The following is a 72,089-nucleotide window of genomic DNA, read 5'->3' on the forward strand; positions in this document are numbered from 1 at the left end:
TCTCTAATGTGAACACACTGGCACAGTACTCTCCCTGCTCAGGAATACAGCAATAATCGCCCAGTTGGCTTTAATTATAATACTAATATACATAGATATTTAAAATTATAAAAGCAAGCAAAGGCGTATGCATATAATTAGAAACTCACAGCAAAAGGGATCAAATCCTGCTCTGAGCAGCCGCACTGGAAATGGTGCGGTGTAGTCCCAGCTTTGCACCAGTGTGCCTGAAATCACAGCTTGTTCCTGCAGAATCCCCTAATCATCGTTCCATTAACTCATATAACTGTGTGGGACTAGAGCAGATTTCTCAATAAAAATGATGGATAAGTAAATTGGGAGAAGCACTCTACCACTTAGCAGGTGTGAAAAGATTGACAGTCCCAGCGCTGCTGCGGGAGGATTGCATGTGCTGACTTGAGGGTGTCGCTGTGTGGAAACGCTTGTGCGTGGCTGGGGAAAAATTGTCTTTTTTTTTTTTTTTTTTTTTTTTCTTTTTCTGAGGGTGCATGAGTGGGAAATGATGATGCTGGAACAGGATGTGGGAGAGCTGCAAACACCCTGAGAGCAAACAGTGTGCAGCACAGCACGGGCAGCAGCCGTGCAAGGAAGGAGCAGGAGCCTCCCGGCTGCTGGCTCTCCTCATCGCGACAGTAAGCGTGGAAGCGGGAAGTCAGGGAGCTCTCAGCGTTGCAGAGATGTGTCTGGGTGTGAAATCCCACCTGGCTGTCCCTGTGCCAGACTTTAGGGCAGACCCACATGCCCGGGATGTGCCCCTCTTTTGGTCTCTTAGGCTATTAGATGGAAACACCTTCCACAATGCTGCAAAAGCCACTCTGTGCATGAACTAGGGCCTTGTCAACAAAGCATTTCTCATAAAAGTGATAGTGCCTTTGATAATCCTGGGTCCCACAGTGGTTCATGCAGCCCTCTCTCTCGGTGGAGATGCTTCTGTCTGAGACTGTGTGCAGACAGAAGTGTTCCCTGCCTTTGCTTTTGGGGCTGGAGTGTGCCCGAGTGGGGTGTGCCAGGCACATCCCACAGGCAGATGTGTCCCGGAGGGTGAGCAGGAAGGCTGGGGTGAAGACAATGCAGCAGAGGGGAAAATGGCACTGGGGAGGATACTCTGGTTTGTGGCTGAGACACACGCTGGCCCTTCGGGGAACCGGCAGGAATTATGCAGCAGCAGGCTTGATTTCATGGATAATGTAGTAATTTAATGGGCAAAACCTGTAGGCCTTGGTTAAAACCCAGCCTGAGGTTCTGCTTTCTCCTCAGAGGGGAAATTAGGGAGAGGGCGCAGCTTCTCTGCTTCCCTCCAGGGACTGATGTCCTGAAGGAACGGAGGAGGCTCCCGAGATCCCACAGCACAATGGTGTTTGACTCTCTGCTCCCACGCAGCTCCTAGCTCCTGCTATAAGCATGGTTTGAAAGAAACATCCCTTTGACCTGCTGGACCCCTGCACATTTTTATAGCATCCTGCAGCTCCGCTTCAAGCTGCTCCGATCCCAGAGGCTTGTTAAAAACAAGGAGCCTTGTGCTGAAATTCCCGCCACGACCCTCCCATTCACCATTTCTAAGCCTTTATAACATGCTCAGCAGCTAATTAGCAAAGACCTGCCAGTGATGCCACTCAGACATGAAAACGGCCTTTCCATTTTCCTGCTACATCCAGAGAGCCAGAGGCAACATGAGGTCCTGGGTCTCTTCTAGGACCGTGCTTCTTACCCATGGCCAGGATGCAAGAGCATGAGTGCTACCAGTGCTGCTACGCTTCTCACTGGGCATGCTGGAGGGGCACCATCACTGTCCCCCTCCTTGTCCCCACCAGCCCAGCTCACTGGGCAAGCACCTTCCCTGTGCCACCACGGTGCATCGCTGCCATTGCAGCCTTGAGCCGCGGGGAGCAGCAGCAGGGAAACATCCTTGTCATGAGGAAAAAGAAGCAGGGGATCAGGATTAATTTTTGTACATGGTGCCTGGAGAACTAGGCGTTTGTTGTAAAGATTTATTGAGTGAGAAACAATGCTTCGCCTAATCCCTTGGCAGGGGGAGCTGTTCCAGCTAACAACTGCTCGATAATTAGCACTGGGAAATCCCCTGCTCCCTCCTCTGCTCTGCCTCGAGGTATCTCAGGCGCTATCAAATCTAACACTAAATTGTACCCCAGCATGGTGAGAAGGTCTCTCCATCCTGCAGGCCTGTTAGGGTGCTCTGCTGGCTCCAAAGACAGGGGTTTCAGGCAGGGTGGTTGGCTACCGTCCCTCCCCTTGGCCACCCTCCAGTTGCATTTTCCAACAGTGGCAGAGGAGCGCTGACATCCCCAGGACACCCCATCAGGCCTCTTGGGGTGCCACGGGACAAAGAGGCTCCCCTGAGCATGTCTCTCCTGGCTGGGTTGTTTTTGCTGGGCTTTGCTGCCTGGCAGTGCTTGTTATACTGTTTTAAGCCCAAAGGTCAGAGTGTTTGTCACAGGCACCCCCATCAGCGGAGGCACCTCCGCCGGGGGAAGGTAGAAGAGGAAAAAAATTACAAATGAGCCTCTTACATGGCTCTGAGCCACTCTTATCCTGTGAGTGATAAAGGTGTAAAACAGGGAGTCTCTCCCAGGGCGGATGGCCACGGCGTTGCTGGAGCCACATCTTCTGGGAGGGAGGTGATGCTCTCATCCCAAGCCAGCACCAAGCACTGTGATGTGCAGGGAAAGGCAGCGGTCAGACCAAAACGAGACTGGCAGAACTGTAAGTGCCAGGCAGAGCAGGCTGCTGGAAACCACAGCGATCGCACCATATCGTCTGCTGGGTCTTCATAGGTGTTGCTCACTCATTGCAGCGAGCAGTTCCCTTACAGATCCTGAGGCAGGCGGCAGCAGAGAAACCCAAGATGTGCTCTGGGGTTGCAAAAGAAGCAGTCAGAGTCCTGCTGAAAAATATCCTGAGGCTGGCTTCGTTGCATGGCTGATGTGCAACAGCAAGGAACAGCGATGGCCATATGGTGTGCCACCGCCACGCATTTCCCCACTGCAGGTGTCCACGAACTGGCAGTTGGGAAGGTGGTTAAAGGAAAATGACATTTGCAGAGTAATTCTCCAGGGCTGGTCCTGAGTAAAAACCACTAATCACTTACAGAAGTGGAGGGTATATCTGACTCTGGGAATTTATCCTCCACCTTTTGCTTTTTGAACCCTAGCAATTGCTTGATGCAGAGCAGCATGAATTATCCCAGAGATGCAGTCCCCCATCACTGCACTGCAGGTAGTACCTTGTCAGTCTTACTTAGGACTAAGGTGGGTGTCTACAAGCTATTCCTGAAATGCATTTTTACAGCTCTCTTGCTTCTCTGTTTTGTTTTTTTTTTGTTTGTTTGTTTGTTTGTTTGGGGTTTTTTTGTTTGGTTTGGTTTTTTTGTTTCTTTTTTTTTTTTTTTTTTAAAAAAAAAGGCGAAGCTCTGACAAAACCATCCCCATGAGCCAAGATTTTAAAAAGTGACTAATGGTTTTGGATGGCACTGTTTGGATACTCTTGGGAGAGTAAGCTGTTGAGAGAATTACCATTCAGGTCTTGTGAGACATCTCACACTTTTGAAAGGCCCTGACCATAATCTCAAGATGATGTTGTTCTAAAAGTCACACAGCCATGATGAGCGCAAGACACTACACTCCATGATAAAGAATAAGGATCAGCCTGGAAGGATCCAAGAGAGGAGATGTGTCTTGGGACAAATTCCACAAGCATCTAGATGTGGAACCTACCATCCAAACTTCACTTCCTTTCAATGACCCCATGCTTTTCAAACGATGCAAAGCAGGTCCCCTGGACCATGCTGTGCAGCTCACCTGTTACATGACAGGGATTTATCAGACAGACATGGACAACACAAGAGCTTTTCAGTAAGAGTGCCTGCTCATAACATTTTCCATGCATTTCCTAGCCTTACTGGCCAGATTTTCAGCTCACTTGATATATTGTTAACAGTAGCTATGAAACTAATTAACTGAGGAGAATGATATTTAACTGTCAATAAACCTTTGGATCTCTGCCCTCTTTCCTGCAAATTTAGACTTCATTCTGCAAAACCTTTTCCTTCCCCCACCCCTCAGCTTCTCTCCCTCCCCTTTTCACAGCTCCTTAGTGGCATCTTTTTGCTTCATCTGGCCCAAGCTGTTTGCCTTTTGTATCGCACCAAACCCTGGTGTCTCTCTGCTCTCTCAGTTCGGCAGGATAGCATATCTCACTGCTGCTGTGCCTCCTCTACTCTCTCATCACCAAAAGCCTGTATGGTGCTTTCTCCCCAGGCTGGGGGTCGCCTCTGCTGCCTCCTTTGGGGTTTGTTCCTAACAGGGTTCTGCTGGGCATTGCAGTGGTGGTATAACAAGAAGGTTAACAGATGCAAAAGGAAAAATCTTCTAAATAGAGACATGAATATTGACCCTCCAAGCACCAGCTAGCTCGCAACAGCTGTCCTTGCTGGACTGTTTAAGTCTAAGCCTCTTTAAAATCCGGTTACCTTTACTTTCCTCACTCAGAGGGCAACCGTCCCTTTCATTCACTCATATTTCTCCTTAAAACATGCCTTTCAGCAAAGCTCATCATTGCTAATGCTTATTCCCCCTGCCCCTAGAAAAGCACCTCCTGGATCAGCTGCTGTGGTGGTGTCAGCTCTGCGTGCTTGCCACTGCTGAAGGAGCCCTGAGGACCGCGCGCTTCCCTTGCATTGTGCAGCGTATGCTCCTGACACTTAAATAATACCCCTTTTCTCTGCACAATGGCCCCATGCATATAGTGGCTTTGCAGGGAACAACAGACGACTGTAGCTTCAGAGCAGATGTGTACGTTGCTCATGCCATGGGTTTTGTGAAGGAAGTCTGGAAAGGGAGGGGGAGAGGCAGATCTTTTGCAAGAAAATATGATGAGTGAGATAAAAAAAACACAGTACAGAGAAAAAACAACTCTGGTATCTTCATGTGGCAGGCTTTGAGGACCTTGCTGATTCAGAGCTGCCTGAAATGTGTTTTCCCTAGAACATAACCCTTTCTGCATTTGAAAAGCAGACCAGAGCCTGACTTTAAGGCACAAAATTGCTCCTGGATTCGCAAAGCTGTCCCTTCACAAGATCAACATAAAGAATGATCTCTACAGCCTCTGAGAGAAAGCAGCAAGGGCTTTGCTCCCCCTGCAAGGTTCCTCAAGGCCTGGACACTGTCCTGAAAATCTTTGGTTTAGTTGTGAATGAACTACGTTAAATTAGGGGGCTGTGGATCTGGACTATCCTGAATGACAGCAACTAAAGTAGGTATCTGGGCACAGAGCTCTTTCCCACTTGAATGTTGTGCTGGCCTCTCCCTGCTAGGTCTTTGCTTGGGTTTGGTACATCTGAGTTCAGGACCAATAGCCCAGCTTTCTTGGACACACTGCAAAAGACAATATGGAAGAAGCAACAGCCAAAATAGCAACAACAGAAGTTTCAGCAGGCAGATTAGTGGCAGCAGCAGGCTCTGATCAAGCTGTTCTCCTTCTGTCACCATTTTGAGTGTTTATTGTGTAGCGCTCCAAACTGCTGCCGGTTACAGGGCTTTACCAGTGAGAAGGGATAAAGGGCAGTACAAAGCCTCTGTAGGAATGTGTGAGCCCACCCGGCTGCTCAGTGCCGGAGCTGGATGCCTTCCCTCTCCTTCATTTGTGGCATGATCAGGCCCACCTGCCTCCGGTCCAAGTCACACATCCTGGGGAAATGGTTGACTTTTCTCTTTGATTATTTGGTTATAAGCCTGAGGCCTGAAGAGAACGAAGCTTCTGCCATTGTACAGTCTGTCTGCCTGTGCCCCCTGCCCTTCCCCATGGCTCCTCAATCTGTTGGCCAGTGTCAACAAATTTTGTCAGGGAGCTAACGGTCTTCAAGCTTCGAAATTCCTGCAAGTTTCATAAAAAAAGGAGACTGAACTGAGGATGGAGAGCTGATTCAATGCCCATGCAGGCCCTCACAACGATCCTGGATGCTACACGTCCTGTGTTTTGCCCAAAAGGCAGAGGTACAGCACATGGCATAAGACAGGAGCTTCCCCATGGCATGCCCAAGGGGAAAAAGTTCAGAGGACACAGAGGTGGTCAGGAGAGACCCTCAGGAAGGAGGTTCTCTTCTGAAGGTGCTGTAGGAGGAGATCTGCTGGCTTTCTGTGAGAGATGTGCACACGACTTCAGAGGCAAATCTGTAGGAATCCAGGTTTAATTGGTTTTGCTGCTGACAGAGCAACTTAATTATGCACCGAGGGTCTCATTTGATTTGGACTCCCTGTGCAAGCCAGATAACGAGGAACACAGCTGAATGCCCTTTAGCTCCCTGGTTATCTCCAGACAGATTTCACTCTGATGTGTTGATATGAGATTTGGGGGAGGAGCTGCAATTCCTGTTCAGGGACGATCCTAACCTCCAGCCTTAAGCAAGCTGGAGATGCACATGACGTCCAGGTTATGTCAACTGTGCTGGAGTGTTGTGAGGCCCTTGTGTCCCCCACCAATAGAAGAAGAGGAAGGTGATACTCCACCTCCCACTTGCTGTTGGAGCTGCTATGCTCTAGACTGCTGCCTTCCTATTTTAAATAAAAATCTGCATTGTGAGAGCTTGTAAGTCTTTCAGGGTCTGCAGCTGGACTGTGAATAGACTGTGAAGCCATAATTTCAGTATGGATGAGAGCCACACCGGGCTTTTCCAATCAGCCCACTCTGGTCCCTCAGGGATATCCCCGCAGGCTTTGTAGCAGCTTGGGTGAGCTGGGAATGGAGCATAAGTCTCAAAAGGAAGATCTTTTGTTTTTTCTTTCTTTCTCTCAACTTTGGAAAACAAAATAGAAGAATAAAATGCTGTAAAACATCCAGTCTGCTACCAAATTGCTTTTTAAAATGTCTCCAACTTTACAAAAGTTGCACGTATTGCCATTAGACATCCCTTTTTCTGTTACCTACTTACACCTCCTCAAAGCTGAATGGAAAAATTAATGCTGAACCTCCCTCCCCTCATAATCAAACATTGTAACGCTGAGAAATTCAGAGCGAAGATTACAAGGAACAGTCATTCCATAACAATACAATTATGATGAAATCATTTTAGCATCTGTGGTCTGAGATGAGATTAAATCTATTTTAACGAGACATTAGATGGGCTTTTTTCTCCCATATTTTTTCCTCATGACGCCATTACAATGCAGAGTAAGTTCTTTTTTTTAGTGGTCTCACTTTCTGATTTTTCCTTTACAATAAATCCAGATTCCATGCGGGGGAACTAAACTGAGAGTTTTGCACCACTTGTTTTTGTACTTAAATTACCGATACACTCCTTCCATCTCAGCTTTACTCTGATAGCTTCTTTTTTCCTGAGAACTTTTGCTTTAAATTTTTTTTTTTTTTTTTTTTTTTTTTCCGAAAAGAATATTCCATATTTGCTGCATCCGCAGGGCTGTTGAAGGCAGATTCACTGGGACCCGGAAGCTGACAGGGAGCTCCATCTTGCCAGGTTGTATTTATAGCAGCTCTGCATCTTGGAGCCGCCAAGAGACCTGGCAGTACCGGCTCCTACCGTGCGGTGAAGCCAATGGTTTGGAGGGCTGTGTCCCTGCGGTGTGTCTGGGGCTGCCACCGCCAGCGACTCCTGCAGCTCAGTGCCCGGGGCTGCCCTGCCAGAACTGGGTCTGTGACCTGGGGGAGCAGCACCATGATTTTCAGGGTCACTCCCCAGCGTGAGGCCATCCATCCGTAGGGTATCTCTTCAGTAGGTCTTGGACCATATAAAATTCACAAATTATTTGTTCTCAAGTGAGCTAGAAGCTTTGGTTGTTTTTTCTTTGTATTTTTGTTTGAAACGAGCCTTATTTTGATGGCAAAATCTGGACTGGTCTCAGATTTCAAAGTGAACCTAAGGCTCTTTGGGGACTGATCTAGTTTTAAAAGGCGTGGGCTGTCTCCATCTCAGCTGGGGAGGTTTTTTCGTCTTTGCTTCAGTTACCACAGCTTCTTCCCAAAGGCAACCTGCTTCCTTTGATCCAAAATAAACTCTGGGAAACTGTTCACTCATGGATCACCTTCTGCGGCATCCTTGGTGAGTTATCTGGCCAGCATCACATGGGGGCTGGCCAGCTGCTTGCTTTTCCTTCTCTTGTTTTGAAGAATCGGGTGGACAGATGGAAATGATCTTCCTGGGGAGAAAATCAGTTCCTTTGCTAATCTGTTAAACTGTGAGGGCAGCTGGAGGCTTTAATTCTGGTACCTCTGCAAAAGATGGTTTCAGACACCCTTTATCATCTGTTAAACCTAACAGGCTAAAGGCGCTCCTAAGGCACCAAATCTGTTGATAACTTGCTCCACATCATAGAAAACAACAACAACAACAACAACAACAAAAATGGAGAAAAGGGAGCTTCATTCATTGATCAAAGTGGAAAAGGGATGGAGCTGATGTTACAGATCACCAGCAAACTGCCTGCAATGGAAAAAGGGATATCGTATTTTTTGCCTTTAGAGCAAGAAGGTGTAGTCAAGTGTGTGCCAAAGAAAGGGAAAACCCCAGTCTCCATCTGAAGGCAGAAAGAAGTTAAGCTGAATTGCTCCAAGCCCTTGAGTTAAATACATGTTGAGAGGAAACTGATAAAGATAAAACACAATAATGGAAACTTGTCTCAGAAAGAGCAGGTAGGTCCCAACTGTCAACAGTAATCTGAACCTATAACAAGTACTCTTGTTTGAAAATGAATCCAACTGAAAATGAAAGATTAAACAAGTACAACAACGTAAGAATAAATTACACATAAATCTCTCTGGTATTCAGGATCAAAGGAAGATTAAAGAACAAGTTATGGAAATGTGGTAGAGGCAAAGAGAACCTATTAAGTGATATCATTTAGCGAGTATACAAGTAATAGAGAGTTCACATCTAAGTTTAGAGGAAAAGGAATGAACCTGTAGCTGTAGAAGGAACTTCAAATGCTATGTGGCATGAATGAATATATGACAAAGAAGATTTCTCTAGCCCAAACCCAACAAAAATATGACCCAGAAACTGAGCTCCACGGTTGCTGGTATGAGAAAACCCACTTTCAGCTGTGTTTCAAGGGTGATGAAGAAGTATTGAGTTCTTCCAGTCCACCCTGCAATTTTGAGACTGTGAGGGTGCACATGAGGTACATGAATTTCTGTTCAGGACACCCAAGTAAGGGTGCAAGTGGCTCCCCAGGGCAAAGGGTACTCCTGAGAGCACCAGGGTCCATCATTGCTCCCCCAGAATCTGTTCTTTCCCTTTCTGTCTCTGTGTTGGGCTCCAGTTCTCCAGTGAGGATGCTTAGTAGGGACTGCTTTTCCCCTGGGAAACCACACTAAAATACTTGTCTGTGTGTGTAAGACTGTGTATGTGTTTATGCAAAAGAGTTCTTTTACAGTGACGTTATTAACACCAAAAGGCTGTATGTCTGACCCTTTGCTCTTGTATTTCATAACCTTCAGAATCCTATGATCTAAATAAACCAAAATTCAAAAAAGGGACCCTCTTCTCCCTGCTAATACAAGTGAGAGTGTTTAGAAGAAACAAGTGTCTTGTCCCAGCTCATCCAGAGAATCTACAACAAAATCAAATCTTGAACCCATGAATCCAGAGCCTGTATCCCAACAGTTCCCTGATCTGTCCTCTGAAAGAGTGATTATAAAGTATTAATAGTAGCTACTTCTCAGCCTCCCAGGGTAATAAACCACTTTTTTCCTCCACAGCTGAGCCCTGGCCCAGGACAAGCTTTCACAAGGGTCTGCGTAAGGGAGGGGAATGCAACAGGATAAAAACCAGAGTGGTGCTGCTTTGACAAAGAGCTCACCACCATATGAGCCCCCTTTCCCCTTCTGGGTAGGATGGCATGGAGATTTTTGGCACCTGGTCATAGTGTTTTCCCCCTGGGGGAAACAGTCTGTCTCTGTCTTTGGGGAAATAGGAAGCCACACTCAGGATAGGGGGCAAGAGGTGCCTGGATCTGCTGGGAGGGTTAGGGGACTTCACCTCACCCCCATGTGCGTACTCCACCCTTATCATCACTACATCAGTGTTAGGAGATCCAGAGTCCATTTGACAGTCTCCAAGAGACAAGCAATGGATGTGTTGACACCCTGAATGTTTGTGCTGATTTCAACCATTCAATTCAATCTGATTTTTTTTTTTTTTTCAAGGTTCATCTTTTTCAGTGTAGCCTGTAGTTTTCTTTGTGAAAACTAATCAGGTGAGTTTAGGGAAGGAAGAAAATTTAACAAACCTTTTCCAATATTTTCCTATAGTGAAACCAGCTGAAAATTGAAGGAGATCAAGGTGGGGAAGGTATTTGCATGTGCATAAGATGATATAAGAACAGCTGAGATTATATCAAAGTAAAGACAGTACAAGGTAGTTAGAGGGAAGATTTGGCCTTCTTTTGGCCTCCCAACCCAAGCAAATAGCAGTCTCTGATAGCTTTTAAAGTTACTTCTTGCTCACACCTCCAATGGGTGTGCATTTGTTAAGTGCATCGCCTGTGGGCAATTTGATTTATGTTCAAATGTTTATGGTACATGAGGTGCATGTAAATCTATTTATATATGTGTATTTCTTACTAAGAGAGATTTTCAGCCTACACAACACAAAACAGCTCAAAGCTGTGCCTGGAAGCAAAAAGCCTTGTGGAGGTCCTGACCCAAGCCATTGTATAAGTTTCCTTCAGAGCGGCAAATGCCTGTACATAGGTGCTCACACCAGTGCTGCCACCCACGTTATCGCCGAGCCAGAGGAGGGATCAGGAATTGGGTGAGGTCCAAGTCTGGGGGCATGGGCTACGTGTAAGCATCTCACATCTCCCATGGGGGAAGGAGACAGCATGTCCCAGCGCAGAGCTTAGAGCTATCACGGCTCTGGCGCTGCCGCTGGGACCTGACCCCATCGCCAGCAACACCCTGCACCGACCCCCTCGTGCTTAACCCTCTCTGATGTGCAGAAGATGGCTCTCAGGGAGGAAAGCTGTTATTTTAGTGGGCCCAGCATATGTCTCATGAGACAAACTCTCCATCTCAGGGACTGTCTCTTCGTTCTTGTTTGAAATCGCATTGTTCTGGCTGTTACACAGTCAAACTGCATAAATAAAATATCTCCTGCATCTTTCATCATTAACAGAGTTCTCATAGTGCTTTTCATTTTTAGACACTTCACCTTTTCAAATCACTCATTAAATATTAATAAATTAATCCCTTTCACACTCCTGTGACGCATTCAAGACATTTTCATGATGATCGTCTTATGTTCTGTTTTTTATTTGAATATCAAATACATCAAGTAGATGTATCATTCAATACAATTAGCTGGCAGTTATAAATGGTACCAGAAGCCAAGCCTGGCAGGCTGATTTTTGCTACATGTGTTCAGCTGATGCTTATATATACAGGGAGTAAAAAATGAAGAGCTAGTGGCATGAATCATCTTTTAAAAGTTTGTGTTCTTCAATAGATTGATTATTTGTTTCTCTTCAGTTTGCACGAGTCCTTTTTAGTGGAAGTTATTAAATCCATCAGTAAGGTCAGCAAGCTGTGCTGGGCTAAATGCTTGCATTTGGTTTGTGTAGCAAGATTTTGGTAGTGGTGGTGGTGGGCTACAGGGGTGGCTTCTGTGAGAAGCTGCCAGAAGCTTCCCCGATGTCCAACAGAACCAATGCCATCCAGCTCCAAGACGGACCTACCAGTGGCCCAACAGTGACGGTGGTAGTGCCTCTAGGATAGTGTATTTGACAGGAGAAAATCTGCTGGGCAACAGCAGCCAGATTGAGGAGTGAGAATACGTGAGGGAAACACCTCTGCTGACACCAAGGTCAGTGAAGGAGGAGGGGAAGGAAGTGCTCCAGTCACTGAAACAGAGATTCCCCTGCAGCCTCTGGTAAAGATCATGGTGAGGCAGGATGTGCCCCTGCAGCCCATGGAAGACCACAGTGGAACAGATCTCCACCTGCAGCCCATGAAGGACCCCATGCCAAAGCAGGTAGATGTGCCCGGAGGATGCTGTGACCCTGTGGGAAGCCCACACTGGAGCAGGCTCCTGACAGGACCTGTGGCCCCATGGGGAGAGGAGCCCACACCGGAGCAGGTCTGCTGGCAGGACTGGTGACCCTGTGGGGAACCCACGCTGGAGCAGATCATGAAGAGCTGCAGAAGAATTTTGTGGAGGACAATCTCTTGTGGGAGAGACCCTATGCTGAGGAAGGGGAAGAGTGTGAGGAGTCCTCCTCCTGAGGAGGAAGGAGTGGCAGGAACAACGGGTGATGAACTGACTGCAACCCCCATTCCCCATCCCCCCATACAGAGAAAACTGGGAGTAAAGTTGAGCCTGGGAAGAAGGTAGGGGTGGGGAGAAGGTGTTTTTAAGATTTGGTTTTATTTCTCATTATCCTGCTTTGAGTTGATTAGTAATAAATTAAATTCATTTTTCCCCAAGTCAAATCTGTTTTGCCAATGATGGTAATTAGTGAGTGATCTCTCCCTATCCTACTCTCAACCCATGAGCCTTTCATATTTTCTTTCCTCCATCCAGCTGAGGAGGGGGAGTGATAGAGCAGCTTTGTGGGCACCTAATGTCCAACCAGGGTTAGCCCACCACAGTGCTCATTTACGTCTGGGCAAGATCCTGCAGACATGGCATCATCTCTGGAGTAAGTGAGTGTCTGTGTGACATGTCACTGGAGTAAGGGACTCTGCCACCACCCCCAGCACGGCAGGGAATTTGGGAACAGAGCCTCCAAGCAGAGAGCTCATCCAGACCTCATCATCATGGATATTTGTAATGGTCAGTGTGGAAAACCATGCTACCCAGAACCATTTCCAGGAGCTACAGATAACATGCACTTCCAGGCCATCAGATCTACTCCAGGGGCTGGTGGCCAAGGTCTGAATGCTGAGAAGGTGGGGAGACCACTGGTCCCGGAGCCAAGCACACCTTGCCAGCAGACAGTGCTCTCTCTGCACTCAGGTGACCATTTTCTGCTGCACAGTAGCAGTGACTGGCTTGACAAGCCTGGTCTCTTTAGCTTTAGTGTAAATCTTGAGGACTTACAAATGGTGCAGTGTTAATTGGGAAAAGTTGCCTCATTTTGAGAGCCGGGGTGTTTACCTGGGGTTCACATCAGTTCACATAAAGCACAGCCTTCCCTGGTGGTCTCGCTCTCAAATAATGACAAAATCTGCTTCTGTGGCCCGGTGAATCCCTGTCTTGTTGTGAGAAAATGCTGAATATGTGGAGGGAGAGGCTGGCGGTGGCTTCCCAGCGAAGTGTCACTACTGCTGCCCGTTTGACCCTGCAGATCTGCACAGCAGCCTTAGCCTCATGATTCAACTTCAAGCAAAGTGAGGTCTGTTTCTTCAGTGCTTTCTGAAAAAAACCCTGGCCTGTTGGTTTTTGCCATGTTGTTTAGCCTTTCCCTGTGAAGCTGATGTCTCTCTGATGGTGCTTGTTAGCAGGCAGCTGGCCCAGCATGATTTCAGCAGTGATAAAATTCCCAGACAGTTTCACAGCGAGGTGACTTCATCAGCATCACACTGTCAGCCACTGCCCTGTCACCAGGTACCTCACCAATCCTCCAACGGGGAGCGGAGGGTGTCATTGCTACAGGCACCACAGGCCCCTCAGGGGCACTTTGCAGGGCTGGAGGGTCACTGTGCATTGCTCAAGCTGGGTCTCACCGTTTTCCTGGTCACCCCCTGCCCTGATGGAGGTCTTGGATTCTCCGGGAAGATTTTTCCATGATGCTCGAGGGGAGGGTCCTGCCGGGAACAGGGGCAGGCACATGCTGATGGGAACCGATGCGATGAGAATTGTTTTTTCCATAGGCAGAGATCATGGAGCCGGGCTGCCTGCGGGGCCCACGGGAGCACCTGGGTCAGGCTGAGCTGCCTGGACCCAAGCGCCTCGCTGGGGCAAGCTGTCACATTCCCTTCACACTGATTGAAAAACAGGCACATCCGAGGTGTGATACAGCCGATCTTCTGACATCTGCTCTGGAGCGAGACGAATCAGGCTCTGCCAGTCTCTCTTGGCTAACTACGCGGGGAGACGAGGGTGACTTGCTCCATGTGAGGCGAGGTGAATCCCAAACTAGGTGGGGAGCACCTGCGTCTTGCTGCTGGTCATCCCACTTCATCCGAGCCCTCCTGCCCCTCGCAGCGTGCAGTGGTGTTGCAGAAGGGGGGTGCTTCTGGATACCATGGCTAAAAACGAGATGCTGTAGAGGATGAATATGGGTGGGGGAGGTAGGGGTAGGGGGGAACAGTTCTGGCAGAGCTGCACCCAGGCTCCATCTCAGACCCTTTTGAAGGCCCAGAACTTTCAGAATTTTATTCTGGTAAGGCAAAATATAGGATAGACTCGCTAAGATTGCTGTCTCAGCAATGTGCTGTTCAGGAATCACAGCCAAAAAAAAAAAAACTTGTTGAGGATGGATTAATTTATTGTCTGGGATTTTATCTGGTCGGCCATGTCAGCATAATGTAGCAACTTTATGCAGCCAGACTTTGCAGGAGCCACTCTGTGTGCAGCTCCTCTCATCCCCATTGCCAGCCATGCACACCACGACTCACAAGCACTTTGCACTAGCAGAATATAAATTCTTGTGTATTTTACAACTTACTGGGCATCCCCTCTCATGAATGTCAGACAGTCCCGTGGGTCTCTTTGGGGCATTACCACCTCTCACTATCATCCATTTGCTTTCCCCATTTAGTTTCTAGTACCATCATGGCTGTTGCACCCACGGCCACCTGTAATTATCTTCTGGCTGATAATTGCTCTGCTGCAGCATTACCCCTTCCATCCCCATTCAAAGCAACACTGGCACCAGGGAAGATTTTACCCTGTCTCTCCGGAGTTGGGAGGTGCAGAGCAAAGCCAAAAGGGAACGCAGTGAAATAGGAGGGGGTTTGCCAAGCTGCGATGTTACAGGCTGTTGCTCCATTGACAGCTCTGTCACAAGGAAACGCTACTTGCCCCCAGCTTCCCCCATGCTCAGTGCTTCTAGAAATGGTGCTGTTAAAGCAGACAGTGTCTTTCTGCTTTTGAAAAGCTGGTGGGTGCTATACTCTAGGAGAACATGAACTGGAAACCCAAACAATACTGTAAGTGAAAGGAGGTCTGTGCTTGTTCTGTGCTTCTTGCCCCTTTTTCCCTCCTTCAGAGCTCTCATGCTGACACTTTGTAACGATTAGAGTAAATTGCTGTTTCCTCACATAGGGACTGACTCTGTTTAGCAAATACTAATGTAATCCTAAACCAGAGAAGCAACACGAAACAATATCCACCCGGTTGTGGAAGCACTGGTGAGCAGCATTACTGAGGCAGAGAGGAGACTGGAGGCTTAACAAAGTTTGCAACACTGCTAAAAAAGCATCATTAATGATGCAATTCAGCTGAGTGGAGCAGATGTTTGACCTGCCCACTCCTTGAAACGGAGGCACAGCTTGGATAGAGCACAATCTTGGTCATAGATGATAAACATGGAGAGCAACAGCCCAGAGTAACTAAGCTTCTGAGACAAAGGCAAAAGGGGCTCTGTCCTGCAGCCTGCATTGTCCCAGAGCGCCTGCCCTGGCTCAGCATCAGGCACATACAGGTGGGATGTACCCGACTTTGGCAACAGCCTGGAAGGAGAGGGAATCCAAAATGACTTGGTGAATTCAGGTCACCAAATTTCATGGGTATTTCACTGCCCCAAGCCACCTACTTGCCAGGCTCTGTCCATAAACCTTTGCACCCACCCCCGGAGCAGTTGAGAGGAGGAGCTTTTCTCCGTTTGCTGTTTGATCCTCATTGCCCTGACACCACCGGCAGCCTTTCATTGCTCCTCTTGCTGCAACTGCTGGAAGTAACCCAGCAGTGGTGTTGGGCAAGAAACCAGCTGAGCTGCCCTGGAGAGGCTGAGGGCTTGTGGACTGCTGATGTTTATAGCCTGACTGAGCAAAGGAGTCAGGTCTGCTCTTGTGCGAGGTGGAGTTAAGGGAAAGGATGTCGGCACAAACCTAATTACAGGTGTTGGGAAGTTTTAGACCTTTCTGTATTGGAAATACTAACACACATCTCAGCTCTTTTGTAGTTGCAGGCTGGGGCTTCTGGATCATTTAATCAGTGTGTCCTTTTACTCATAATTTCAGTACAGGGCAATGGCCTCAGCTGTTGCTTCAGATGTTCAGAATGGACAGACAGAGAAATGCTTCACCAGAAGGGTGCTGCAGTGCTGGATTTGCCTGCTCCAGCCTCCATCCTTGGAGCTTTTCACCGCTCAGCTAGACAAAGCCATAGCTGGCTTGACCCAGTGGTGGCTACAGTCCTGCTCCAGGTGGGAGGCTGGACCAGAGATCTCCAGAGATCCCTTCTAGCCAGCACCACTGTGAATACATGCAGAGTGCCACCACAGACACATCACACTGGCTGTGCTTTCCCTGGCTTGCCACCAGCAGCTGGGAGGAAATATTTTCCTTTATTTTCCCTTGTCCAGTTAATAACTTGCCCATGTGGGAGAGGACAACGCAGGGACATGGGTCATCTTTAGATCTGTTTCTACCATGAGCCATAGCACAGTGGGGACCCACATGCAACTGAAAACAGATAAATCCTGCAAAAGAGCATGTCTACAGTTACTTTCCAGTAAGTGAGGAACTCGGCAGAAAGCAGAAGTGGAACTTTACCTCCAGCAAGATCTGCTATAACCACTCATCAGCTGTGTTTTCAGGTGTGGTTTCCCTGCGGCAGGGCACCTGCAGCCATTTCCCCATCAGTGAAAGTCTCTTCCAGCCAATCAATCTTCTATTTATCCAACAAATAATGAATCCATGTTGACTCTTTAGCAGAGCCTGAGTCTTAAATATGCTTGAAATTAGAGGCTAACTAATGTGGGCAGGTGTGTACGTGTGTGCATCTTTGTCTGGATGTGTGCATGGTGGAAGGGAAAGGTCTGATCAGAATCAAACAGAAATAGAATCCTAATCTCTTTTCTTTGTAGAGCAAATTGGAGCAGATAGTTTCCAAATGAAATCTGAGACGATGCCAGTTGCCTGCAAACTGTACCTATTTTAAAAATAAAATCTCACTGCCTGCAAGTCATCCTCAGCTATGTTGTCTCAAGTACAATCTTCTTTCACCCAGACAGAAAACAGAAATAAACAAGCATCCCTTCACTGTCCCCTAAGATATGGGTATTAAAAATCACCATTTTGAACTAAACATAGTTAATGCTAACCACTGACTGGTGTAGAGCTGTGGCCCCTTTGGGTCCTGCTTCCTTCAAGAAAAATTTCCCCTCTCTTCCCTGGGAAGACTGCTCTCTTGTGAAGAGAAATTAAACAAATATCAAATAAGGACCTACTTATGTGCCACCGAAAGATCCCAAGCAGCAGAACAACTTGGATGTATAATGAACAGTAGAAACGTTAAAACAACTTTACAGGAACAGTGGAAGAAATGAACAACCCATGAAGCACAATCATATTGAATACTTTGCACAGTGTTGTAATGAGATTTAGCTGACAGAGACATTTATATAGGGAAAGAATCGTGGCCTCATTGCAATCAATAGACACGTTGCCACCGACTCTGATGGAGCTCTGGTTTCGTGATGTTTATGTTGCAACATAAGCCAAGATGCCTGTGAGCTGTCAAAATCCTTTAGAGCCATTTGTCCCAACAACCCCACAGTATCATCCCCTAATACTCTATTATGCAAAGAGACCCCTTTTATTTTTATTAGAGCTAATTCACCAGATGGTTTCGCCCCTCCCCCCCCCCCTCTTCCCTGCTTTGATGTAGAAAACTTGCAAGTGATTTTGCTGACTACAGATCAAGGCACAGATCAGTGCTATTTGCCATGCACAAAACATGAAAAGTGGAGCAGGGACTGTCGGGCAAATGCGACATGTTTGTAAACAGCGATGAAACCTTTACAGACACGTGGGAGGCGGAGCAGCCCACTCCCCTGGTGTGCAGGTGGGCTGCAGGTACCGCTCCCACCAGCCCTGCAGGGAGCCGAGTGGGCAAGAAGGTGAATTTCTACGTACTGATGAGAGATTAGACCTGCTGGTGACACTGAGAGTAAATTAATGAGAGAGCAAAGCACCTTCCAAAAGAAAGGAGTAGAAATAATGTGAATGGGTGACTGTCCTAGAAAAATGCTGATGGGTATGGATGGACAGATGTCCTCCACAGTGACCCAGGCCTCAGGCTATGGTGCCAGTTACACGGCTTTCTTTTCATGTAGCGAGGCTGTTAATTGCAAATTTCAACAGAAGCAACAACAAAAAACCAAGTAATGGAACCAGAAAGTTTCACAGCCAGGAAGAATGCCATTAAGAAATAAAAATTCAAACTCCCTGCTGCCTGTAAACACAGCCTTACTGCTTGTGAACAGCAATTCTCACAGAAACCGTGTCCTTTGCTGCAAAACTGTGTTCAAGTCAGAAAAGCAAAAACAGGAGTCCCCCAACCTTGTGCAGGTTGTAAACAAACAGAAAAAACACCACAAAAGCAAGCAAATTAAATGCAAACATAAAACACAATTTTCTCCAGGCTTGTAATTCAGTGCACAAAGGTGAGAAGCAGCCCTGGGAAGGGGGTGTGCTCCATTATTTATCGTGCAGCTCTGTAAGAAACTTCTCAGCCCCTTATGAAGGGCTGCATTGGCTGGAGGTGAAACCCAGATGCCTATGAAAAGTGTAGGACCAGCCATCAGGGACCGGTGCCTCCCCAAAGTCATTTTCCCTGCCTGTAGCAAAGGGTGGCTGAAGGACTTCTGGAGTCAGGTGTGGCACCCGCATGTTAACACTCTAGTGTCTACTGTAATGAAATGTGCACGATGCCACTGGCATCACAGCACCTGTACCCAAGGTATATATCACCTTGTGCCACACAGATGGCATAATAAATGCCCTCACTAATGGATGGGCACTTTTTTTTACAGCATGTTACAATGACTGACATGATTTTTTAAAAACTATGTATTTTTAATACAAGAGCTTAATTTTATGCAATGCTGAAAGCAGCTGGGCTGGAGTGTACAACAAGCAGTTGCATGAGCAGAACGCAACCGCATCCTGCTTACTTATGCACGTCTACCTCCTGCGTGGACTCTCTGTTGTCTAATAAACTATAAGCCATGAGTGAAGGTTTTCCAGCTGTTGGAACATGTTCGTTGCTACAGATTCCCCCGTGTCTAATTAAGCTCATGGCTCAACCTCCCCTTTGGTGATGGTGCTAACAGGTTCTCCTCTCCTGCAGTGGCTGCTTATTTTAGTGAGAAACAGAGTGTAAAATCACTGAGACTTCTGCTGCTCTGGGAGATCTGATTAAAAGGAGTCAATGGGTTTCAGGATTTATTGGGAAGAGGGAGCTGTCTGGCAGACATACAAGACACAGACTGTCCTCACAGTCATGTTGCTCTTGTTGGAAACCAGGCTGAGGGGACCCTGGAGCAGCCCAGGCTCAGGAGAGGAGCCAGAGCCAACAAGCACAGGCACAGCTCAACCACCTTCTCAAAAAAATCAACTGCATTCACTCCATTAAGGTATATACAATAACCTCAATGAACAGAAAGAAGTCCTTGACTATAAAAGGGGTGAGATAATCCCCAAACATATATACCTTATTTACTGCCTTACTCTGGGACTGTCTGCAACACAGTGAACTCTCTATTTCAGTAAATCCCCCACAGTTTGGATTCTTATATAATATTTCTAGTGCACCATGTAAACTGAGGCAGGTGGGTAACATTTTCCAGATTTGTCAAGAGGTGGGGTCCTTCCTGGCAAGGGGGATGTGGAAGACCTCAGGATGAAAAGACCTGGTACGTGGAGTGTGGAGATCAGATGCTGCTCAGAGCACTTGACTTGATTTTTTGGGTCAGCCTTTGCATTGGCAAAGAGGGTAAGGGGAATTTTGTGTCTGGGAACCTGTTTGAAGTCTGTGGGAGACACAAACCTTGCTCTTCATTTGAACTGGTCTATAAAGCAGCACATGAGTAGGGAGATCAGAGCCCCCCCTCTGGGGGCAGTAGGGCCTCCCCACCACTGCCTACATCTGGGGAGCTCATGGAGGATCCCACTGAAGTTCATAAGCACTCCTCTGGAGAAAGAGAGACCTCCACACTGAAGAGGCCAGGAAACCTAATTTCATCAGTAAAAATTTCCTTTCACCCCCAATAGAGGATACCATGTAAAACCCTTCTACATTGCTCTGGGACTTGCCCCATCAAAATGCCTCCAGTGTTTTCTCCCAGTAACGCCAACATATTTGAGAGGGAGTTGCTGGTACTTCTCTCACAGACAGATTTTTTTCTGGCAACATCTCTCCAGCGCAGCACGTTTGCACAAACAAAGTTAAACGGCTTGGTTTCCATTAGTAACAAGCAGTAAAAATAGAGGACAGGTGTTTCTTAGGAGGTGTGAAAGATTAACAGGATTTTCTTGGGTTGTCGATGACGCTGTCACTGTAGGGTATCTACTTTTTTTCTTTTTTTTCTCCACAAAGAATATAGGAAAATTTTCAATAACATTCACTGGTGCTTAGCGAAATTCAGGCAGGTTTGTGCCTGCAGTCCCTGCAGGCAAAGAAGAATTGCAGCAAATAACTCCTTCCTTTGCCCATGTGGATCCAGGTTCTCCTTTCAGAGACATCCCTGCAAACTCTCAGGAGCAACTGACCCAGGACCTCTGTGGAGGGAATTGTGTGGGGGATGGAGGACCCCAACAGGAGCATCCAAGAACTGGTGGAACAAATAATCAAAAAAAGACTCAAACTGCTGTGTGAGGTCAGTTTAGACCTTCAGCTTGGATCTGCAAAAGATTTTTCAGTCATTCTTAAGAAAAGGTGATGTTCTGTGTGACAAAACATGCCAGTAAGAGAAAACAAGGATCCATTCCCCCACCTCTCATCCTCCAGCCTCCCTGCATTAGAAGTCTGGAAGGCTCTTCCATGTGCCTTTCTCTGAGCATCTTCTCACAATATCTTGCACTAAGGGTTTGCCACAGTGGCTAACAGGTGGAAAGGGCAGGAAGACAGGGTAAATTCAGCCCTTGTGAGGTTACCTCTTTTTCTCATTTGACAATCATCCCCGTGCCAGGAGGGCTGTGCCTGTGCACACAATGGGCTCTGCAGAAGTGCATTTTCCAGAATGTGAACTAACATCAGTAAATGCCATTAAATACACCCCTAGCATCAAATGTACAAACAGTCTGAATGAAGCTAATGGGCCCCATAATTGTGTCAAAACCTTAAATATCTTGCTGAACCAGCTGAAAATATCACTGCGTGCAAAAGTCGGCTAGGCATTTTGCCCCCCTCCCTTGTTTTGTCTACCTCCTGCTTATGTCAAATAGTGTATTAGGGCTGTAGTGTAATATACGGCATTTGAACTTTTCTTTTGTAGTGAACAGTGTAAACAGACTGCTTTTCCTGATGAAAAGATCCTGAGCCCATAAATATCGCCCTGGCGTGCTGTACGTTGCGCCCATTGTATAAATCTCCCTACAGTGCTCACCTCTGCTCCTGTATCATAGTGAGATAAATGTGGTGCTTAAGGCCTGATTTATTTCAGTCAAAGGACAAATACTTTGATATCAAAAGGAGCTTCGTAACAATTAACATGACAGGCAAGGAGGATTAGCTGTTGTGATTTTCGGTGTGGCATAAGCAGGCAGGTGCTGTTATTTGGACTACATCCCTCCCCCGCACCCCTTCCCATTAAAGAGATAGTTATTGTACCGCTGTGAAAAGAGCAGCTGCTGTGCCTGAATTTCCCTATCAGACACTGTTTCTAGTGTTGGTATGAATTGGAGACACATTGTTGGTCTTTAATTAGCTCTGAGTCCCACTACCATAGGACTGCCCTGCTCTGACATGCACCCCAGGACGCTTGCGTTGAATGTGCATTAATTTCCCTATGCTTGATATCTGGGAGACAACCTCTTTCTCAAAAAAAAAAAAAAAAAAAAAAAAAAAAAAAAAAAAAATATACCTTTATAGTATTTGCAAAATGCCTGGCTTTATGCTAAGCAGCCAAATTAAATATAACCTTCGCTCTTGACTCTACTGGCCAAGCTATTCTCCGAGTCCCATTACAATTTTTTAGATCTTTGCTATTGTTGCTGACTCTAAGGTTTGAACAGATGAAAACCTACTTTCAAACAGATGAAAACTAGTTTCCAAGCCTGAGTCTAAACTTTGAGGGGAGCAACATTTCACAGGTATTATTTGGCACATAGGACTGACTTCTCCTTCCAGGGATTTGTGTGAAGTTGGCTTGTGAGGCAGTGGGCACAAAAGGCAAGGCAAGTTGCCAGCAAAACTAAGCATGACTGATCCCACATAATTATTGTGGTCTCACTGCTATCACCAAAGGTAGTTTAAAACAAAGAAAATCTCATAAACTGTGGACTAGCCAGAGGATCAAAACAGTAGGCACATTTTTTGGCAAGGTGGGAGGGTTTCTCAGCACCTTCCCTGATCTCACTCCTCTTTCCCTCTTTGCACTGTCCAAGGAGAAGAGCAGACCCTGTTTCCCCACCTGGGATGTAGCCAGCCAACTTTTGCTGTGGTCCTGGTACCTCTCCTAAACTGTGCAAATTTGGGCCAGGTCAGGATAGGAACAGGGCTTTTCTGTAATGCAGCAGAGTGCTTGTGTGAAGCCTTCCTGGTGGTCTGCTTCTTACCACGGCCAAAAATGGGATCCTTCATAAAACTGTAAGGGTTGAAACCAGTTGCTCCTGTAAAGCCATACTGGAATGAGTTAGCAAAGTAATTATGCTGGCTGCCTACAGCCAGATGAAGATTTTACGGTGTTTTCTGTAGCTTAACATTCTTCAACCTCTTAAATACATTGTGCCTACTTAAAACACTCAACCAATGTTATTTTTTTCAGCCTTTACCTCAGGCTGCCCCTGAAAGCATGGGACACCTGAGGAAAACCAAAATCATTGGTGAGCCCTGAAGAGTTAATCTCTCCGCAACTTGTCTGCCAGCTGGTAGGAAGATCTTTGTAGCACATTGATGTTTTCACCTGCTGTTTGTGTAGCCTGTAGCAGAGATGTGAACTGGAGTATTTTTGTGGGGAAGTTTTGCCAGCCCGGACTCTCCCATCGGGAGTGCTCTCCAGGCGAGAGAGGGTGTGCATGTACATGTGGAGAGACCACAAGAAAACAGCTTTGCTAGAAACATTGCAGGATTTTTCAGTTTGAGGAGTCCAGAGACGTTCCAAGTAGCCTTGAACTTCAACTGAAATCCTGACATTTGCTGCTGTTCCTTTTGATCACTTTTGTCTTCATTCCACATGGATGCTAATGGGGAAATTCAAATTTATTATCCCCATAGCTAGATGCGTTCAGATCTAAAGTGGTGCTAGTATAGATTCAATCACACCTGATACATGGGAGACAAATCTGGCCCAGAGTAGGTAAAATGTCAGTTACTGATATGCTGTTAGGCTTCAGCTTGAAGATGCACAGGTGCCATTTTATTATTTCTTTCAAGGAGATCAATTCGAATCTGGGTTTTAATTTCTACCCCTACCATACCTGCAAAAATAATAACAACAGAACCAGTGTCTTCCCAGTGACTGGTGAACTCTGTAACACAGCCTCTACAGCCCCGTAACAGCAGCTGGCACCAGATCACAGCACTTGATTTAAACTCCACTCCTTGCTCAATAGACCAAAAATAAAAATAATGCTGAGAGACGAATCAAACCTGGGTTTGTTGTTTTTCTTTTTTTTTTCTTTTTTTCCTTTCCCTGAACATAAAGAGGAAAATGTGTTTTTTAGTCTAGATGACTTATCTTCCAAAGAGATGAAAACAATAAGAAACTGGTACCAGGTCCCCCAGTAACAGATGAGAACAGTGGCTTACTTTGTAACTTTTGTCATGTGCACTGAAACATCCACTGAGGGGTCTTGCTGAGCAGGAGATAATTTCTCCATGCTGCAAATATTTTTTTTTTTAGATTAAAAAAAAATAGACCTAAAGAGGGTAACAACATCAAAAACAAAAGACATTTGAGAAATGAAAATCTGAAAAAGTCAGTACAAGTCTCAGAAATATTTCCCTTTGATTCAAAGCATCCCTAGTTTTGAAATAACTTTACTCTCACTAGAGTAATTAATTTTCTAGGCAGAAAGAACAACCAGCATTTTTTGTTTTTAATATGCTGCAGCTAATTCACTGCTTTAAAACTCCTTTCTGTAAAGATAAAAAAGGGAGGGGAGAATAAGAAAGCTGAAAAATGCATCAAAACTGACCATTTCTCACAAAGCCAGTTTTCATTTCTTAGTATCAGCATTTTTGAACAAAACAAGGCACTACACAACTTTCCCGAGCAGCTCTATTCAAGCAGGATCGGAGGCCAGCAGGGACACCACTTTAATGTAATGATGTAGTTACAGAGAACAAAATTATTCTCTTTCCCCCGGCCTGTGTATGTATAGCAGAGAAATTATGAAAGGGGGGAATTACTATGGTAATGAGCACATATCTGCTGCAAATTTATGCAGAGTGATGACCAGAGAGCCAAATCCTGGGGTCTTGATGTCAGTGAATCTCTGCCAGCCCATCAGTCTTAAAAATTGCAATCCAAAGATTCGGCCCAAGAAATTAGGGGAGAGGTAGTTTTTAAGTGGATTTGAAAATATTTCAGTGGCAAATAGGAATAAACTCCATTCTTCTCACATGCAGGGTTGTGGTTTTTAACAAGTCAGAATTGTTTTCACTGACTGTGGGGTGAGTAAGGGGAAATTATCCCAAGTCCCCTGCAAACGGCCATAGCTTGGCCTGGGATTAAACAATACCCATTCAAGCATTACAATGCATCAGGATTTTCAGGGTTAAACTGACAGGGAAGAAAATGGGATCCTTCTTGCATGTTCCTGTTCCCAGTAGTGTCTAGCCAAGCTGACAGGAAAGATAAAGTTCACTCTTCCCTCCACTTAACTGGTGCTGGGAGAGAGATTCGCACCCAGGAGAAAAGGAGACATGGCATCAGTCGTGACTTCTTGGCGTAAATGAAAGGAAATTTTGACAGGCATAAAAATGTTATTTTCTCATGAAAAGCTGCTGCTTCACTACACGAATGGGGATTCTTCTTGGGAAAGAAAAAGAAAGGGGAAAAGAAAAGAGCAGTCTCGGTCTGGTGTCAGTTTATAATAATTCACAGTATTGCCCAATTCTCACTGCATAATGATCTTCAGCAAAGGAAATGATGAACTCTTATTTCTGAGTCCACATTTTAAATATCAAAATACTTGGGTCGAGGAAAGGTCATCTTTTCCCACTGCTGTTAGCCACCTTCCTTCCGCAGCAGCTCTGGGCTCTTGGGAAAGCTTTTAGCACCTCGAAGGATTCACATTGCTGATAAGATCAGAAAGGGTGCTGGGAGTCTGCTGGCGTCTGCTGGAAACTTTGGAAAATGTGGGCTGCCACGTGCTGATGGATGTTTGGTCTGGGAGCTACGCACTCAATGAATCCACTTCTAACCATGTCCCCACCTGCAGTTGCCTGTTCTCACTCTCAGCCTCCCTGCTCCTGCTCTGCTGCTCCAGCTGCCCGGAACCACAACATTTTGTGCAAGCCCATCCTTGCAGCTGGCTGAGGAGCCACGGCTGAGAGATGGGAGTAATGCACCCAGCCATTTCTTGGGATGATGCACCCCAGTGAATTAAAATCACAGTGTTATTTGGTCCCCAGGTGAGTGGCAACCACCAGGGCAGGGGGATCTCACCTGAATTTGCTCCTAAATTGCCACAAAATTCAGCGTTATGTTCTGCCATTGATGGGAGGGTGGATGCCTAGGGCAGCTACCTTCTTCATGCACCCAGCTGTGAGCCATCAGCTGTGTACATGGTGCTGGGTTATGGGGTCTGCACCACCAACACCAGCTCTGTTCTGAGATAAACCTTTTGGCCTCAATCCTAAATCTTGCTAGAGAGGCCCAACATGTGACCCAAGCCCAGAATGTGTGAAGTTCAACTCTAAGACTAGTCAAGGGATCACCAAACACCCACCCTCAACCTTAAATAATTTAGATGCTTTCCCATATCACTTCCTGACTTCAGAAGAACCCATCTTTAGCTGTTTTTTCCAAGCCCTGTACTATTTCTCCAAGCCCTACAAGCAGAGGTTCTAACTCAGGGCTCAGCAGAGCATGTATTAATCACCTACAGAATAAATTGACACTGCAATGCCTGAACTTTGTGCATTTGAAGGGCATGTGTGTGCATGTTTGTTTAGTATGTACACGCAGAGCATGCACAGGCACTCTTCTATCTCTTTGAAAAGTCTATGCTCTGGATAGCAGATAGAAAATCTGCATTGCCTGGGAGGGTTTGGGTGAGATTAACTGCAGGACCTGTGATTTGTTGCTACCTGAATGGTGTGCATGTTGTCAGTTTGGTGTGTTTCTATTCCTAAGTGAGTCATATTATACAAATCAATTGCTAATTCAATTAATCATGAAAAACATGCAAAAGGACATATCCAGGAGCTGATTTAGTGCATGTTATGTATGGGTGATTGAGCAAAGAAAGTTAATCTGGGTCAGAAGACTTTGATTTTTAATTCTTAATGTCACAGATTTCCATTCTTTTGAACTAAAATCTGACTTACAATTTATTTTTTTGAGGGTGCAGCTTTACAGCTCCATTGACATTGGCATGTGTGGTCATGCATACTGAGTCTGTTCTCTTATGCCTGACGAGTAAGGTCTTTTATGGATGCACAGATCAATGAAAGCTTAAGATCTATAAAAGGCTGCCTGGTGTTATTCATATGCAGGACACATCTCATTGCATTTATCTACAAAGTTGTTTACAGGAGGTAAAATTATGATTTTATTGCATTCTTCTTTCTGCTTCTCCATTCTGTGAGAAGCAACAAATTTTGATCTTCTGTGTTCCTTTTCAGTTTCTGGCATAAATCTTCCAAAAAACCCTCCAGGTGAAGAACATATGAGTTTGTGGTGAAAAATAATGCCTCCATCATGATTTGTATGGAAGGCACACGAGAAACTCAACGGAAAACAATTGTCTGCACCTCTTGCAAAAGAGGTGTATTAGATGCATAAAGTGACTCCAGTCCACTGTGTGGGGAAACTCACAGGATAGATTCCTCCTGGAGACCCAAATTAGACCTTTTCATAGGGTAGGTAACTCAGCCATGAAGAATCAGGTGCCAAAGATTTCACTCTTGGATGATAATATATGCTTTCGTCCAAAATAGAATGCTGAGTTCCCACTTGACAGTATGAAAATCTGACATTTCCATTTTGTGGATAGCCCTAGGAAAGAAACGGTGCTATAAATAGCATGTGTGTGAATGCTCAGAGTTAGGAGAAAAGACGCAAGAAGCTTCCACTTGTCACAGAAACTGTGGGCAATTCTAGCTCCTGCTCACCCTTGAGCATGTGGACCACTCCCTGGCCCATGGGAGAGCCCTGGGGACAGTGGAACCAGCTTCCCATGTCAGCTTCCAGTTCTTGTTTCCCTGCTGTAGTCTTGGGCAAGTCACATCGGCCCAGATAAGATAACCTTGGCCAGTTGCATCTCCAGTCATCACCTGCATGCATGGAATGCATCTGCACCTTGACACGTTGCTCTGTCTTAGAGAGATTCCTCGGATTTGTTGGGAGAGGTGGCACGCAGCTCACACTGTGCAATACCATAGCTCAGGTCAGGAAAGTGATATGGTGCTGGGGTCTAGATTGATTTATTAATTCTGTTTTCCCAGAAGACTTCTTCACTTGGGGAGCCTGGGTCAGGCTAATTTCCAGACTGGAGCTAGTTGCCATCCCAGCAAATCCGAGGTAACTCACAACTGAGTGCTTGTAAGGAGCTAAAGGGATCTGCAGAGACTATCATAACATGGGGTATAGGAGGCAGCTGCATGACTCCCATGTATGGCTATACACCACCTAGGTTTTCCCAGATAAAGCACAGAATCATATAATTTGAGAAAAAATCAGGTTGGAAGAGACCTCAGGAAGTCCCTAGTGAGACCTCCTGCTCAAAGCAGAGCCAGCTGTAAGATAAAAAAACTTCTACCTTTTTCCTTTTATCTAGATAAATAGACAGTGGGTGCTCCAAACTTAGGACAAGGCTCCAAACCTGGGTGGACTGTCTTTTTTAGAAAGTACAGGATGAGTTTCATGGTGATGTGACTACCCTGGGAAGAAAGTTATTAATTCCAGATGAGGAGAAATCCCTGAAGGACACAGGCTGTCTTCATGACTTTGAAGAAGGTCAGCAGTAGAGAAGCTGCACAAGGGGAGGTTTCCAGTTTCAGAATGAGATTCTCTTCCAACATAATTGAATATACACTTAATGCAGGGAGTGGGAAATAAATGTGTTAAGGAGGTGAGTACAGCATTATCAACACTTCATAGAGCAGAACTACTCAGGGAACATGAGCAGGTAATGCAGGTAATGTTGATGGATTCCCTTATCACTTATCCGGGTAGAAATGGCTGGGCTGCTACTCTGCTGAAAGGCATGGAAGCACTCAGTAATCAGAATACAAAGATGACCCCACAAGAAGAGCACAAGCTGCTAACAAGCCTTGCCATTCTTTGCAGCCATGCACCCTCACTGCTGCTTTCTCAGAAGGAATGATGTAGGCAAAACATTTTCCCCAGAACTCAATATCTTGCAGCCCAAGTGAGGAAAGGAGATCCGGATCAAAATCTTTTCAGTAGGTTAAAAAACATTGTTCTTATTACACCTTGGATCAGGCCCTGCTTCCTCTGTAGCACATCTTACATAGGCAGCAAGTGCATTGTGCTCTGGTTCTGGACCCATAGGTAGTGTCGAAAGTTTGAGGCAAAGACAGGTCAAACAAAGGTTACTAATCTTTAAAGAGAGAGCTAGAAGAGACTCCAAAATACCACTGAATCCATCTGCCTGTTCCTGTTTCATTGTCAAAACATAATTTTCTGGCTAAAGTAAAATCAAGTTTCTTGATTTGAATCAAAATTGATTCATAAAACAATTAACCTAGCTGCCCCTGGTGGGCCTATAAACCAAGATGGTGCAGAGAAGCCAAGCCTTGAGGAAGGCAAGCCTAAAGCTGTATAAAAATTTTAATGTTTTGCCTTGATATTCCTGCAATATGTGCTGAATGGGTTACCATATTCAGTACTTTCCCCAGCTCAATGCAAAACATTTTGTGGCTGATTGTCTGAAGTATGTTATTCAAAAATGTTTGAAGAAGGGTGTATGTTTCCCTATCAATCACTCTCTGCATGCATGAGCACTGCTAGTACCTTCCTCCTCCCAGAAACAGTTAATTTCTGGAGATTTATTCCCTGGCTATCTTTTCTATTCACTGGCTGACTAGTCAACATGACAAAGATGGTATTGTTTATTCCTTTCTAGATGTCTAAGAAGATGAAACAACTTCATAACCTGTAGAATTGTCTATAATAACTCATTGATGGAATTGGTGATCTCATCCAATGGCCAATTAAGTCAATAGCAAATTTGGCCTTTGGCTGTAATTTATAACAGCCTGCCCAGATGGCAATTCTGATGAATGTCTATAGCATCCTTCCTTAATATTGATACAGGATGCGGTGCACTTATACACTTTGCACTTACAAAGTTTCAGTTCTTTCATTTAGAAAGCCCTTGTGATTGGGTTGGGGGCCTCCCAAATCCCACTTGTCTTGCTTTAATGAATGGGATTAGGAGAGGGGATCTTTTTTTGCAAACTAACATCTAGCTTTATATACCTGGAGTTTGTAGTACTGGAATGGGTCACAAAGTCCTCAACTCTGGACTTCTCCCATCCTTCCCAACCCGCTCTGCCACATGCAGGGCTCTCTACCTTCAGGGCACATCTCCTGCTGACCTGACTGCTCTGGCTCTGGCTGCCAAGGGAGGTTACTGAAGGAATGACAGTTACTTGGGTTTCATTGTGCTTTATTAGCTTGTATGTTAGTATTCACTGTGCATTTAATTAAAGATTCTGCAGGATGGCTCAATGCTGAAATCAGAATCTGAAATAGGTTTGGCCTTGGACACAGTTTCCTGTTGGGTTACAGTGTGACCATGCTTTTCTCTTGTGATGCTGCTGACCAAGAATCAGGCCTGTTACCTTTTCCCAGCCTCTTTCCCACATCTCACCACTCCCCACAGTGGCAAACGGCTCTGTCAGCTTCCTGGATAGGGGGATAATTCTCCCAGAATAGACATTGATCTCTCATTAGACTCCATCCTATTAGTTAAAAGCTGTTTTTACTCAGACAATCCAGAACTCATTTCCAATCTTAAAAGGTTACGCTGTTGGATACTCACCGAGGGTATAATTTTTAACCACTCTGTTTACTGAATCTGCAAAAGCAGTTATTGGAAGCGTTTGTGTATAGTAATTTCTCCCTAGGCTCCTGAGAGTAGGAGCAGATGACCCAGCGTTGCTAACTGTTGTCAAGCTTTTTCATATTCAAAGGAGACAGTATTATCCCATTTCACAGAAAGTCTGTTTATGCCATGGAAGCCTGAGGTGACTTGCTTAGAGTTGCACAGGGCAGACCAGGGCCAGTTTCCCAACCAGGGGCTGTCCTACGCTTCCCTGGACCTCATCTCTGTGTCAGCCAGATGCACTGACACTGAATGAGCCCTTGGGCTATACCCACTGCATGAGCTGCTGCTCTCAGGGAGATAAAGCAGTAGTTCCTAGAGATACGGCAAAAAAGTTCCACATCATCAGAACACCTACATGCAAAGAGTAATCAAAGAGGTACAGATTAGTTGTCCTGTTGCATGTGTATGTATACATAGTCCTTGTCTTGTAATTAATTGGTGCATAACAGAATTCAGCCAAAACTTTAACTCAAGTCAGCATGTGTTTCTTACAGCTGTGCTGTAGTTTAACCACAGATTATTGAGTTTTTAGAAGGAGTTACTGGTGACACTGCTGGGGACTGCACAGGTGCAAGAAGTCGAGCTCCTGTGTGGGAGCAGGATGTCTTAAGCTGGCACAGTCTGTCCTGGTTCTTCACCCTCCTGCCCTGTGCCAGCTTCACTCTGTGCCACCATGTTTGGACCCAGGGCCAGGGGATGCTGTGGCTTCAGATTAACTCAGAAAAAGGTAGAAAAGTCTTCTTTCTTAAACTTGGTCAGGGCTCTGTGTGTCTGTGAGTGTGCAAGAATGAGCACTGGTACCATCTACTGTGGCATTTCCAAAGATTCACTTGTTAAACTGGTCCCTGAACCTGGGATAGAGTAGACCTTTATGGCTGGAAATTTTGGCATAGACCCTATGTCAGAATGCAAGTTTGACTCACCAGCCTCAGATAAGAAGCTGGCCTTTTATTTTTTTTTCCTCTTAATGAAGTGACTAATAACTTTATGATGAACACTTTTATCTTAATACTTTTTACCCCACTCTGCTATTTCATTGTTTTTTCCAGAATGCCTGCTGCTTCACGTCAAGAATCGGTCTTCTGAAAGTGAAATGACTCTTATCCTGAAGCATCTCTGGCTGGTGTCCATTATTGATTTGGAGCTGATGATGGTTGCAGTAGCTGTCTTTGACTCTGTGCACCACTTAGAGCATTTCTCCTTCAAGTTTATAATAAGCAGCAAAAGGCAAGGAAGAACTCAAGGACTGGCTCTATAGTATCACTGTGCACGCCAGGTACACTTAATATAATGCATATTAGGGCAGCTCCACTCCCTTTCATTTTCCTAGGGTACTGTGGGGTATTATTTGATACATATTTTACCCCTTAGAAAGGCTTAGGACGCATTCAGCAGGCACAGTGTGTGAATTTTAAAAAGGGGCAATTTTGACTGACGTGACACCGGCTCACAAGGAAAGCAACACCTTTCCTTGTGGAGGAGATCACCTGTAAATAAAGTTCCCAAAATATAGATGGTACTGGGACCTCTGGGACCTCCCCTTTTTATATCCTCAAGCACCAGGGACAGCCCCCGGCCAGTTCACCCAATACCTCTAGGCTAAAAATATCCCTATTTAACTGGAGCTGAAAGCAACAGCTGAATTTGTCGATTCTCCATGGGAAGTCTCCTTGGCATTGGTTTGCTAATGTCCAAGGATGACCCACAGTGTTCATCTCCTGGGATGACAGGGGGGGACAACATGTCCCATGCACAGCTGGGCTGCAAATGCTTCCAGTTTGACCTCTGATTTAATCAGCTGAAGCATGGAGGTGGAAAATGAGGAGAAGGAAATGCTCCTTGGCCTGTTTAGAAGTGCAAATGCAGAATTAATAAATGCCTGTAAGATCATCTGCAATTCTGCCATCTCTACTAATGATTTTGCTGCTGACTGGCCAAGAAGAGCTTTGAGCCCAAGACAGTGCTCCTGCACAGGCAGCCAGGAGCTTCAAGGGGAATCAAAAGTATGACCTGAACAGCGGGGAGCTTCCTTCTCCCAGGTTTGACAAAGCCTCAGTGCTATTTCACTGACATCCACCAACAAATAGAAATCCCTGTAATTGCTTGTTCCATCTCCTGCCCTGGTGAGGAGGAGAAAACTATGAGAGATCTTCCATGCATTTGTTGTTGGAGGTAACATGGTGATGGAGCTTGGGGAAAGGGAAAATAGAGTGTGGAGGACTCTGGCAGAGTAGGTACAATCAGCATCAAGTGGTGAGCAGTGGCACTACCAGTTTCTGAATCACAATCCCCACTTACTCTTGCAAGCACAGAGATATATTGGAAATCCTTGAGTCAATGTTATTTTGTTTCTAAGAAAATTTACACAAATGGGTGGCTATTACCTTAATTTAAAAAAAATAATCTGTAGAAAGGTATATTTTTATTTCAGGTCAGATCTTCAAAACAAGACATTATATTTTAGCTAAGCTTAAAAAGTCTTTTTAGCTTAAGTCTTGGGTTCAGAGCTTGGGTAGAAACAGATTCACATTTCCGGGATTTCTGTTCCACTACCTTTGGTTGCAATTTTCCCATCTGTTTAAGCTGTTCTAAATCCACATTGGTATAGGAAGGAGTGGGTCTGTATTAACATGAAATGGGGCATACAAGTGGAGCTGCTTTGTTGGAAAATGAATCATTTGTAACTAATCAGACTAAAACATATCTTTCCAAACTAATCCATTGGAATGCAGCACTCTTAAAATGAACAAAGGATGGATTGCTAAAGGCAAGAGTGTGGGACCACCCTTTTGGGACTTGGACACCTGAAGTTAGTCGTAACTCTCTGAAGGTTCTGCACTTAGAGGAGTGTTTACAGTGTGTACAAACCTCTTCTTGCAAGTTTTTGTTCAGGAACTTAACAACAGGGAAGAAACAGCTTCATCTGCAATGTGAAGTAGCTGCTGAAGTCCCAGTGGTCCTGGAGGTACCCAAGGGGTCATTAAAGAATTGGCTTTGCTTCTTTGGCATAGCTAGAGGAAGGCCAGTAGGAGTATTTCTACCCCTGCTCCAATCACCACTCCTGACTGCAGTGCAGTGCAGATACATCCTGAGTCATGTCCCTGGTTTTCTCTCTTATTTATCTGATTAGATCTCATTAGTGCACCTTTGGACTCAGTAGCAGGAAAGCTTTGTCTTTTTTTTGTCCTTGTTTTGTTTCATGGCCTTTCTGTGACAAGTCCTAATGGAGATTTAAATAAAACCATAGAATCTTATAGTAAACAATAAATCTGTCTAGCAAAGTCTGAGGCTGTCTGTAAGTACCTGGGTTGTGCTTCAGGAGGGGTGTGCTGAGGCAGCCACGGGGCTGTGCAGCACCAGCAAGGCCAGGACCGCAGCAGGGGCAATCTCACGTGGCATCATGGACTTGCAGAGGGCTTGTGCTGGTTTCTGTTTGTTGGGCATTTGGCTCATAGCTGATAGCATATTTCCCCAAAGGAACCAGTGTGCTTTCTGTTAAAAGGAAAAAACTGATATTAAATGTCACAGTAATTGATGTGGCCTCTTTCTAATTAACTTACTTCTTTTTCCAACTCTTTCTCCTGCTTCCTCTTCCCTGACACCTTCTCCTGCTGTTTACTGAGACTACCTGCATGTAAAAGAATAAAACTGCCAAAGCTTCAAGAGTCCCCTTGGGATTTCCCACTTTGTCAAAAGCTGCCAAGTTGCAGGTGGGAGAGGTGTGCTGGCAATGATGACATGGCCATTATGCTCATCCCTGTTAACAGCTTTGAAAGCAATATTTCCACATGAAAAAAGAGAGAAATGCAAACTGCATGACTGGGGAAGCAGAGGATATCAGATGGGGAAACAGAGCTGCCTCCTAAAGCAGTCTACAGGACTCTGCTCTCCTGCCTCTCCCCCAGACACACTGTGGCTGGGGTCCAGATGTGGCTGGGGTCCAGATGCCGCCTGCCCCATTCCCTCAACCCACATGTTTGCAGAGGGCAGTTCCTCCAGCTGTCACCTCATCCTCACCAAAGACTTTTCCCAGATAAAGAGGAAACGTGAAGGGTCTTTCTGGCTCTGAACATATACTGAAGCAGGGTGGCTTTCTCTGCTTGCTCTGAGAAGGTGTGTGTTTATACCACCACTCAAAGATCTCTGGGTCACAGCACCAATGGTGTCTGGTTGAACTGAACGAACACGTTGAAGATGCCCTTCTGAAGGTCCCTGGACAGGAAACTCAAAGCAAACTTAGAGAAAAATATCACTGCGGAGGAAAAGGATATCATACCATCTTTTTGTTTTCAAGATACCAGTAAAACTAGAAGGAGGAAGGGACAGGATTCTGGATGGACTCTTGGGGTCTGTGTGTGTCACTGAATTAACTGCAGAGGCCCCATTCCTAGCAATGAGTTTCCTTTACAAAACATCCTGCATCAAAATGTCTGGGTAAGAACTGAGACATGCAGTATCTGCTTATCCAGGATACTGCTTTTGGGTTTAGCCAGGTTTTAGCACCTTTCTTACAACCTTGGTTGGTCAACAGTGCCTTTGCTGGAAAAGGTGGGAAGGGTCTGGGAGATCTTGTATCAAACAACATTTATTCTTGGTAGTATGGTAAAAGGGTTAAATTGGTATTTCAGCAATGGGCGCAAAGCTCACAGCTAAGAGCCCTAACTGGGACGTGAATAGAATTTTTGGTGACTGAATTATTCTTATTGCTGCTAGATGGCTGAAGAGCCACAATCATAAAACCCAGCAGTGAGCACTGCAGACAGATTTAAGATAAATCAGTTCCTGACCACAGCATTGTTTGGAGAAAAAGGGCCATGCTTTCTTTTTCTTTTCTAAAGGAATACTGCAGACTGAGGTGACGAATGTCCCCTCTCCCAATACAGCTGATTTGGTGTCCCCCAAACCACAGGTCATTGTGGTTTCATTTAGATTTTCAATCTCTTTTCTCCAGGGCCTTATCCTAGGAGTTGTTACTTCAGTACAAACAGTATGCACAAAATGTCTGGGCAGAACAGACTCCAGGCTGTCATTGCCATCCATGGCCATAATAACCTTGCATGAGTAACATAGTAAAGCCAACAGCTAAGCTATCTTACCCTTGAATAGCTGCAGGGTTCCAATAGCCCTCATTATACCACATTCCCCTCCAGAGAGTAGACAAAAAAAAAAAAAAAAAAAAGAGATAAGTCATTTATATTATGTCCATACTGGCACAGGAACACAGATACTGTACAGTATACTATTAATTGTGGGATTCTTTCTTTCACCATATAATATTGATTTTCCTCCAGATAACCAGATATCATTAGTTTGATTAATGCTACCACAGCTTGGAATAACTGGCTGGAAAGTTCAAGCTGGAGCATTTGTCAGGATAAAAAGATAAAGCACAGCTCAGACTTCTATATTCATACCTGGGAATATGCTGGCCAGAAGGTTTCAGTGGTGATAAGCTAGACAACTAAAAAAAGGCAGTGGAGAGGAGAGTTGGAACCGCACTACACAGCCTGTGTGATAATGTCAGGCCCATTCAGCCATGCTCAGGGCTGAGTTTATTTTGGTACCAAACCCCTAGATTTTCTTCCTAACAAAGGTTGTCACATTTGCAGGGAGAGCTGAGTCACACAGGCTGCCTTAGCCGGAGCTGTGCTCCTGTGCCACAGTGTGCGGAGGTGGTGGTGCTGTGGATCCTCATCCTCTTCGATTGCTTCAGAAGGAAAAGAAGCTGACGTAAAAGCTCCCAGTGGCTGGTTTATGAGTAGACTGGTGCTCAGGGAACAAGAGTTTTGCTTAAAGGCTGAGCATGATTTACCCTGCTTGAGGACATGAGCTTTCTCAGAAGAAGAAGAAAACTATGAGCTGCATCAAGAGCCCTGCTAAGACCCTAATGACTCCATAACAAAGAGGGCATCTTGGAAAAGACTGAGATGAGAAAGTGACTCAGTCCTGCAAACAGGGCTAAGGACAGCACACACTAACTGGTCCTCTGAGTGAGGAGTCTCTGCCACCTCTTCAAGTTTGTCAGTGCTGTGGTCTAGGAGAAGGTATCTGCTGCCTCCTGGGATCTGTGTGCTGAAACCAGTGCACTAATTGATATAGTCCGTGAGCTTGACATGCTAATCTGTCTACACTCCTGTGGCACTCAGGTTCAAAACAGTGACAGAAGGAGCAGAACAGTCACTTGATCATCACATAGCTCAGAAACTGGAAGAGAAGACAGAGGAACCTATTTCCTTTATTTTGGCACACTGGAAAGGTTAAGGACCTCTGTGTGGCTTTTAGCCTGGGGGGCTGTGAAGGAGACAGCTCAGAGGAGGTGATATTGGGGGCTATTTGGGCTCTGGTGAGGAGATGGTCACTACACATGAGTGTAGAACATCTGTGCAGACCCCCTTACAGCTTCCTTACTCGTGTGGACTGTCCTAAACACAGGAAATCCAAGAGGTCTGATCTGAGGGTAAGGTATAGCCAGAACCTGCAAGAGGGTGAAGTGTCAGCTTTAGCAGTGTTATCTGTTCAAGGGTAGCAGAATACATAGGTATTTCTTGAGAAAAATTAGGCCAATCTGGACAGGTAGGTCCATCAGGAGATGGTATTGATCTGGTCTGGCATATTTCTTACAAAATAGTGCCATTGCCCATAATGAAGGAGAAACAATTATTGGTTTCCTATAAAGCCAGATAAATAACTGCTTCTCCATCACTGCAATAGAAAGCTTGCAAATTTTCTTTCTCATGGAACTTATGGTTCTTGTGTTCTCGTTGCTCCGAAGAGACCTTATTATTGCAGGCATTAGCCATGTGGGACAAGTGGTCCCTAAATACTTGCTGAATATTGTGTCATTGACTTCTTTCATTTCTTCACCAGATGAGCCAGGCCTGAGCTGATAAACTGAGCTAAGTACCTAGTTTGCAGTAACTGACAAATTGAAGAAGGGCTTATTTGATGGTTTTGCCTAAAAATGTCTTTAAATGTTTTCTCTGTGAACAGACAGCAAGCATTCAGCATTTGCTGGGGTGTGACTGGTCAGCTGAGTCGTGAGGGGTTTTTCTGATTCCTGTCTGTAGCATGGGACAAGCATTTCTGTAAGATCACAGGAGCATTCCTGATGCACGCCTCAGTCCTGCAACATGTATGTGAACTCTGAACTTACCACCTGTTTGTTTGGTTTTTTTATCTTTCCAGTTTAGACAGCCTCTGTTTGCAATCCTTTTAGCTACCTGATCATTCAAATACCCTCCAACACCAAGAACAAAATGCTTGTGACTACTGTTGAAACAAAGTAATTTCACAAATCTGAATGTACCAACATTAGCTTTGGATTATTCCTATTCTCCTCACACTTTCCTCTTTACAGATCTAATTTTAGCAGCTCTGACCTGGGGAACCTTTTCTCAGCCACGAGTGTCAGCGATCAACAACTAGTCTATACTAAAAAGGCAGTAAGATCTAGTCTGTCTTTCTTGCCAAGCATCATAAAGTGCATTGATGCTTTCTGTTATTCCGTCTACTAGGCAACCGCACATCGTCTGCATTTATTGCTACGGAGAGGGAGGGGTGATGTGATGAACACTTTCTGCAGGCTGGATGGGAAGTGCAGCTGAGGATTTTGTGCAAGCACCAGAAGTGCAGAACCGTCTGTCTCTCTTTTGGAGGCACAAGTGAAGATCAAAATATATTTTTTTTGTTGTTTTCCTCAGGGAGAAAAGTAAATATTTTTAACTATCTGCCAACCCTCCAAATCAGGAAACTTTGAGAGACTCCAAAATGAAGTAAAGTCAAGTTTAGAGATATTTAACAGCTACTGTTAGCAATTGTAAGCTGCCAAAAATTGATATTCCTTCTACCAGACAGGTTGGATATAATGAAAACACAGGGTAATAAGATAGGAAACTGTTATCTAGTCAGTACAAACTGTTAGCTAAATCAATACATTACTGACTTGGGAACTTCTGTAGGCTGAATTATTGCTGAATTACTTCTCTGGAGAACTACCTCCAATTTTAAAGTTCATTTACTTTTACAGGATATTGGGAAGGAGTCTGCAAGGAGAATGGAGCTACTTCATGTATAACAGAAGGAAGTTAAAAGACAGAAAAGAAAAATTAGGGGTAGTGGAAGTGTTGAACGGTATCTTCCTTTCTTAACTGAGCAATTCCCAGTGTGAGTGCAAAAGTCACGACTTAGCAAAGTGATTTGTCATTTTGGGATGCTCATTGGAATTACTATACAGAATCTCCTTTTCAGGAAGTACTGAATAAAACTTCTGAAAAATTAAGCTCCCATAACAAGTGTCACAATGAACATCCAGTGTCGCCAGTCATGTCTGTGACCTTGGCCCTGCTGTTGCAGGTAAGTACAAGATCACTTCAAATTCCCCACCCGCTTTCCAGCTGGAGGATTATATGGCAAAAAAAGCTGTAGACAATGAAATAGTTCTTTGCTGCCAACTTGATTTTAATTATACAACATATCTTAACCTTTAGAAAATGTATTTAGATTTTAAAATATTAGTGTGGGAGGGAGCGTGGCAGGGGAAAATGTATACTTGAGATTACTAAGGGACAAAAGACAACTTCTCCAGGTGATGAACAGATGTGAAAATAGCAATAATACTCATGAACGCTTGGAACAAAAGAATCATCCAGATGAAGAATATTCTGTTGCTACAGTAGCTTAATCCTGTAATCCTTATCTGAAGCTTTGATTACAGATTAATACGATACCAATGAGGCCTTCATCACTTGTGGCACTGACCTAAGATTAAGTGACCTGCTCAGAGTCATGGAAAAATTCTGGCAATATTGGAGCTGGCCCCACATTTCTTGACTCTATGCGATTTCACAAATTTCTAGGTAACAGCTTTTGGCTTAGTTTCAGCCAAAGGGCTGTGAAAGGAAGGTGAGAACGGAAGGACCCCCCCAGGAGAAGGAAGGAATTATTTACACCCATCTGGAGCAGGGTGGGGGAATGCAAATGGAAAATATGCAACCTCTTGCTCTCTAGGTGTCACAATCAAATCTCTTCCTTGTGTGGACTAGAGGCTTCCAGATCACAGTTTACACTCAGATGAATTTTTTGCACAACCAAAACCCCCCTCATCATGTCTGCCATGTGGGAAGAAATTGCTCTAAGTCATGGTGACACGTGACCCTTAGCACCACCATTCCAGCCTTAAGAGTAGTAAAACTGGTATTCAGTTTGAAATATTTTGCAAAACCATTATGTTTCCACCATTTTTATTCCCAATCCTCTGCATGCATCCATATCCACAAAGACTCCACGCAGGGGTGCTCCCAAAGCCAACTTGTTTGCAGTCAGGAGATACAGGCTCAGTCCATGAAGCAGGAGGTGAAGAGCAGGTAGAAGAGCCAGCCTGAGCAGTTGAGTCCATCATCAACACTCTTTCCAGTCTGGCTCCTGCCTGGTAGCCCACTGGTGGTTCACAGCATCCATGCTGGGCTGAGGGAAAACTGAATCAGGATTCCCACTGGTACTCACAGCCCCTCACATCTGTATTTCCACCCTCTTGACTAAGCATGAAGACCATCTCTTTATTTTCTCATCAGAGCTAGCAAAGTGCACAGTGTGGCTCTGACCTGGGACTGAGGCAGCAGCTGTTGATTTAAGACAGAAGTTTTCCTAATGGTGCTTGTGAATGCATACAGTATCTGAAATTTGTATTTCTGTGTCTGCTTTCCCTTCCACTGCAAGAAATTAATGTATATCTGACTGAATTATTTGACCTCAAATACTGGATTTTGAGGAAATATGGCCACCTGCTTGCAATGTCCATATCCTTTTCCTTTCATGTCTGTCTGGTCTGGGCCTGACTGGAGGGGGCACACAGGGACTGATGGGTCTCTGATCTGACCTGGCAAAGCCATTCCTCATTCCTGCACTGAGACAGCTCTTGTAAAACTTACAAACTTGTCATTCTGGCTGTGTCAAAGCAGACGTGTGAACTGGGGTTGGAGGACAAGCCCAACAAACGTGAATGCTGTTTGAAGCTGGATCCAACTTCTCCAGCCAGCTGCCTCCAGATGTCGGGAGTGACTGGCTTTGTTTTATGTGGCAGATATGAGGCAACTACAGGCTGGTGTAATTGTGAATTTCCATATGGCAAAGCTCCTTGTTTGAAAAGGGCATCAAAAGAAAAAGATAAAAAAATTCAGAACCATATGGAAGGAAAAGGAAACAGCTATTTGGAGCAGATCTGGTTTCAGGGGAGCAGCTGGGCTGAGCCCCAGTCTTCCAGCAGCTGAAGATTTCATCCCAGATCCCTTCACCTTGCAGCCAGCCATTTACCACTCCCAGTGCTCTCCAAGCAGCTCTGTTTGCTGTCATCTCCACACCATTTTATGAGTGTTGTTGTGGTGGTTTTGCTCTTTTTCAGCATTACATGGTAGTTTTCTGCTCTGGGCTGAGGAGCATCTTGATGCAAATGTGAAGGCAGAAGTTTTGAAACATCATGGATGTTGACTGAAAGAAAGCTGAATCAATAAGAAGAAAGAAAGGTGAGACAGAAGAGCTTCAGCACACTACAAAATTCACTTTCCATCACCCTCTAATAGCTGAGATTTTCCTTTGGCCTGTCCCAGAAATTTGTGTCAGCAAGCACATCAAAACAGCCACCAAAGATCCAGCTAACCCAGGACTTTTTCCTCAAAAATTGGCTGAGAGTGCGTGCCAGAGAATCAGTGAGAGGGAGGCAGGTATGCAGTGAAAATCTCCCAACCTCCAGGGATCTAAAGTCCTATGAGATACAGTCCCCTGCCTGCCTGTGACCAGCCACCTGCCTTTAAAATATGCCCAATCCCTTCTTTTAGTGACTCACCCAGAAGCAGGGAAAAACTTCTCATGGAGCCCAAGGCTAGCATCCTTATCCTCACTACTGCTAGTTCCCCATCAAGGGCGTTCCATTAGTTAGCTGAATATTATAGACCCATAGAATCGTAGGTTGGAAAAGACCTTTAAGATCATTGAGTCCAGCTGTAAACCTAACACTGCCAAGTCGACCACTAAACCATCTCTCTAAGTGCCACAGCTACATGTCTTTTAAATACCACCAGGGATTGTGACTCAGCCACTTCCCTGGGCAGCCTCTTCCAGAAACCTCATGACCACTCTAAGGGGTCGTACTGTTGCTGCAAGCTCTCCAGCAGCAGTATTCATCTGCTGACTTCCATCACCAGAGCGAAAACTCTCCTGGGTAGGGGCAGTTTTTGCAGCGTGTTTATAAAGAGCATAGCAGATGATAATGCATCCATGTAAGTTATTGTGGCTTCTGGTTTCAAGCCTTGGAGCCCACCCCTGTTGGGCTGTACTACGAATTTCCCTGGGACATGCTTTTGGATAGCTCGACATTTGCTTCACGTGACCTGACTGCAGTAGGACTTCAGAATGCTTTTCTGGAGATGTTTTTTTTATTCTAAACAGAGCTTCATCTGCATCCACAAAAAGCGTCACCAGTGGAAGGGATCCGATGCCATGACACAGGCTGGTGCCTCAGGTACCGTTGTGCAAACCTCCCAGGGAACACTGAGTGCAGTGGTGGCACTGGCAGGCTTTGGAGGAAACCAGTGCACAGTTATATCCACCAGAGAGGAAGGTCACTCTGACAGTGGACCTCCACGTCCTCCTGTTTCAGGAACCCTTCCCACTGGCAGGTAGTCATGCTTTGGCTCCTTTCCATAGCTACAGCATCTCAGCCAGGGAAAATTTGTACAGAGCCTGAAAGGAGATGTGGAGCTCAGTAAATCCTCCAGCCCAGACTGTTTCTGTTGATCAGTGGCAGCATGCGTTGTATGTCCTGATATCAATGTGATGAATGTTGTGCTGACTTCTGCATTGTGTGTTCCTGTGTACTGAATATTGTCTGCTGGAAAGTAAATAACAGCAGATGAGCAAATGGGGCTGTGATGACATTTCAGTGTCCATAATGTTTCCATCCACAAAACGCAGTAGTTATGCATCATTTTAACGGTAGGAATAGATAAGCAGTCAGCTATCTGTATCCGGAAAATCAAAAAGAAAAGCAACATTAGAGGAAATAGATAGGCAGTGGGTGTTCAAGGGCAGTGAGTCATCCTTGCCACAAATAAGACTCAGAACGAGGAATACTAATAATTAGGCAACATATTTCAAAAGTTTAGCCCTTTCCTCTCTTCCGAAATTATCTTTTATGCCCCGAGGCTATTTCAGAATGACAATGTCTGCATTGGGAGCTAGACATGAAGAAAATCCATTATGGGAAGAAATGACCAAATAGTAGAGAAAAATGAAGTTGATCTGTAAAGTTACTTTGTCTTGAAACTCAGGTGTCTCCTGCAGAGGATATTGGCATGATGCTTGTCAACAAATAGAATAAACACACCTGAGGGAAGGACAAAACCTGTGGCCACTGACCTCAGCACTTGCAGGAAACTTCAGTAGCACCCGCTTTTTCCCTTTCCCCACGACACTCATCCCCCTGAGCTTGCTCTGTTCTGGTGCAGTTCAGTGAAGGAAATGAGTCCCTCTCTCCCCCTGGGCAGTGGGTGAACCCAGGAGGAAGGCATGTGCCTCCCATTTTGGTACACTCTCTCTTTCCTAGAAATAGGACCACTCAAAGCTCATGCCTTCTGTTTTGCTGGAGCTGCCTTGGGTTGGAAGCAAACAGGGTTTTGACTCTGAATCAGGCTAGGTCTTACCCTAGACAAAATCCTGGTCTGTCTGGAGATGAAATTTCCAAAGAGCAGTTCTGGATAAAGAATACACATTCCACTTCAAATCCTAGTGCTTCAGAGACAAATGACAGGCTCGGTCTTCATTTATGAGAATTTCGAGGAAAGAAGTCTCTTTGGAACTTCAACATCTGTGAACATGACACAGTTAACAGGTAGTCCTAAAAGCTCTGAATCACAGAGATGTTTGGGCCTGTGCTGGGTAGAGACTAATCACTTTCTGAACTGGAAGAATCCTTAAACCAGCAAACGTAAATTCTTGTGAAACTGCAGGGCTGCAGTGTCATCCCTGTTTGTTTCCCTCCTTCCCTCGGCTGCGGAGCTCTGATTGCAGCAGCCCGACTTCAAACACTGACAAATGTCATTGCTGACACAGCTATGGTGGGTGCACACCATCATTATAATCTGTATGCATTTAGCCATCCCAGCATGATAAGAGAATGATTAGGAGAATAGTTAGAGAGTAAATTAAAAACTCCCAGCAGTTTCTTGTGTGAAGCTACTAACTTACAGGCATATTTTTTCACAACATTACTGAAAAATGCCATTAGTTATACCTGTGAATACATGTTAGATTTAAACCCCTGGTGAGAATTTTTATTAACATACAAATATGTTAGGGCTCTTATGCTGCTTAAAATGTAATTAACCATCTTCTGAAGATTAAGGGTACATAATCATAAAAGAACTGCACTCTTGTGCATTTAATTCTTCTAATCTGCTTTATGTTGATGTTAGTGTGGAAGAATAATTGCTAGTTTGCCTTAATAGTTTGGGTTTGTGCTGTAGGAAGAATTTGTTACTGGATGTATTTCTGAACTTCAAATTTGGTAGGTTTGTATTGATGGGAGATGATGAAGTGCACTGAGAGATTAGAAAAAACTTGCTTCTTTTCTTCTGCTGTTGCTGTTGCAAATGTCCTGCAGTGGTAAAGCAGTGTTTCAGACAACTTCATTCAGCAGACAAAAAGGAGGAAGGGACAGGCACACCCAGTGAACAACAAAGATAAGAACAATAAATTTGAAGTAATCTCTTTACGTACCTTAATGTCAATCAGGTCATGGGGATCCAACAGGATTTTTTGAGAAGCGTGTGGAAACTGAACAACCAACACAGGGCAGGGAGAAAGACTTGATTTGCTGGGTTGTAGTATGGGAGCTGAGTTTGGGAAATGCACTCTGAAAAAAAAAAAAACAGATTAATGATTTTATGTTGTAATTAAAACATGTTATTGGAATAGTCCATCCTCCCATGTCTGTCACCATCCCTGTGCAGTGGTGACCAGGTTTATTCAAAAAGAGGTTAAAACCTTCAGGGGCAAAGAGTACTGCTCTTTTGGGGTATTTCCTTCCTAGCAATGTGATCCATAAAACTATTAGGTAACTCAGCTTCACAGAAATAATCTTTTCTTCCTCCCTCTCTCTTTTAGCATGATGTCTTGCAAACTAAGAAGAGGTAAAGGAAGAACAAGGAAGACTGTGGGTTGAAGGCATTTGCTGATAGTCATAACTGCATGACTTCACATTGTGCAATAAGACTGCAGCCTGTTCACAGGGGAGTCAGTGGGGCAGGAACTCCCATGGAAAACATGGGCTGAAGAGCCCAGGCCACTCCTGCTTTTGTGGAGGAGACAGAGGGGATGGAGACTCCATGAAGACCACCAGAGCAGAGAGTTTCCTCCTCACTTGAAGCAAGCTGTGGTTCTGCAAGGTCCTGGAGAAAAAGCAGCTTCCAACAGCAATTTTAGCAACTGTAAAACAATTGTAAAATAATTCCCTAACTTTTTTTTTTTTTTTTTTAGAATAATGGATTTTAGCGGGGTCCCTTAGCACTCAGTTTTCTGTGGGGCCAATGACATCTTGCAGCAGATTGTTGTGGTCAAATGGACCCTGTTCTAGGGGAGACTAGTGACAGTGTGACCGCAGGGATCAGCGACACACAGCCTGAGAAGGGCTCCTGGGCTGCTTTGTGTTTGTTTTCATTATTCCCAAGTGAACACACAGGCTTTATTGAAAGCTGCTTGTTTTCACTACAGCTTCCTTTTGGCAGGTGTGGCAGGCAGCACGGCGGGTTGCTCTGGACCCTTCACCATGCTGAGCTCTTGAGGCAAAGCTGCTCTCTGTAATTCCCTGTAAAGGAGGTGGCCGCCACGTTCCTTGTGGCCACCTGTGCCCCGGGGCCAGCATGCATGGTGGCAGGGAGAGCACACCCCGCTTCTCCCCTTTGGCACTGACAGGGAGCCACAGCAGCTACTGCCTGGGGGAGTGATAGTGATGGGGGGGGAAACTCTTGCTCCCCGAGTCAAAACCCAGGAGGGCTGTGAAGAAGTTCCCCTGGGTTTTCCATCAGGCCCTTGGACCGGGATGTTGCACGAAGAACGCACTGCATTTCTAGTCTTTGGCTGGCTGTCCTGTACAAACATGCAGGGAAATACCAAAGGTTGTTAAAGCATTAATAGTATTTCAGATACGTCTGACGTTTTGTCCCAAGCTGATTTTCCCCACCACCTGCTTTCCAGTAGCCTGGGATAGGGACTGCATCTCTGTTTTGGTAGGTGCCAGCAGCACTGGCACAGGGCTGAAGGGTGCTGCCAGATCAGAGGAAGCTTCAGTTCATCGTGGCTTGAATCTAGCCTTTTCAGAGATGCACTAAATAGGTTAAATCTTAAAATCCTCCTGAAATTGCATGAGTCAAGTGCTCAGTTCCTTTAAGATTTTTTGAGCAGGTGGAATATATATATCCAAGCCAATGGAAAGGACATCAGACTCCCATCCTCAGCTCAATTTAAGGACTGCTAGTGTGAATAACCTTGGATAAAGTGAAGTTGAGAACCTGATTAATTCTGCTTGCCATTCAAGCTTGCACTAAGACATGAAACTCCAGACAGAAAGCCAGCCATTCTTCTGTTCTAACAGTTTGCTGTCAACACAGGACAATAAAATATGAATATTTTAGATTCATAATGCAGACAAATAGGAAATAGGAGGTGTTTTGTGCTTCACATGGATGGCTAGCTCAGTAAAGCTAATGTAATTATCTCATTGCACTTTTGTGCTGTCGCTTAAGAGTAGCTTTGTCTTGCTTAGCTGGGATATATGTACTTGTTTCTTCTACATACAGGTCTATAGACCTTTTTAAGCTTGTAGAAACAAGAGAAGCCTGATTTCCCTCATCTGTCAAAAGGTAGCATCTTCCCTTGGCAGTAGCACGACTTGAATTAAATTTCAACAGGTTCCCAACAAAATATTTAAATGTCTTCAGGTTGTTTTCCAGCCAGAAGCATGGGAAAAACACATGAACACTTAAAATATTCTGTCTGTAATGGAGAGATGAGTACATTAATACAATTAATAAATGATCAAATTCTGTCCCCTCCCCAAACAAAAAATTTTGAGGTTGGACTTAGTTTGGACAGCTTTGGACAGGGATAGGCAATCGCTCAGTTATTTGCCTATGGAATCTATTTACCTGTGCCACCCAGCCCTGCTGGCCCTGCCACCACAGCAATAGCATGCACCTGAGGCAGGGTTGAAAAAAGCAAACCTGGGCAGAGCTGGGCAGCAAGGGGGGATTTGCAGGGCAGAGCAAGGAAATCCAGGATGCATTGGGAATAGTGGCTGAGGAGAAAGAGGAGGCTGCTCTGAAAGACTTCCAAGGAGAAATTGGGACAGGATTACTGGTTTAATAGTGACACTGTCTCACCTGCACTCCCTTCAGGGGGGGCATGATGTGAATGATGCATTTCTTACTACATCAAAGTCCAGGAGGTGATGTCCTCCAGCTCATGTTGGGAAATTTTGCTAGGGACCTAATCCTGGCTCTACCCTCCTGGTTTATGGCATTTGATCTTCTGGAACACGACCATGTCACATAATCTGTTTCATTATCTATTTTGTCAGGGCCCTCTAAAAATGAATTATGTTCTTACTCCATCTCCCTCCACTAGTTTCCCCAGCAGCCATACCTGCTGATCTTCACTTGTGCTGGTTCGGTGAGAAATCCCACTCTGTCAAAATATACAGTGTGGGGGGAGGTGGACAACATGTCTCTTTCTGGGTGTGAGAGGCTGCGGGATCCTCAGTGGAGTGGAGGATGGTGCTGTACAGTTGGGGAAACCTTAGGGGAGTGGACAGACCTGCCAGGAGCCTGCAGCCTGCACAACAGTGGCTGACGAGACTGGGACCTGTCCAGGAACAACCATGGCCAAGCTCCCTCCCACTCTAAAAGAAACCCCTAGGGATCACCCTTGTACAATAGGTAAGAGGCTCTGCAAGTGGAACCAAGCAATGATGAGGATGATAGTTCATCTTGGTTGGAGGTGTCACAAAGATTAAGTCGGTCTATGCCCTAGGTCAAATCCACTTCCGTTAAGAAAAAAAGACAGGTTATTATCATAGGAGACTCTCTTCTGAGGGGAACAGAAGGCCTAATATGCTGATCAGGCTATCTTCCTAGGGAAGTCTGCTGCGTCCCTGGGGCTCATGTTAAAGATGTGACAAGAAAACTTCCTACCTTAGTACAGCCCTTGGTTTATTATCCATTATTGATTTTTCAATAAGAAGTTGCAATAAGAAGTCCAAGGGTCATCAAAAGACGCTTCAGGATCTTGGAATGACTGGTTAAGGGATCAGGAGTGCAAGTAGTTTTCCCTATGTCCCTCCAGCTGCAGGGAAATGATGCTGAAAAAAACAGGAAAACCTGCTGATCAATACCTGGCTCCATGACTGGTGTCACTGGCAGAATCTTGGGTTTTTTGATCATAGGTTGGTCTACTTGATGTTAGGCCTGCTGGTGACAGATGGCAAAAGAGGCAAAAGGATCTTTGTGCAAGAGTTAACAGGGCTTATTGAAAGAGTTGTAAACTAGATTTGAAGCAGGAAATAGATAAAACCAGAATTTTTAGTGATAAGCCATGGGGCAGCATGCCAATATTTGAGGGATGGTGTGCTAGTGCGATACTTCAGTCTGCTCCACAATGTGCTGAGTACACTGGAGCACATATGAAATGTCTCTATACTAATGCACACAGCACCTTAGCCATCTCAGTGGCTAAGAAGTGGTGGGGTAGCCCTGTATGTTAGGGACTGTTTTGATGTTGGTGATAAAAGGAACACTAGGGAAAATGTGGGCCCTCTCTGGAAGGAAATGGGAGACTTGGTTACGCAGGACATGGAGAAGGCTGAGGTACTCAATGACTTTTTTGACTCAGTCTTCACTGGCAAGTGCTCCAGCCACACCGTGCAAGTTGCAGAAGACAAAGGCAGGGACTGGGAGAATGAAGAACCACCCACTGTAGGAGAACAGGTTTGAGACCATCTAAGGAACCTGAAGGTGCACAAGTCATTGAAACATAGAATCATAGAATCATCTAGTTCCAAACCCCTGCCAGAGACACCACTAGGAGTACCATGTTCAATTCTGGGGCCCCCAACATAAGAAGGACATGAGCACCATAAAGATGATCAGAAGGCTGGAGCACCTCTCCTGTGAAGACAGGCGGAGACAGTTGGGGATGTTCAGCCTAGAGAAAAGAATGCTCGGGGTAGACCTTACAGCAGCTTTCCAGTACCTAAAGGGGGCCTACAGGAAAGATGGGGAGGGATTTTTTACAAGGGCATGTAGTGATAGGACAAGGGTTAATGGCTTTAAACTGAGAGAGGGTAGATTTAGATTAGATGTAAGGAAGAAGTTCTTTACTGTGAAGGTGGTGAGACAGTAGAACAAGTTTTCCAGAGCAGCTGTGGCTGCCCCCTCTCTGGAAGGGTTCAAGGCCAGGTTGGATGGGGCTTTAAGCAACCTGGTCTAGTGGAAGGTGTCCCTGCTCGGGGCAGAGGGGGTTGGAATTAGATGATCTTTAGGATTGCTTCCAGCCCAAACCATTCTGTGTTTCTATCATTCTATGCTAAACTTAGACACACACAAATCTATGGGTCCTCATGGGATCCACCCAAGGGTACTGAGGGATCTGGCAGAAGTGCTCACCAAGCCACTTTCAAGCATTTAGCAGCAGCTCTGGCTAAGCGGGGAGGTCCCAGTTGGCTGAAGGTTAGCAAACGTGACGTCCATCTACAAGAAGAGCCAGAAGGACAATCTGGGGAACTACAGGCCTGTCAGCCTGACCTTGGTGCCAGAGAAGGTTCTGGAGCAGCTCATCTTGAGTGCCATCACATGGCATATAGAAGACAGCCAGGTGATCAGGCCCAGTCAGCATGGGTTTATGAAATGCAGGTCCAGCCTGACTAAATTGATGTCCTTCTATGACAAGATGACCTGCTTAGTGGATGAGGGAAAGACTGTAGATGTTGTCTACCTAGACTTCAGTAAAGCATTTGACACTATTTACCACACCATTCTCCTGCAGAAACTGTCTGCTCATGGTTTGGATGGGCATATTCTTCACTGGGTGAAAAACTGTTTGGATGGCCAAGCCTGAAGAGTGGTGGTGGATGGAGATAAATCCAGCTGGTGGCTGATCACAAGGGTGGAAAAGCCTATGTCCACTGGGATCCAGCTGTATACCTGCAGGCATTTGAGGCAGAAGCTCTTGTGCAGGACATACCTGTCCATGTGCCTGAAGAACTGCACCTCTGCCACAGTGCAGCTCTCCAGCCACCTTGGGCTGCTGGTAACACTGGCCTCTGCCTTCTTGATGCTCAGGAAGGTGCCTTGCTGCACTCCAAACATCAGCTCAATGGAGAGGGATCTCTTGAAGGCATTGGTCATCCTGAGTTTGCAGAAATGCCAGCCCCTTATCACAGGGTCAGACACGCCTCCTCAGGGGCTGCATTTCTGTCCCAGCCTTCGTGCAGCCCAGCCCAGCCTCCCCCCATGCACACACTCACCACTGTCCCAGGCTGTAAGGGCCAGCGCTGCCGTCTGGCCCCGATAACCACCCCCACTGTGACTCGGACCCTGTGCTGTCACAGGCACCAGAGCACATCACAGGCATGCCCTTGCCTCACCTGGCTTCTCCTCTTCCCCCCACTCCCTTCCCTTCCTGGGCAGGGATCAAACCTAGATGCATATTTCTGCATGTGAGTGAATCCAAAGCTTTTTTAGATGCACCACAAACAAATAAAGGTGCAGACTATGTTAGAGAGCCTTAAGAAGTATTTGGTAGCTGGTTGGGGAGGAGGAATGGGATGCGGAACAGATGTTCTGAAGATCCCTCTGGTCTGAACATCTGCTCCATCATTCCTGAAACTGGGAGAGCCTGGATTTGATGTCCAGTTTCACATTCCTAGAATGGCCATAATCCCTTCCCCGAAGCACTCTGAGCCAAAGCAAGGGGTGAGTAAGCGTGAACTTCCATTGACTTCAGGTCAGTGATTTCAATTTGCTGAAGTCAGTGAGACTTAGAAGATGAGAGATGATCAGGTGCTTAACTGATTTCCTCATTAGTGATGAATTTGTCCCTTACATCACAGGACACAACAGAACAACTGAGAGCAATGCAAATTCCTCATGTTAAATTGGCCTCTGTGGAGCTCTCTGTATGTGAGTGGGAGAGTCTGTATTTGGAGGGAGGAAGGTTGTTAAAGATTTTTTTACATGTTTTATTTTTTTCCTCTCCAGTTTCTCTTGCATCCTCTTCATATTCTATTTATCCATCTTCCCCCTTTTCCTATAATTTGTTTCTTTCATTTTCTTTTTCACAATACTAAAGTAGCTTTAGTATCTTTAAAACCGTTGCAGTCTCTACTCTTAAAGACTGACCCCTCATCTAGGAAATCTTAAATGCTGTTCGGATTCCTTATAAACTCAGATGTGGAGGGGGACTAAGTGGAACAAAATGCATCGCTTTCCCTTCACCCCTTGAACCTCTTGGTTTTCTCAGCCAATAATACAGTTTAGCTGGGTTTTTTTATATAACTATAATTTTGGAGAAATCAATTACACTTTACATATCAAAAGTTACCAGTCTCTGCACTATGAAGCCTGAATGCATAGCAACACATTTCCTAAAGAGGCCATATATGTAATGCATTTCTAAAGCCCAAATATGTGTATAACAGTGAGACAAACACTTCTAGGATTCATCAGACACTCTCTCCACACCCAGATCAATTGCTCATCACATACATAGCAGGTCCAAATTTTCCCAGAAAGAGCAGGATCACTGGTCATGGGTGAAACATATGCTGTAGGCAGTGAAACTGTCTGGGAGCTACCACTCCACTCACCCATGAGACTCCTAGAGATGTCAGTCAAACATGTAAAAGCCAAGAACTCTGCCTAGATGGAAGAGTGGGCACTTCCAGAAAAACCTGCTAGGCTCAAATGGAAGCCAAACACTTCCAGGTACGTCTATGAGATGGTTTGGTATATCTGAATCAAAAAATGACTTATGAAAGAGTTGATAGTCTCAGGGTAGACTGTGTGCTGAGAATAGATAGTCATATGGAGAAAAAAGCCAAGATATGTCTTCTCCTCCACACCCCCCACCTTTAAACTGGAATATTGCCAGAGAAAACCCAGTAAGTTTGCACTTGGTGGTGGAAGTGGCATTCCTGCATGCTTTTGAGGTTCCAAACTAATGTATATATCTCTTTTCTCCCGTGTCCTGACTCCTTGACATCAGGCCAGGCATTAGGCACTACACTGACAAGAGGCACACAGGCATCTCAGTATTCTCTCTGTCACATAAGGCTCTTGTTAAATGCCTTAGGCTGCTTGATACTCTAAGCAGCTAGATGGGAGGGTTGGTCACCACACCACTTTCCAATGGAAGGGTATGCTGTTGAATGATTTATACCTGAAATAATGCCAATCTATGCAAATGTGCAGCTTAGCTTGGATGTCACGGGACATAGGTGGTTATTGGTAGTGAGGGTTGACACAGAATCCACGTGTCACCATACATCAAGGGATTATTGCCTTTATTTGACAGTCCAAGGAAACAAATGGCTAGGATCAAATGGTGCTAATCATGACTCGCTACAGCCCAGCTTTACTGTTATTAAGGATGTTGTCTTTTCTCTGCAAGCAACATGTTAAAATCACCTGTAGGCTAGCTCCTATGATGTCGTAATACAGGAAATAATTAGGAGCAAGGAATGAAAGCAAATATGTCTAATGAGACAACAGCTGGATTAATAGATCCCTATATTTGGTGTACTTTTGAATGGCCAGGAATTACCTGCTAGGGAGAAGTGGCCTCAGCAACATGCTTGCATTCATTATGACACACTGATGGCAGTTCACAGTGTGCAACGTGTTAGATTTACAACACCTGACTTCTTTGCTTTCTAACTGGAAAATCAAACCTTGTCCTAGACCCTGGGTGTAGCTGCTGCAATGGGTAAACATAGGACAGCCTTTCCAGTGCTATCCTTTCCTAAAGTAAAACAGCCCAAACAATTACTCTTAAGCCTCAGTGGTTAAATGGTATTTCTGGGTTTGGTAGGACCACTGGAACTCAAGGTATTTCCTCCAGCAGTACCCCTTTTGTTGCAACAAATTGGAAAGTACAGGACTGGAGAAACTAGTAATTTCTCAGTTAAAGTGATGTATTTTACAACAGCCTAAAAGAATGCTTCGATCCTGATGAAACACTTAACTGACCTGAGACAGAAGCAGCTGTTTTTCTACTATCTGAGTGCCTCAGCCTAGAAAACTGCAAGACTAAAGTGAAGGTCTGTGCTGAGATATGTATAATTACAGATTTTGTGCATGTTTGGCACTCTCTATTCTACACCCTTCAATAGGCCTTGTCTACAGTGTAAAATGGTATGGAAAATTACTGGCTTAAAAATGCATCTGCTAAGTCAGAGCTTGAGGTCTGCATAGCAGACAAATGTGGTCCCCCTCTGCTCCTTGAAGCAAGAGCAGTGGTAATTCTTCTCTGCAGAACAGAGGACCACAGGACCCCATGAGCTACCCTGACATGATCCAGGAGGCAGGGTGAGGAGAGGATCCAGATGTGCTGTGGATGGGAACAGCTGCGATGCGTTCTGATGGCCCGTGTGTGCTGCTCTGGGTACCAGCCAGGGACCAAGGGGGGACTACTGTCCCCTAACCTCTCCAAGGCAGCATCTGAGTATTCCCCAAGCCGAGAGATGTTTATGGTCAGGTAGTAAGTAGAAAATGGGCTAGGTAGCTGAGGTCTGCCTTGATGTGTCAGAGTTTTTTACCTGACCTGAACAAAATAAAAGAGAAAAAATCCAGACCCAGTGGACTGCAGGATATTTTTTGCTGTGCTCACCGATCAAAACTGTCAATGATGACAGGTGAAAACAGATAAATTTAATTAGCATAGCTTGAGGATATTTACACTAGAATCATAGAATCTTATACTATCTCAAATTGGAAAGGACCCATAAGGATCATCAAGTCCAACTTCCTGCTCCTCGCAGGACTATCTAACACTAAACCATATGACTAAGAGCACCATCCAGATGCTGTTTGAACTCTGATGGGCTTGGTGCTGTAACCATTGCCCTGGGGAGCCTGTTCCTGTGACTGACCACCCTCTCAGTGAAGAACCTTTTCCTAACATCCAACATGAACTTCCCCTGATGCAGCTTCATTCCATTCCCTTGTGTTCTGTCACTGGTCACCAGAGAGAGGAGATGATCAGCTCCACCTCTGCTGCCCCCCTTGAGGAAGCTGTAGGCTGCAGTGAGGTCAGTCTTCAGTTTTCTCTTCTCCAGGCTGAACAAAGCAAGTGACCTCAGCCACTCCTTTAAGTCTTGCCTTTGAGGCCTTTCAACATCTTGGTTGCCCTCCTCTGGACGCACTAATAGTTTGATGTGCTCCTTATATTGAGGTGCCAAGAACTTCACAGAGTACTCGAGATGGGGCCACACCAGTTCAGTATAGAGTGGGACAATCACCTCCCTTGACCAGCTAGCTTTGATATGCTTGATGCACCCCAGGACATGGTTGGCCTTTTTGGCTCCCAGGGTACACTGTTGACTCATATTCAACTTCATATTCATCAATCCATGGGGCTGCTCTCCAGCCTCTTGTCCCCCATTTTGTACATAAAACCAGGATTACCCCATCCCAGGTGCAGAATCTGGCACTTGGTCTTGTTAAATTTCATACAGTTGGTGATTGTCCAGCTCTCCAGTCTATCCAGATCTCTTTTTAAGGCCTCCCTACGCCTGAGGGAGACCACAGCTCCTCCTAATTTAGTATCATCTGCAAATTTACTTAATGTAAATTCAACTCCTGTGTCTAGATCATTTATAAAAATGTTAAAGAGCACTGGTCCTAATATTGAGCATCGGAGAACCTCACTGGTGACTGGCTGCCAGCCTGATGTAACCCCATTTACTATAAGTCTTTGAGTCTGACCCATCAGCCAGTTCTTCACCCAACTTATTATGGACTTGTCTAGCTGTAATGCTGGACCTTTTGTTCAGAAGGATACTATGAGAGACAGCATTAAAAGCTTTGTTAAAACTCAAACCCCCACATCGACTGGCTTCCCTTGCTCAGCTAGATAGGTGACCTTGTCATAAAAGGAAATTAAGTTAGTTAAGCAGGACTTTGCCCTTGTGAACCCATGCTGGCTGTGACCAATGACTGCATTGTCTATCAAGTGTTTTTCAGTAACTTCCAGAATAACCTTCTCTATAATTTTACTAAGTACTGGAGTGAGATGACAAGCTTGCAATTACCAGGGTCTTTCTTCTTACCCTTCCTGAAAATTGGGACAATATTTGTTAGCTTCCAGTCAACTGGGACTTCTCCAGACTCCAATACAGTTGAAAAATAACAGAGAGGGGTTCCACGATAACATCAGCCAGCTCTTCCAGTAACATGGGATGAATCCCGTTGGGCCTCATAGACTTATGTACATCCAGCTAGAGCAACAAGTCTTGAACAGAGTTGGCTGCGAGTTTATCAGTTATAGTCTTCCAACACAGAGCTCTTGGGGGTCCCAGGGCCCATCACCAGTGTTAAAGACAAAGGTGAAGAAGACATTAAATGTCTCTGCTTTGTCTATGTCCCTATTTGTGAGGTAACCAATCTCATCAAGTAATGGACCAATGTTATCTCTGATCCTCCTTTTGCTGTTAACATATTTTAAAAAGCCCTTTTTGTTGTCCTTCACAGTGTTGGACAGCTTGAACTCTAATCGAGTGTTGGACCCACAAATTTTCTCCCTAGAGCGGCAAACAGTATCCCTGTAGTCCTCCCATGTCATTTGTCCTTGCTTTCAGTGTCCTTACATTTTCCCTTTCTGCCTAAATTCTAGAGGATCCCTGCTCAGCCAAGACAGCCTTCTGCCTCACTTGCTTGACTTCCGACTTGCTTCTGCACTCTTAGGAGATGGTTCTTAAAAAGTGATCAACATTCATGGATCCCAATATCTTCAAAAGCAGACTCCCAGGGGACCTTCTTAACTAGCTCCTTCAGCAGCCCAAAGTCTGCTCTCCCCATATCCAGGGTCAAAGTTTTGCTGTCAGCTTTCCTCCTATCACCAACAATTTGAAACTCAACTACTTTGTGGTCATGGTGACCAAGACAGCCACCAATCACTATCATTTGCTTTCCTCTTAATCCTCTTAAATTAGCTCTCCCTAGGGCTTTCTTTTATAGGTGTGGGGGGCTCATCAGCCACTCTCCTGTGAGCTGTGGGCTCCTGGCATGTCTCTTTGCTCCCTTGAGGTTTCCATGGTTCAGGAAACTTCCCTGTACACTGTGATCATCAGCTCTACTGTGGATACCACCAGCACCAGAGCTGCTCACCTCGTCAAAATGGTTTGGCCCAAAACATTTGGGATTGGCATCCTAAAACCTTTTATTCGTACTGTTTCTAATGGCCCACGTACCACAGGCACTCGCTGTCTGTTCATGTTGGTGTGCATCTGGCTGGCTTTCAATTTCCTTGTGTCCTTCTCAGTGCAATGAAGACAAAAGAAAATAAACAAGGGCATATAGTCCACCCACCAGCACATGCGAACAGGGGAATTTGGAGAGAAGTCATCTGGAAATTGGGCTTCCTCCTGCTACCAAAGTGGAACAGCAAGGAAGCGAGTCATGAGACACCATGTTTTTGTCACAGAAACCATCACTATACGTTAAAATACATTCACACACATACATAGTGTATGTGATAACTCAATCCTTGGCTGCTCAGCATACTTACAGCAATTGCTCTTGGTTGAGGGAAAGCACTTTGCAGATAAGTTACTTTTGCCTTTTGCATCATCTTGCATCAAGGAGGCACTAAAGCAATCTGACTTTGTGCCATAAAATCTCATATGTACTATTAATAGGACGGTGCACGGATGCCATGTTCCATTTCCAGAGCCCTATGCTCATAGAAAGTTTACACAGACCTACTGAAGAACTGCATAGAGCTCTCAAACTGTATTCCAGCTGGGAAAATACAATTAATCATCATGTGAGATAAAAGACTGCTTCCATATGTCTTCTGATGCATGTCACATTTACAGGTGTCTTTGCCTTGGACCCACATGCCTTCTGTGAGATGCTAAGAGAGCAGAGAGTTCAGCCTGATGTTCACACTGCAAACTTGTGCATGTAGTTAACCAATGCTAATGTTAACCAAACTACTCCGTGCTTTGAAATCCCTCACCAGATCTTACTGCCTGTGAAACAAAGGAAATATGTAGCTTCTTTATTAAAATAAATGAATAATAACTGAATAATGAATACCAATGATTAAAATCCCCAGTATCACAGCCCCATCTAATGGACTGGCTGAAAGATATTCAAAGAACCTACAAAGAGTCTATCTATCTGTTCTTTTGCAAAATAAGTTATTGTGATAAACAGGACCCCATGGCATATTAAACTCTTAATTATGGGCACAGGAGGCATTTTCGCTGCAAATTAAAAAGGTTGCAAAATGGCTACAGCCTCTGGGAGGCAATTCTTAGAAACAAAATGTAGCTCAGTGTTAGTGACTCCTTTATCTACTGCCTTCAGTATTCTCTTGGCACAGATTAGTGGGGAGAGGGGAGTCTCCTTATTTCTTAGTCATGTTATCGTTATGCCAGTGACTCCGGAATGCCATAATCCTACAGAGCAGCACGGACCCAAGGGAAAACACAAGGAAGTCACTGACAGAAGAGAGATATCAGTTAATCCAGGTTTCATTCTCTATTGTACATTTGAGCCTTTTTTTTTTTTTTTTAATTTACAAAAAAATGGCAAGGAGATATGTGTCTGTGAGAGAAGTGGCTTGGCCTGCACTGTGTCAGTCCAGGGGAAGATCAGCCTCGGGGCTGCCTGTGCCACATGCTGTGTGACACATCTATGTAAGCCTGCCCAAAATGCTGTTATGCTGGTACCATCGTGTTCACATGGCTGGTTAGCAATCTTCCATGTCTCATAACCAAAAATCTGTGGATTAGACCACACTAATCACAGTTACTAGCAGCAGGATGCTGAGAGAAGCGGTGTCATGAGGATTACACCCTGATCCTTCTGGAAGGAGGCATAGGGACCCTTTTAGTTGCAGTGGGTGATGGATGGAGTAACTACTGGTTTCGAAACATCTTCAAAGGTATTTTGGATCCCAGTAATTTTTGTGATACTAGGTCACTAGGAATTTCTAGTGCTTCTTCCTCTGAGCTGCTCTTAGCTTCTCCATCAGTGTCAACTGAAAAAGTACATCTTCCCAGATGCGGCAGAGCTCTGAGTCCCCATCACATTCAGCAGTGCTAATTAGGCACCCTGCTCCTGAAAGCACAAAGAATTAGGCAGCAGAAGCCCTTTATAGGTGTTCTCATTCTGAGACCCCACTTTTGTTCTCTTCTGAAGGTTTCCCAGTACTTTACTCAGCTTGTTAAGAAAAAAGCTCAAGCAAGGAGATCATTAACATTTCCCTTGAGAGACTGAGTACCCAGACACAAACAAGGTCTTTGTTTGCACCGAAGCCATAAATCACCAATCTGAATCTTACAGGATTTCTGAGTTGGGTATCTGACTGCAATATGTAGCATGCACTGTTACCTTAGGGCCTGGTGCAGACTTTGGTAAGAGAAAACATGCTGGTGCAAGTCCCGCAAAGCCTGGCCAGGCGACCACCAGAGCAGGAACATTTGTTCTCCTTAAATTAAGACACCCTCAAATAAATCCTTGCTTAAGTCAAGACCATTTTGGGAGAGGGATCACTTCAGAAGGAGCAAATGTTGTACGTGATTTTCTGTGCTGACCATTGCTGCCTACCTTCTCTGAGGCTCGAAGGACGTGGTGCAAGCATTTATCTTCTGGAGGCACAACTATTTCAGCAACCACAAAAGCTCCCTCACACTGACCAAGCACCAGTTTCACATTTGAATGGCATCAGCCTCCTTTCTGGATGTGTACACAACATTGACAAGGAAACATTACAGGATTAATTAGGGAACAGTTTCTGCTTGGGTTAATAGCTTTGCCAAGAGGTTGACTTTTCTGGTATGGTTTGATTTATCTCTGAGGTGCAAGCTGGGGCTGAGAGTGCTGCTCCAGGGGTGGGACACTGCAACGGGCTCTGTGGTCACAGGGACAGGGCGTGCGGGCCCAGGTGGCCATGCCGTGGCAACTTTAGGTAACCTCCATCACAAAACCAGAGCAGAAAAGGAAGGTGAACAACACTGTTCTCATTACTAAGCAGCACCATCTCTCCTAATTGTTACATGTGGAACTACAGTCCCAGGTATTTATGTCATTAGAGAGGAAGAGGCTGAAGCAACCAGGATTTCTACGCAGTTTGAGCCCCAAATTCAGGTCGTGGCTGAGGCACCCCAGCACATGCCCCGCACTGGAGCGCTCATCAGAAAACAGGGGCATCTAGTGGCTGTGTCAGAAATTTCAATAAACGTTGCCATTCCCTTGAAAAGATGTGAGAATTTGCCTTTTTCCTCTCTCAGCTCTAAGAATAAAAATAATTTATTCCATAACATTGCCTGAAGGAGGAGGGAGAGGGACAAATCCTCACTAGATTTCATGCTCTGCGTTTCTGACCCGGCTGTGACATTCTGCAGCGGTGTAACCAGGTTAAGCGAAGCTGTGGGTGATTGCTGCCACGGCTGCTGCTCTGGAGAGCCTGGCTTGCTGCCCTGGGACTCGCATCCCATGCTGATTCATAGCGGGGGAAATGTTGCATCTCTCTCTGTGCTGACCAAGGCGGCGTTTGCAGGCCGCAGCTGTTTGCAAAGGTTTCCAAGGCTGTCTGCTCCCAGCCTTTGGCCCTTGTGCGGCGGCTGTGCGCTGTGAGCACCACCCCTGCGTGCAGCATCACCCAGCGCAGTCTCTGTGCTGACCGAGGGTTGCACTTGCTGCAGCACTGAGCTGTAGCCTGGATGCCGCCAGCCCCCCCGAGCTGCACACCAACGCTGCAGAGAGCTAGGGACCGAGAGGGAAAACAAGGACTAATGTGTGTTTTGGTCCTGTGGCTCCCACTGCCCAGCTTCACCCACTCAGCTGGGGGCCCAAAGCAGAGGAAGATGTTGCAGCAGCTCCTCCTTCTCTGCTCTGGGGAGGGGACCTGTGCTTTCCTTCTGGACAGGCACCTTCCAGACCCCCTAGGGAATTTTTTGCCTCCAGGGAATAAGAGGGAAATGATTGGAAATGCAGGTGAGGACATATTGTTTACTTTAATAGTAGGGAGATGCTGCAATTACAGATATAGTTCGTTATAGAAGGCTCTGACCCAACACATGCTGGAAAAGCAGTCCTTGCCCACAGCACTTTTCAACCCATTCACATCCTAGGGCTTGCAAATGTGACTATCTGGTAACTAATTGCCCCCTGGCAGTGACAGCTTTCAGTCCCTCTTGCTCTATTAGGTTCCCATCAGCATCACTGGCTTAGTGTGATCTGAATTTGCCTGCTTCCTAATGTATGGACAGAGCTGGCATATTGTGAAGGGACTATCGCATAGGCGAGTCCCATGTTTTCCTATTTAATGGCTAAACAGAGGACAGCCCAGTCTCCTGGGCTGTCAGGCATCTAACAAATGCAATATTCATTCTTTTATTAAGCAAAATGAATAAGGGAGAAAGCACAAAGCAAAAATCTGAGTGCTGAATGCTAATAGGACTGTTGCTGTTATGCAATTCTCTACAGAATATCAAAGACAAATGATAATACTAGAAAGGCACATTATTATTTTATAGGCTTAGTCCCGAAGTGAGAGGAGGAGAGAAAAACACGCACAGCTGTTTTTCCCTTCTGTGGTCACTTTGATGTGCTTGCAGGACACATAATTTTGCAAGCTTGTGATAGATGCTCTTGACTCCTTAACCAAATTCACAGTAGTTTGATACAGGCTCCAAAGGAGGTAAAGGCCTGAGCTGTAGCCAGGCCAAGAACATCTCTAGGAAACCCACAAAGGAGCAGAGTGACACAGTGAGCACTGATGCGTCTGAGCTTGGATCACCAATCATGCGATTAACACATGAATAGCGTGTGTCTTTTCCAAGACTCATTTATCAAGGCACAAAAAATGTCATGGGTACAAGGAGCCTCATGCATGCCTTTCCCACTGTATGCAACTTGACTACAAGCCAACCACTTTATACCATAAATATGATGGCCTGAGGGAGCCTGCTTTGAGCTCTCCCTGCTAGGCAGCCTGGCTGCGTGGTCGCGATCTCCCCTGGAGCTGGGACGCCCCTCAAGGTTGCTCTTCAAGGCAGAGACCTTTTACCAATGGCAGATCTTTGGTAAGCAAATGCTATTGTGCATAACCTTGTAGTATGGTAACTTTGATTTGTATCTTGGTAGTTTTGAGTCATTGTTCAAATGATTATGCCATACAATAATTGAATGAACCTTGCCATCAAACTTTAAGTCACGCTCTTACAACATCATATTAAAAAGCACTTTTGCGAATACTGTTGTCAGTGATTCTTTAAGTGATCTAGGTCACTCATCCATGACAGTGACAAACCGGCATAGTTTGCAGGATCCTTAATCAGGATTCGCGACAAATTGACATAGTCAGCAAGACACTAAATCAGGATTCATGATGAAGTTCTGCATGTGCTCCCTGAGTTATGACTTGACTCGCAGGTAAACTCCAAAGCCTGCATTCACCAGACAGACTGTTTTACTCATAGATGTGCATATTATGTATAAATACTATTTATATTGGTAAATTTTGGGGGCTGGTACTGAGCTAAGAAGGGAGCGGTCTGCAAGGCGGTTACTGCTGTGACTGTCAGTCAGGTGAACACAGCCAAGGTCGGCTCAGGTGAGTGCACCCAGACCCAGCTGGCAGGAGGGGGCAAGGTCACGAGCTGCCCAGAAAGGTGGGGAAACAAATCGGCTGTGAGCCCATGCTCAGCTGTGGGTGGTTGCAGCAAAGGGCTGGAGTTAGCTGAGATGTGTCATGAGGAGTTGGAGATCCCCTCCTGTTTCTGCTCTGTAAGAAATAGATTTACAGGGCTGATATGTATTTGAAAACTTTGGTTATCTGCTGACCTGTGGGGTTTTCACACACATACCCACATGCACAGAGAAAAAATGCACACAGAATAAAAGCACACACATATGATATGCCAAGTGGGTACGTTTGGTAACAATTTTGATAGCAAAGATTTGAGCTAAATGGCTTTTAAATGGAAGGAGTTCAGCCTTGAGATCAGTTACAGCACAGTTACATGTGAACAGGGATATTTTTATTTGCATCCCTGGTACAATGTGGAAAATAACTACTACAAGTCTATGCAGTCTGCCAAGCATGGCCTCCACTTGATGCACGTCAGAGGCTGCAGTGTGGGCACAGACCACCCCACAGAGAAGAGAAGCAGCTCTTCAGCCTGCTCTTCCTTTCCTAGTGGCTCCAGCCAGCTGCATGAATCCAGTCATCTTTTAATATCTTAAATTCAAAAAAATGAGAAAACAAGGCATGAATTTGAAGGAGAAGCTGGCTTGTTCTGTTCACTGCTTGTAAGATAAGGATATGGAGAAGGTCAGTGTAAGCCCAGCCAGGGTCCCTCTCACTGGAATTGGTGGTGTGGGCAGTGTTCCCTTTCCAGAGATGATACCAGGGACTTGCTGCTGAGCATGCAGGTGCATCTTGGGTGGAGAAAGCACTTGGTGATTAAGTTGTTCTGAGCATACCTTGGTCTCTGTGGTTATTGCCCTGATGTAACTCTCAGTTTCCTTATGAAAGGAATTAGTTAAGCAGCATTTTGATGGCAAAGGGTAGGAATCAGACACAATAGGTGGGGAGTGCTTCTTGATCCCTTTTTTTCCTGTGCAGCAGCGAGCGTGTTGTGGCTCTATTCAGTATATCATCACCCTCTGCATTGCCTCAACACCAAAAAGGAATTTTAATACTAATATTCCAGGAAAGGCTATATTTACAGCAGAGAGCTTAAAAAATCCACAAACCCACTAGGAGACTGCCCTGGCAAACAGCTCCACCTCTCCAAGGCCAAGCTGCTGTCAGATGTAGGTAATGGGCAATGCCTTGTGCCGTTGTGTCCAGCCACATCACGCTGCCCCGTGGCCAGGGTAGCTGCTCTCCCCAGCCAGCTCTCCAGCTCGGCCAAGAGCTTGATGCTGAGGGAATGGCAGCGAGCGACCACAGATCACTCACAATAATTAACTCTGGGACCACGCTTTTCTCTTGGCAATTGTTCACCAACACACTCAGTCACCACAGCTCAGGTGACAACTCTGCCATGTGTTAAGCTGCAGGAACCCACTTGTGTGTCTGAGATGCAGAGATACACTAATATTTCAAACATTTTGATCTATTACTTATCCTCCAGCTAAACAAAAAGGTCTTTTTTACCTACTTTTAATTTCTTTTCCATGCTGCTGAGAGCAGTCGACATCTGCTGCGGTGATGAATGACCTTGCACAAGCCTGTGTAAAAGCCAAGGGTTCTTGGCAATCCAATTCATCGGCGCCTGTTCTGCTTTGTGCAGCAGGAGCTGTGGGTGCTCTGTGACGGTTCCTCATTGATCATTGTGGATACTGGAAAAAAACACTACTTCCCATTGGATTCAGTCAGGAGCTGCCATGTATGTTCTTTGCCGAGTGTGAGACTGAGCCTGAAGCAGCAAAGCTTGTACTCTGCTATGAGTCTCCTCCATTTGTTTCACATTTCCTGCTCCTGATAACACACCCAAGGCTACGATCTATCAAGGTCATTGCCCACTTTCCTCCTGGGAAGCAGATCCTGATCTGTCAGTGTGACAGGAGAGGCAACGGCTGCATGAAGACCTGTATGAAACAGCAGCCCACAGAGACTAAAGATCTTGTTGCTCTTAGAAAAAAGATGCATCTTCTCCCCACCTAACAGAGGCACAAAGAGGGGGGGTTAGTGGGAAGCTCACAAATCTGTGTGTCCCATCAGCCAGTTTAGAGCTGGTTGGTTGATTTCTAAATTCTAATGAAACTGCGAGAGAGGAAAGGCTTCCAGCTTTCATCAGGGGAAATATTTTTACAGCCACCAATGATCAACACACACTTAGCTCTGTCAGTTATAGAGAGGAAGTGAAGTCTTGGGGTTCAGATGTGTGCCTGGGATGCCAGAGCTTTGCAGATTTTTAATGCTTGAAGTGATCTCCCTAGTTGCCCCATCTAATTTCCCACGTGGCAGAGACCGAAGGAGCTCCCTCAGTCCCCCTTCAGCAAGTCTGTGGCTTTGGTTACATTAACAGCTTATTTTCCAGAAAGATATCTTTCTTGAAATGACTGGAATGTAGGGCTGTGTTTGCTCCCAGCACTGGCACGGCTGATTGATGCCTTTCAGCCAGGTCTGAACTGTGGGACTCAGGAGCGCTGAGGATGGTGCAATGTGAAATAATGTCGGTGCCTCCCTTTTCCCTGTGTTAAGTGGGGATAATGGCCGGCTGTTTCCTCAGCTGTTCCTTCCCCAGTGCACTCAGACTCCGGACATTTCCATGCATGGGTCTGCTCCAGCACCTTTACATGTGTGGAGGCCCTTCGTTCCTCCCGTGGTGCTGCTGCAGCTTCTCCCCAGCTGCTGAACAGCAACATCCTACCAGGGCTGCACCACTGCAGATCTCAAGCCATGGTGCTGGGGAGCTGCTCTCACCTGTGGATAAATGCTTTGCTGAGAAGATAGGGATGGACCTCATGACTCAGAGACTTCAAACCTTCTCATTTCCAGGAGCCCCATCCCATCCCCTTTCTCACACAGTAAATGTGCCTCAGGGGTGTCTTGCTCTTCTGCTCCCCTATATTCTATACAATGACTACTAAAGCTTTGTTTGTGACAACAAATCATTGCCCAGTTATGAGAAGGTCCAAAATTATTTGCACGGGTTGCTTAATAGAGGTCACAGAGATCAAGGGAAGAAGATGGGCAAGAGTGGGTAAGAGCCCTTTTCACCACCATCCTCCACACCTAGCTACACCGGTAGAATGGTTCGCAGCATTGGCCCAGAAATCTTCTCCATCATTAATCAGTGCTGGAGCACTATAAGTTATTGAAGGTTTCTGCTCAGACAGACATTTGATTAGAATTTCGCTCATATGATTGCAAACTCCCACCCTTCACATCCTTCCAGTTCCCTTCCCTGGCTGCAGAGTTCAGTCAGGGCTGCCTTTGCCGCATTTAATCAGGCTAGGCATATTAACTACAAATTCCTGCAATGACTTAAACACTTAGGTCTCATATACGTGCCCATAACTGATGATTAATAATTTTTTTTACTTGGAAATTTATCAAGAGGATTGAATAATTGTTCAGCTCCCCACTCAGGATGGCATTGGAATGAATTATATTAATTTCCAAAGTTTTGATAGTGATCTGAAACATCCCCATCAGTGTTGTATAGGGATGTCTTACAAACAATTAATAACATTTACTGTAAATGTCAGTGTGAGGTACAACAGTATGATAACTTCATTTTAATTAAGAAAAACTGAACCTTGATATTTTCAGTCCCAGGCCAGCAATTCAGCTTGCTATTTTTACTGTGCTTTCTGCACAGCCTTCACCACAGTCATGGAGCAGAGGGGAGGCAGTGTTAATTTCTGGGTTGCTGTCCCTTTTACACACTGGTGACACCTTTTTCATCGCCCACCAGGCATACGTTTCAAAAAATAAATGTTTTGATGGAGGTGCAAAGGGTCTACTCCTCCGAAATGTGACAGTGTTCATGTTGGGCATTAAATCATTTGACATCAAAGATGCACACGCAGTTGCATTAAGGGAGGGAAGAGAGGTGGGGATCAGAATAGACTAAACTTGCAAAGTCACTAGTCAGGTAAGGTGTCTCAATTTCAGAAGGTCCTTCATGAAATACCTCCAGGGCCTCATTTATAGAGGACAAGTGCTTAGACCTCTCTGACAGACGTGCTGCCATAGCATGGTTCAGGTTGGGTGGCTGGCTATGGAAAGTGCAGCCCTGCACCAGACTGCCAGACTGGCTTGTAGCATTGCCAATAACTGAATCAAAGTTTGGCCAATGGCTCCTAGAATAATAAAACCTGAATTTTGACAAGGTATTTATATACCAATAGCAGGAAAAAAAAAAAAAAAAAAAAAAAAAAAAAAAGAATTCAGAGCATAATAAAGGCTGGGACTGTCCTCAATCCCTGGAATAGTTTTTTCCCAGAGCTAACTTTGTAGCAGAATGATATAGAACTGTGTACAGAGCTTCTCCAGGGGAAAATAAAAACAGTCTTATTACAGTACTGATAAAAATGTCTGTTTCTATGTACACAGATCTTAGAAACTCTTCTAGTACAAAATTAGGTCTGCTTTTGTGTCATCAGTTACAACACTCAGCTCTGACAGTTGGCAAATAACTGACCTGTATCTGTACAGCCTGCTTCTGTAATTATATTTAAGAGACTAAAATGGTGGCCTTAGAGGCAGAATTTTTGAGAATATTTTAAGAATCATACTGGCTAATCCAGATATCCATCATTATAATTCCATAAACAGTGTGGGGTGTCATGCCAGAAAGAGTCTCTAATTTCCATACCAGCCCTACAGCAGTAGGGAAGATACTAAATATTCCTCTCTCTCTCTTCACTCATTGCCCTCTGATAATATTTTTAAACTATAGTCCTGCAAATATGTCGAACTCTGAGTTTTGTCAGGACAGCTGTTAATCATATAGCAATGATGCCTTTCTTGATGGATGTTTCTGTTATTACAATTGAAGTTTTGTCTCTTGAAATTAAGAAACAGTAATTAAAGTATTTAGCGCCATGGGCTGATAGAATTGTTTTGACACAGGTTCTTAAAAAAAACCTAAGTACTCCATCTTCCTTCCTGGCACTGTCTTATACAGGGACTTCAGAAAATAATTGAGAATTGTAAGTCATCTGGGGGTATGGCTTGATTGTGTTTGAGGTGACTTTTAAGGGTAAAAAAACATCTGGCACCTTTTAAAAAGTGATGTTTGTGAAGAAAATAGAGAAGAAAGAGAATATTGACAAGATGTGGTAAACAAGCTACCATCATAAAGGCAGAAAATGTACAATGGAAGATTTTTGTTTGTCAATATCATGAAATAATCAGTATCTCTAAGAAAATCTGTTAGAAGTAGACTAATGGGATAACTATAAAGGGGCAAGTTGGAGATAATCCTTCAGTTTCTGGTCTGTTGTGGATTCCCTTCATGGTCATGACAAACAACATAATTCTGCCCTACTTTTTCCTTTGTAAAAGAGACTAGTATTGAGATTCTGCAGGGCTTAACCCCTTCCTATGTGTATAGGTGTGCATATATATAGGCACAGTATTTTGGGACAGCTCAGAAGTGGACAAACCAGAAGAAAAAGTAGGGCTGCTTGATGTATGCAATGCAGGCTATCATAGCAAGCGAACACTTCTGAAGAATAAGGAAACTCTTCCTCTCTGGATCCAGTTTGTTTCTTCCTCTCTAAAAATGTCAGAAATGGAGCTGCTAAAGTGTAGCAGACTTACCTGGAGGCACTGCTGAATGAAACCTCCTGGGAGATCCTTATGTATCTGGGTCTTTGCTGTTTTTCTATGACATTTGGCAAAAGGAAGCTGGGAGTGGGACAGGCTGGGCTATCACCTCCCATGGGAAAAGGAGTAACCCGAGGGTGGAGGAAGCAATAAGCAGCAGAACATTGCAGGAACGCTTATTGCTCAGTAAGTCCAAGGTGTCACCTTCACAGTGCAAGATACTAAACTGTCTTAATTTGCCCTGGAGAAACATTTAGGAAGTGGAACATTTAATTGTCCCATTCCTTCAAAAAGTCTGGGCTATTTAAGAACAGTCTTGATGAAAGGGTCCATGATCCAGAAAATCATCTTCTTTCAGGATACTTGTCCTAAGTGTACATCTAAGTGCTCTTCTCAAAGCTGGTGCTGCCAGATCAGAAACAGCAAGAAAGAAGAGAGCAAATGGTTTTGAGCATGCAGCAGAATCAAAGAAATAATCAGCATGGCCCTGTGTTAGAGATAGCATTGGAGATGGGGGATGGCAAAACGATAGCCCTGGAAGTATCAGGCTCTGGGTCTTGTGAGCCTAAGAGGAGGTGATAGAGATGTATAAAGATACAACTGGGGTGTTATATACGTGCTACATGGAGGATCTGTCATTTCAGGAGAAGCTGTCAGGCTGAAAGCTTTGGATGGGGCTTTTTTTTTTTTTTTTTTTCAGCTCAGAGCTTGTGGATATAATTATGACAATTTTCGTAAAAGTCAAGTCCCTTGTAAAATTTAATGGGGCTTGGCGGGAGGGTTTGGGAGTGCTAGGTGTGTCAGAACAGCGGAGCAGAGCTGGAGCACAGGAAAGCCGGCGCTGCCCGGCAGGAGGTCTCCACCCAGAGCTCAGCCAGCAGCGCTCCGTTCCTGAAGCAACATGTGGGCTTTCCAATGAAAGATGTCTAATTCTCAGCATTTCTGAGCAACCACCTTTAGAGCCAGATCCCACTAAATGCTGACAGCTCTGGAAACCTATACAGCTCTGGAAAAAGGAGCACACACTTCTGCAAATCCCACCGCTACTGGGGTTTTAGGAGCCTCTTGGGCTGAGTGCTCAACTCAGTCCTGTCAGAAGTCAACATGAGCCCTTGTCACCTGCCAAAAGTGGGTCTCATTCCCCTGTGGGTTTCCTGCCACTGCCACAGGTTTTGACAGCTGGAAGAGGTGAGTAGAGAGAGTCTCATCAGGCTTCCTCTCTGCCATGCTGCTGGACGGTGCTCCGCACTTGTCAGGAGTAGCTCTGTTATCAAGAGAAAGTGGTGACTGAGTCTAAACCACACTGTCCCCTGTGGGGAAAGAGCCAGGCTTGAGATGTTAAGGGATTTGATGCCCTCATAAGATTCCTCTTCTTGCCTAGTATCAAGTAAATCAAATATATCTTCTAAATTGTTGAGGGGTGAAAGATTGTTTGTTTGTCTTTACTGGGCTGCAAGTTTTCTGGTAGCAGTGGAAAGAGGAGTCAGAAAAAAAGGAGTTTGGTCAAGTTTGGGGTAAATGATTACAGTACAAGCTCCTACCGTCTTAAGTCATTCACAGCCATAAGTGGACTAAACCATGCAAGTGACCATTGTGTTTTTAATATGACCATAATTGAAGCAGTAGGCAGTTGTACACACTGGGTGTTCACTTGGAACACTTCTACATAAGTACCTCAACACAAAATTAAGGCCTAGCTCTGGGCCCCCACGAGAGAAAATTCTGGCTTGTACTCTGCCTACATACACTCAAATCAATGCATAATGCAGCAAATTTCTTCCCCTCTCTGCCTGTCCCTTTCTTTTTCTCACACACACATGCACGCACGCAGCTGAACTCCCACACAAGTTCTGCAGGGAAATTACAGCCTGCTCATGTCACTCCCTTCTTTGTCACTGAAATAATGCCATAGGTCTGGAAAGTACTCTCTCTGTGCAGTACCAAACTTTTTCCAGCTCAGGAAGATCTTACTTTGATCATACATAAATTAGAGTTTTCTATGTAAATCAACAATTTTTTTTCTTTTTTTTTTTTTTTCTTCCCAAAACTGAATTGCAGCGACACTAGTCATCAATTGTAGCTTTTGTGTTGGCAAATCTTTGGGAACTAGTCATGAAGAACCAAACTTTCTGTTGTCAGGTCACATTAACTCCAGGATTTCTCACAGGCAAATTGTGTCTTGAATGCTCAACATGATTCACAAAAAAAAGGCCTTTCTGCATGTAAAGCATCAGCTCCCATTAGGCAGAAGAAATAAACTGCTGCATGCAAAAGATGGGAGCACGTGTCTTATGAATAATTAGAACGACTTTAGAAATATCACCTCAGAGCATGGCAAACAGCAATAACACACTCAGAGTAATGTCTCTGATCCTCCAAGACCAAGTGCCAGTGGCCTCCTCTTGGTGTTGAAAAGGGGGCAGAGCTCATGGCTGGTTATCAGTGGTGGTGAAAAGGATATTTAATGCTATGAATCTGCAGGGAACCCCAGTGATGGAGGTGAGCAAGGGGCAAGACCGAGTGTTGGCCTCAATGCTCAGCAGGAGCCAGGGCAGGTGGCTGCCAAGGGACAGTGGTGGAAAGGTCAGAGGTAGGTAGGAGTGTGGGAGGTATGCAGAGATGGGCTTGAAGAAAATTTTATCATTATAAACCAGAGATGGCTAAATTTAAAGACACTGAGGGTTGTGACTATAATATGTCCAGCAGCACAGAGCAATGGCTTTAAAAAAATGCTTTGTTCAGTATTTCATGAGGAACTTTGTGGTAAATACTCCTACTCCATTCCCGTTCTCTTTGTGTTGTGGCAGTGATGAGGAAAGTTACAGCCCAGCACATCCTTCCACCCGAATAAAATACATTCCTGTAGGACTTTGAGTTTGCTAATTGTCTGCAGCCTCAATCATAAACCTGCAAAAAATCAACATGTCCTACTACCAGCAGAGTTCCAGTACTTTCTGCCATTATACTGCAAAATGGAAAACTTTGTTGTCTCTCCCTTCCACGCCGGGTGTCAGGTACTGTCCTGCTAGACGTGTGCAGTATGGAAAATTATACTGCCACAGATGATAAGGAAGCAGTCATGATTCAAACCCAAATTAGGAGGTCTTGACCTTTAGACAGAGTTAATGGAAACTCTAGGAAACATTCTGTGGGGTGTTTTTTGCCCTTCACAAGTCATATATCCCCAGTGGTTTCTTGATCTCTGAATTTATTGTGTCTTCTCTATATCAAAGGGATTCTGAGTGTTAATGATTCTTTACTTATTTCAGACCCCAGGAAGGTATTTCTTTCATCGGCTCTGTGCCCACTGAACATTTGATTGGGTGTCTTATGGTTACTCAGCCGGGCTTGAGCAACTGAAAAAGTACACCAACATTCCCAGGTAAACCATGTCACCGTTGACTTGTAAACCTCAGATACTTTATTTGTCCAACAACACAGGGGAAACTCGTGAAGCACATGATTTTGGACATGGAAAGTATCTGACTTGTCTATTTTTATTCACATAAAAATGCAGCATAGTTTTTCCAACTTTTCCTCCAGGACATTTGGGAACACTCCACCAGAACTCCACCAGAAAGCAAAACTATAACCACAAAGAGATGTCAGCAGCACTGCCAAGTCCCCGTGGAAGGTATTTCTTTGGCCTTGCAGGTCAGAAAATGACAGTATTCAAACATTTGTGTGCAGATGAAGAATGAGAATCAGTTAGTATAGTTCAGACTCACTGCAGCCAAATTAAGTAGAAAATGAAATATTTTAAGAAGCATCCTATGGTAAGTGAATTTGAATTAGCTGCAAACATGGATGATTTTCTTCCAATTGCCAGACCACACAGAATAGTTGCTTGGATTTAATTCCCTCTTCATATCACATGTGTCTTTCCTTTATTTTCTGGCATAGATAGATGTGTGATTAAACTATCATTTTTGATATCCCAAAAAGCTGAGGAAAGGAGATTACACTATAAATCATAAAAATCCTCCTTTACACTTGTTTGTGAGTTTTAGACAGCTTTAAAATTTTTCTCTTGTGATTACAGCAAATTGTAATAGAAATAAAACATAAAATGTTATAGGTATTTTTTTAGAGCCCTGGATTTATGAGATCAGTTTATAGGCATAATTTTACAAAAAATGCAAAGTCATTTAGGGCTTTTAACTTGCTATGAAAGCGTTAGATTAAAATACCACTTAAATTTGTTATTTCTTTGTGCTAAGAGAAGTGAAAAGATGGCATCCCACTGAGCTGGACACTGTCATTTTTCATTTTGCTTTTTTGGGGCAGGATATCCCCAAATTCAGCCTCCACTGGTATGTCTGCTACAGCTACCCCCAGAATTATATCCTGCATGTCAAAATCCAAGACCACCGGCAGCACTGGGAGCCCTTGGGTGTCAGTGGTTGTTGAATTACAGCTCTGGAGATCTGGGGATACCCTTGATGTCGGAGACCTGTGTGCATAGTGGTGGTGCCCGCAGCTCCACGACACCTCTCCCTCTGCACATGTGCTCTGTGTCCACTGGCTGCACTGGGGCCGTGATTTCAGTGAATGAATGTCACGTGGAGAGAGACTTTGCTGTCTGATCCTCTGGGGCTCACAGGATCAGACTGAACGTCTGTGCTCTCAGGCCATGGTCCAAAAGGAAAGACTCGCCCTGAGTTGAGTAGGATTTGAACTGAGTCCTGGACTGGCTTAGGACAGATCAGCAAATAGACACAGGGTAAATACAAACCAGGTGAATGGGACCTGACACATACATGAGTCGCTTCGTCTGCTGCTGAATTAGAGGCACAGAAAGAATCCCCGAAATCTCAGCTGTGCCTGATTAGTTTTACAGGGTGAAGCGGTACACCCTTCTCGCCTTGCAGGACTAGTGCAGAGTAGCGGTCAGGTGTGTTTGCTCCCAGGTTTCTCACAGTCCACATCCAAACTGCAAGGCAGGTGGGTGCACAGTCTCCAGATGGGACCCTGGTGGGAGCACCCACAGATGCAGTCAGGGCATCCTCACCAGCCAGGAAAAGCTCTCAGCCAGCCAGTTCAGATATAATTGTGAATTAGACGTCTTGTGTCCCATGTACAGTCTAATTATGACACCACGAATGAGAACCATCAGG

Source organism: Tyto alba, unplaced genomic scaffold (genome assembly GCF_018691265.1).
Source record: "Tyto alba isolate M040663 unplaced genomic scaffold, T.alba_DEE_v4.0 Super-Scaffold_29, whole genome shotgun sequence".
NCBI classification, from domain to species: Eukaryota; Metazoa; Chordata; class Aves; order Strigiformes; family Tytonidae; genus Tyto; species Tyto alba.